Source organism: Tenrec ecaudatus, chromosome X (assembly GCF_050624435.1).
Source record: "Tenrec ecaudatus isolate mTenEca1 chromosome X, mTenEca1.hap1, whole genome shotgun sequence".
NCBI lineage: Eukaryota > Metazoa > Chordata > Mammalia > Afrosoricida > Tenrecidae > Tenrec > Tenrec ecaudatus.
In genome coordinates, this window is record NC_134548.1 from 55,409,011 (window position 1) to 55,478,939 (window position 69,929).

The 69,929-nt window shown below is 48.6% G+C and overlaps 3 protein-coding genes across 4 annotated transcripts in view; 2 read left to right on the plus strand and 1 right to left on the minus strand.

The window, feature by feature from the left end:
• Positions 1 to 10,058: 10,058 nt before the first annotated feature.
• On the plus strand, positions 10,059 to 31,535 carry CCDC22 (CCC complex scaffolding subunit CCDC22). The gene is made up of 17 exons (XM_075539076.1): positions 10,059 to 10,212; positions 11,990 to 12,167; positions 24,770 to 24,902; positions 25,631 to 25,734; positions 25,881 to 25,947; positions 26,034 to 26,212; positions 27,547 to 27,741; positions 28,269 to 28,331; positions 28,439 to 28,558; positions 29,213 to 29,332; positions 29,421 to 29,537; positions 29,642 to 29,743; positions 29,836 to 29,943; positions 30,191 to 30,286; positions 30,510 to 30,569; positions 30,649 to 30,723; positions 31,177 to 31,535. Exons 1-17 carry the CDS (start codon positions 10,163 to 10,165, stop codon positions 31,288 to 31,290), a joined length of 1,881 nt encoding a protein of 626 aa, XP_075395191.1. The 5' UTR covers positions 10,059 to 10,162; the 3' UTR covers positions 31,291 to 31,535.
• FOXP3 (forkhead box P3) lies at positions 31,349 to 39,048 on the minus strand. 2 transcript variants are annotated; one of them, XM_075539077.1, is made up of 11 exons: positions 38,803 to 39,048; positions 38,188 to 38,292; positions 37,947 to 38,085; positions 37,460 to 37,547; positions 37,287 to 37,391; positions 36,160 to 36,247; positions 35,900 to 35,980; positions 35,089 to 35,227; positions 34,410 to 34,486; positions 32,719 to 32,820; positions 31,349 to 32,540 (listed from the first exon to the last, which is right to left on the minus strand). In XM_075539077.1, exons 1-11 carry the CDS (start codon positions 39,007 to 39,009, stop codon positions 32,391 to 32,393), a joined length of 1,281 nt encoding a protein of 426 aa, XP_075395192.1. In that variant the 5' UTR covers positions 39,010 to 39,048; the 3' UTR covers positions 31,349 to 32,390. The 2 variants fall into 2 exon arrangements, with proteins under 2 accessions (XP_075395192.1, XP_075395193.1); XM_075539078.1 differs by lacking the exon at positions 38,188 to 38,292.
• An 11,744-nt stretch (positions 39,049 to 50,792) lies between these two features.
• PPP1R3F (protein phosphatase 1 regulatory subunit 3F) overlaps positions 50,793 to 69,929 on the plus strand; it is a 20,330-nt gene continuing 1,193 nt past the window's right edge. The window contains exons 1-4 of the mRNA XM_075538850.1: positions 50,793 to 51,805; positions 62,017 to 62,072; positions 62,259 to 62,338; positions 63,399 to 69,929. The exon at positions 63,399 to 69,929 is cut by the window's right edge and continues 1,193 nt beyond it. Of these exons, the coding sequence (XP_075394965.1) occupies positions 50,808 to 51,805; positions 62,017 to 62,072; positions 62,259 to 62,338; positions 63,399 to 64,703 (2,439 nt within the window). The 5' untranslated portion in view covers positions 50,793 to 50,807 and the 3' untranslated portion in view covers positions 64,704 to 69,929. The remainder of the gene's footprint in view (positions 51,806 to 62,016; positions 62,073 to 62,258; positions 62,339 to 63,398) is intronic.

A 69,929-nucleotide genomic window follows, 5' to 3' on the forward strand; every position in this document is an offset into this window, starting at 1 on the left:
ATTTGTTGAAGAAGATCAAGAATTTCAGCCTTCAGTGTGGATTACCACTCCATGTGAAGAAGACAGAAACATTCACAACTGGAACAATAGGTAACATCATGATAAATGGAGAAAAAGTTGGAGTTGTCAAGGATTTTGTCTTGCTTGGCTCCACAATCAATGCTAGCGGAAGCAGCAGTCAAGAGATCAAACGGCACATTGCATTGGGTAAATCCACTGCACAAGACCTCTTTAGAGTGCTGAAAAGCAAGAATATTACTTTGAGGACTGAGGTGCACCTGACCCAAACCATACTATTTTCAATTGCTGTGTTAGTCCGGGTAGACTAGAGAAACAAATTCATAAACACTCATATGTGTATAGGAAAGAGTTTTATATATAAGAGCAATTGAATATTGATAAAACATCCCAGCCCAGTCCAGATCAAGTCCTTAAGTCTGATATTAGCCCATATGTCTGATACCAATCTACAAATTCCTCTTCAGACTCAGGAAACACATGCAATGATGCTGAATGCAAGAAGATCACAGGCCAGTGTGTGGGAAGTCTTGTGGATCCAGTGGCATTGACAGGGATCTCCAGGTGGTTCCTCCAGCTCCCAGGGCTTTGGCTGCATTAGGGTAGCTTCATGTGGCTTCTCATCAGAAATGTCTCGCAGGGAGTGAGTGAGTGTCCCACCTCCAGCGAGCTATTTATGTCCTTAATGCCTCCAAATTAGGTCCTTAAGCTGTGACCTGACTGACAGGTAAGCTCTACCCCTTCACTTGTAGACAACAACAGATTGTGTAACTATCACAGTCGCCTCATATGTAATGTGAAGGTTGGGCATTGGATAAAGAAGACCAAAGCAGAATCAATGTGTCTGAATGTGGTACTGGTTAGGAATACTGAAAATACCATGGGCTGCCAAAAAGACAAACAAGTCTGTCTTGGAAGAAGTACGGTCAGAGTGGTCCTTAGAGGCAAGGATGGCAAGACATTCTCTTACATATTTTGGACATGCTGTCAGAAGGGACCAGTCCCTAGAGATGGTCATCACGCTTGATAAAGTAAAGGGGCCATGAAAAAGAGGAAGGCTCTTAACAAGATGGAATGACACAGTGGCTGCAACAGTGGGCTCAAGCACAGGAACAATTGTGAGGCCTGCACAGGAGTGGGCAATGTTTCATCCTGTTGTGCATGGGGTTGCTATGGGTCAGAGCTTGATGGTGCATAACAACCACAGCATGAGTAGGAATCTAGTTGATAGACTGCTTTTTAAAATGCTTATGCAGATTAAGCCACTGGTGAATCCCCTCTGACTATGGGCCAGAGATTGGAAAGGGCTTGTTCCCAGGATGCATTACAGCGTGGATTACTGCAACTGTAGATAGGTAAAAATGTGACACCTTGTCATTGAACTCTCTCTTGACCTAATACATAATTGCTCCAGTTATTAATATTTTCTGCTTTGATTTTGATCAGGCTTTTCTTTGTTTCATTGTTCTTGGAAAGTTTGATTTTCTGTATATCATCTCCAGATTAGGAAAACCTACAGAGACAACAATTGGATGAACAGATTCAAAGGAACACGGCAGGGGAGGCTGGCAGGAAATGGGGAGCTAACAATGAGTATAGGGAAGAATAACTGTTCTGGAATTGTTTGCAGTAATAGTTGCACAACTATGCAAATGATTGAATTACTGAAATGTATGAGCTGTGAACTTTCTGTCAGTGAAATTGTTAAAAATCAATCAATCAAAGCACACCAGCCGGTGCGATCACGAGGTGCCAAAGGGACCAGGTATAAGGCATCATGTAAAAAAAACCCACAAAGAATATATATATATGTGTGTGTGTGTGTGTGTGTGTGTGTGTGTGTGTATACCATAGTGAATGAAGGGGGAAGTGCAGAGTGGAGACCCGAGGCCCAAGTGTCGACCACTGGAGATCCCCTCATAGAGGGGTTTAGGAGAGGAGATGGGTCAGTCAGAGTGCAATGTAGTACCGATGAAGAACACAGCTTTCCCCCAGATCCTGGATGCTTCCTCCCCACAACTACCATGATCCGAATTCTACCTTGCAGGACTGGATAGAGCAGAGGTTGTACACTGGTGCATATGGGAGCTGGAGGTACAGGGAATCCAGGGTGGACGATACCTTCAGGACCAGGGGTGTGAGGGGCGATGCTGGGAGAGTGGAGGGTGAGTGGGTTGGAAAGGGGGAACTGATTACAAGGATCCACATGTGACCTCCTCCCTGGGAGATGGACGGCAGAGAAGGGGGGGAAGGGAGACTCCGGATAGGGCAAGATATGACCAAATAACAATCTGTGGATTATCAAGGGCTCATGAGGAAGGGGGTAGCGGGGAGGGAGGGGAAAAAAAGAGGACCTGATGCAGAGGGCTTAAATGGAGAGCAAATGCTTTGAGAGTGATTAGGGCAAAGAATGTATTGATGTGCTTTATACAATTGATGTATGTATATGTGTGGATTGTGATAAGAGTTGTATGAGCCCCTAATAAAATGCTTAAAAATCAATCAATCAATTTCATAACAAAAGAGAACTATCCCAGCTCAAACACTCACTGCCTTCAAGTTGATTCTGAGTTGTAGACTCAGAATCCGAGACTAAATCTTTACAGGAGCAGATTACCAGCAAGGGGCAGGAGTGGAGCACATCCTCTGGATCTGAGACCCTTGAGAAGTGACCCTCCGGATCCCGATGACAGCTAAACCATCAGAGGAGCAGCAGCAGAACATGGAGCAGAGGGATGAGCTTCCCAGCCCACGGAGGAAGACAATCTGCGTGCTCTCGTGCAGGAGTCTGGCTTGGGGAGAGGGGCGCCCTGGGCACCTCCTAGGGGAAGTCGAACTTGCTGACCCAGGGATGAGGAGCCGAGTGCAATGGGCCTCGGCTTCCTGGAGGAGAGTGCTTCTGGGCACTCTCTGATGGCTAACGATGCTGATCATCTTTTCATTTGTGTGGTAGTTCTTTGAATGTCCTCTTTGGGGAAATGTCTATTTTATGATTGAGTTGTCTTCTTTGTTGTATTTTTGCCACACACACACACACACACACACACACACACACACACATTTGTTGCCATCAAGTAGATTCCAACTCATAGGGGCCTATAGGATAATAAAGCAGAACGGCCTCAGAGGGTTTCCAAGGCTGTAAGTCTTTACAGAAGCCCACTGTCACAACTTTCTCCTGTGGAGTGATGCGTGAGTTCAAAGTGCTGCTCTGTGGGTTTGTAGCTGAGCACTTAATCCCTGCGCCACCATGGCTTTCTTTATCTGCCTATCTAATGTGTGTACAGTCTGATCAAATGTATGATTTCCAAAGACATTCTCCCAGTCCCTGGCTTGTCTTTCAGAAAGACAAAGCTATGTTCTCCTGTACAGATTTCCAGCCTGGGAGACCCTGCAAGTGGCTATGAGGTGGAACCTACTCAGAGAGTGTGGGTGGATGGTTGTCTGTCGGATGCACTTTCATTTGGTAAAGCCTTTTGATGAACAAATTTTACATTTTTATGAGTTCCCGTTTATTTGTTTTGGCTTTTATTATTTGTGCTTTAATTGTGATGTTAGATAATCCATTGCTAAAAGCTATGCCCAACAGCGTTGCCCTGCATTTAAAAATAAGATTTTATGGTTTTAATTTTCCTATTTAGTTCCTTAGTCCATTTGAATTTGGTTTTGTGTATGGTGGGAGGCATGGATCATTTACGTGTGTGTGTAAATCCAATTTTCCCACCATCATTTATGACAAGATTCTTCTTTCCCCATAGAATGGACATAGTACTCTTGTCAAAAATCATTTGACTATCGGAGTGTGCATTTTTTAAAAAACAATTTATTAGGGGCTCATACAACTCTTATCACATTCCATACATATACATACATCAATTGTATAAAGCACATCTGTACATTCTTTGCCCTAATCATTTTCTTTTTTTTCTCCTCTTTTCTTTGTTTGCATTTTATTAGGGACTCATACAACTCTTATCACAATCCATACATATACATACATCAATTGTATAAAGCACATCCATACATTCCGTGCCCCAATCATTCTCAAAGCATTTGCTCTCCACTTAAGCCCTTTGCATCAGGTGGAGTGTGCATTTTTTAGTGAACTCAATTACATCTCATTGTTCTGTGTGACTATAAGTCTAATATCATAGCTCTTCCCCCACCCCCCGCCCAGCTCCTAAACTAATGGTCTCACATTATTTGGTAACCTTTCAATGCGGAAGCATAAAAACCAAGTAAGAAACCAAATGCTTACCAAAAACAACTTCAATTGTTCAAATGGTGGCAAAGTCTTAAACTCGGCTAGACTGCTGGTGAGCCCGGGTAAATGCTGCATACCTTTAAGAGGCACTACTTCCAGACACGGCTTGATTCTTCGCCATTGTCTTCCCTTGCAGTTGCATATGAGATTATTATCAATTTTCATTCGAATCCATTGGGGAATGGGCCAATTCTGCTTTGGTTTCATGGCCAGGAGTTTCTTGGTTTTGAATGTATTATGAGACAAAATTATGAAGACAGAAGGCAATCGCACTCAGGGTGACAGAGAAATAGAGAATAGTAGCGGGCTTTCTGGATTACTGTAGGTATATAATACTGGTATGGTTTAAAATCAGGAACTGTGAGTCCTATTTATTCTTCTCTTTCAACATTGCTTTAGCTCTTTTGGGCCTCTTGCCTTCCATATCAAGTTAAGGACTGACACCCCCCACCCCATTTCTGTAAAGAAGGCTGTTGGAATTTTGGTTAGAATTGCATTGAGTCACTTTGGGTAGTGTTGACATCTTAACAATATTGTGCCTTTTAATCCATGTATATGAACCATTCTTCATGATAAAGTAAAGGTCTCTACATGATTACTTAGAAATATTAAAAAAGGCTCAACATATTGGAGGGTTGTATCAAATTTATCAACTGGAATAGTGAAATATTTAAAGATGCTCATTTTACCCCAAATTATTCTTATGTTGTTTGTGGGATAGGAAAAATAAATTGAGATCCACAGGAATTAATACCTTAATAATGAGTTAGCTAATTTATTATTGAGCAGAGTCGTCCTATAGCATGAAGGTAGCCAGTAACTGGTTACAAAGCTATAGTGGATTTTTTTACTCTGTTTTTATACAAGTCAGGCAATATAATCATTCCACATTGTTGTTTTCCTAAATTTTTATTAGCCTTTGCTAATAAAATTTATCTGAAAGTCTAACACACAAGGCCGAGTTAATATTGTTCACTGGTAGGTTTTGTATGAAAGACAGAGGTGAATAAAAACATCTGAAAGAGTAGTCTGTACAAACAGAGTTTGAGAAACTTCTGTTCTCTCTCGTGTTGTTTTCATCATGTTAATAGGAAAATAAGTTTGTATAGCACTGTCGTTTTCAGTGTTCATTTTGCCATTAGTAACTGGCAAATGACTAGCTTTTCACTCTTCTTCTAAGATCCCCAGGAAATCACTTGTCAAACTCTTGCGCGCAGTCATTTATTGCTCAGTCCGCCCTTGTGCCAATGACAGGTTTGCCCTCTACGGATGGATCTGTGTATGGACTGGGGAATGCTTTTGAGTCTCCCTACTTCATTTGACGGTTCCTGCATGGAAACGGGTTCCGAGCCCTCCTGTCCCACAGGTTTAAGGGTGTTCCCAGAAGGGCTGCTCTGTTTATCTCTGGCTGCTCTGATGCATCATATTTGCTATTCTGGGGCCATCGCCCCCTCTTAATTGCTCCCCATCAACACCCCCATCACGACCTGCTTCATTCTTTGTACTAAATAAAGTCAGTTCCCCCAGGCAGAGGGCCTCGACTCTTTACTCTGTCTGTTCCTGCCCTGAGTAGCACCCCTGAGCCACAGTCCCCAAGTCCAAGGACTGCAGCTGTGTCCTGGGTCTCTTGGAGTGTCACACCTGCTCTGTGAGTGGGCACTGGGTGTGATGGGAGGCCTGCATTTCTTGGCCTCCTACACTTGGCACCGAGCCCCAGTACTGTGAGTGGGCTGTGGCGTGGCATTTTCTATATATAGGATCATGTCTGTTGTAAACAGAGACCATCTTACTTTTTCTTTTACAATTTGGATTCCTTTGATTTTTTTCTTGTCTTATTACTCTGACTAGGACTTCTAATACACTATTGAATAGAAGTGGTGAGAGTGGGCACTCATATCTCATTCCTGATTTCAAGGGGAAAGTTCTCAGTCGTTCTCCATTAAGTATAACACTGGTTGTTGGCTTTTAAATTTTTTTCATAGTTGCATCCTTATTTGAAAGTCTCATCAGCCAACTTAGCATTTTCCACCAACCTGGAGGTGGTGGGGGTGGAGAGCTTCCCAGGCTTCACGATCTTTTGCTTAGGTGCCGCCTCCGTGGGAGCCTCAGTAGCGGCCATTGCTGTCTTTTTAGATGCTTGCTTTGCTTTTGTTGCTTCCTTAGCTGCCCTGATAGCCTTTTCTCGTTGGGCCTTTCTAACTTCCGGCTTCTGATCCCTCTTGGCCATTATTTCAGCAAGAGATGCGCCAGGGATGGCCCTCTGGAATTTGACTGCACAGTGGGTTCTTTTCTTCCGAATTTCTTCTGATTGCTGCTTTTTGTGCTTCCTTCTGTAGAGGACAGTCCAGTTTATCTGCTGAGGGTTCCTCTTGGAAAGGAATGCCGATTCGCATTTTGCATTAAAAAACTGGAAAACCTTTCCATCGGTCCTGGCGTCCGGTTCTGGGGTAAATCTAGTCCTCACTGAAACTTCCCAGCTCGACCTTCTGGCTGCAGCAGCAGAGGAACAGGGAAGGTGGTAAAGCGCAGTTGTTGGTTTTTTGTACATGTCCCAAACCATAATTTCTAGGGTATGTTTTTTTTTTTTTGCCCTAATCACTCTCAAAGCATTTGCTCTCCACTTAAGCCCTCTGCATCAGGTCCTCTTTTTTCCCCCTCCCTTCCCGCTTCCCCCTCCCTCATGAACCCTTGATAATCCACAGATTGTTATTTGGTCATATCTTGCCCTATCCGGAGTCTCCCTTCCCCCCTTCTCTGCCGTCCATCTCCCAGGGAGGAGGTCACATGTGGATCCTTGTAGTCAGTTCCCCCTTTCCAACCCACTCACCCTCCACTCTCCCAGCCTCGCCCTTCACACCCCTGTTCCTGAAGGTATCATCCACTCTGGATTCCCTGTGCCTCCAGCTCCCATATGCACCAGTGTACAATCTCTGCCCTATAGAGCCCTGCAAGGTAGAATTCGGATCATGGTAGTTGGGGGGGAGGAAGCATCCAGGATCTGCCTGGCCGGGCGCTGTCTCTACGGAGCTCTCCCTCTGTAACATTCCTGGGGTACATTCTTTATGGGAGTAAATCCTCAGGTCTTTCTCCCTGGAGCTGCTGGATAGCTTCAAATGTTCAAATGGTCAACTTTTTAGTTAGCAGTCCAATGATTAATTGTTGGGCCACCAGGCTTCTTACACATATGTATAAACCCCAAAGCTGAAATCAAGCTTATTGCCATGGAGTCGACTCTGACTAATAGTGACCCTATAGGAGAGATTACACCCGCCTCTGTGGGTGTCCCAGGCTGTAAAGATGCACAACCAAGGAAACACTATTTAGGGTCGTTACTATATAGGAACTGATGGAAGGACAGGGGGAGTTTTGGGATATCACATACAAAAAGAGCCGCAGTGGCATAGTGGATGGCACATTGGGCTACTGATTGCAATGTTGATGGTTCAAGTCCATCGGCTGCTCCCAGAAAGATGAGGCTGTCTGCCCCAGCAAAGAGAGTCTCAAAAATCTCATGGAGCAGTTCTATTCTATCCTATAGGGGCACTATTAGTCTGAATCAACTGTCGTGCTGTGAGCTTTTTGGATATTACATATGTGTATAAAAACTCTCAAACTCGGGTTACCTGTAATCTCGTTCCCCAAAGTAGTTACAACCCTTGGTTAGCAATAAAGTGAGGGCTCTTTGCTCCCGGGCTCTCCCCACGAGGACCACCAAGCGGGGCTGAGCCATGGTATTTCAGTGGCCTTGCTGCAGAAGCTGGACAGTGACTACGGAAGAGCAAAGACAGGACCAAAGCATTTGAACCAATGGTATTGATGAAGAACATGGAACACACCATGAATTTCCAGAAGAAAGAACAAATCTGTCACAGAAGTACCATATAGCTAGAAGCTCCTCAGAATGGAGGATGAGCATGATTCTAGGAAGGACCAACCAGTTCCTGGAGAAGGACATTGTGCTTGGACAGTAGAGGATCAATGAAAGGGGAAAGCCCTCCATGAGATGACTTGACACGGTGGCTGCCACGTGGGCTCAGGCTTAGAAATGATTACGTGGCTGGAGCAGGACATAGGATCACAATAGCATCTGACTTTGACAGCACCTAACCACAACAGTTTGTTAACCTTCAGGTCATTTTCTGAAGAAACATGTCCAAACCGAAGCTCACTGCCGTAGAGTCAGTGCTGACTCAGCAATTCCCTGGGTTTCCCAGGCTTTCTCCCTTGGAGCTGCTGGTGGCTTTGAACTGCCAACTATGTGGATTGCAGCCCAACTCCTAACCATTAAACCATTACACCACCAGGGCTCCTGGTAAAGCTAAAAAAAAAAAAAACTCTCAAACTCACTGCCAACAAGTTGATCTGTCTCATAAAGATCCTATAGGACAGGTTGGAACTGCCCCATAAGTTTCTGAGACTGTAACTGTTTACTTAGTACAAAGCACTGTCTTTCTCCCATGGAGCTGCTGGTAGTTTCGAACTGCAGACCTTGCGGATCACAGCCTAAAGCATCACTACTACTCCATGTTACATATGTGTATAATATTTTCTTATTCTAGGATGTGTTAAACACACAGTACAACATAATTTGTATAGATTAACTCTGTTTGAAACCTAGGAAGGAAAGTTATTAATACTCTTATTTTAGGCTCTTCCTCTAGCCTGAGGTGACCTGCCAAAATGGTTCGCTACTCACTTGACCCAGAAAATCCTACAAAATCCTGCAAATCAAGAGGGTCGAACCTCCGGGTCCACTTCAAAAACACCCGTGAAACTGCCCAGGCTATCAAAGGCATGCATATCCAGAAAGCTACCAAATACTTGAAAGATGTCACTTTGCAGAAGCAGTGTGTGCCCTTTCGATGTTACAATGGTGGCATTGGTAGGTGTGCCCAGACCAAACAGTGGGTTTGGACCCAGGCCTGGTGGCCCAAAAGGAGTACTGAATTTTTGCTTCACATGCTTAAAAATGCAGAACGTAATGCTGAACGTTAAGGGTTTAGATGCGGATTCTCTGGTCATTGAGCACATCCAGGTGAACAAAACCCCCTAGATGCCGGACTTACAGAGCCCATGGTCGCATCAACCCACACATGCGCTCCCGCTGCCACGCTGACATGATCCTGACTGAGAAGGACAAACTGTTCCTAATCCAGAAGAGGTGGTTGCACAGAAGAAAAAGATCTCCCAGAAGAAACTGAAGAAGCAAAAACTCATGGCTGGGGAATAAATGAAGCTTAAAATAATAAAAGTTAAAAAAATAGTCTTATTTTATAGATGATGAAACTAAGACACAGGGAAGTTCTGCTACTTTCTCGTGGTTCCACATTTAGTAAGTTGCAGAGCTAAGACTCCAGCTAGAAGAACAAACAAGGCTGTTTTAGAAGAGTTACAGCCAGAATTCTCCTTGGAAACAAGGATGGCGAGTGGAAAAGCACATCATTCGTGCTTGGTAAAGTGGAGGGGTGGTGAAAAAGAGGAAGACTCTTGACAAGATGGATTGATACCGTGGCTGCAACAAGGTTCAAACGTAAGAACATTGTTAGGATGGCGCAGGACCAGGCAATGTTCCATCCTGAGTGGGAACCGACTGACCATTGGACAGCACCAAACAAGCAAGACTCAAGCCTAGTCCCTTTGCAGAACTTCCTCCCGCAGGAGGGAAAACTACAATTCCCAGCGGCCACTGCGCGCTCAAGACTGTGGACGCATATATTAGGTATCTGACACTCATTGCGCGCAGTACTTACTGAACTACATTTCCCAGCTCTCCTCACGGCGCCCGTGACACTTCGTAAACTGCTGGCGTTGTGCGGGGTCTCAGCAGCGGCGCCCCTAATCCTCGGGCGGACCGGGCCCACGACTAGGACTGACTTCGTCATGGAGGAGGCGGACCGAATTCTCATCCATTCTCTGCGCCAGGCTGGCACGTAAGGACACATCCCCGACTCACCCGGGAAAACCCACGTCCTGGACTCAAATCCCGTGATCCTGTAGCGTGGGGACATTAAAACCCGGGAGGGCTCCAACTTCCAGGAACGGAACCACTGTCCCTTCCTGCCGTCCTGGGAGGGGAGGCGACGTGGGGAGACAGACTCTCAGGCCTTTGTTCCCCGATTCAAAGTAAACCCAAAGCGAAAGACTCCAACACCCTGGACGCCTCAAGACCCTGGACATCTAAATCCATTGGCCTCACTAGGGTTGGTGTCATCACCCAGTGCAGTAACTGGAGGTGCTCCCCGCGGCGCCTCCCCCCTCCCCCCATCCAAATACCAGACCATACAGAATCCTTAGTGATACTTACTGTCAATTCGTATCATATAATATGTGACATAGCATGGATAATCTAAGAACCAAAGTGGTTTGTCAATTTTTTTTACCCTGAATTGCAACATTGTTAGTAATGGCCCCTCTTTGACACTTTCTCCTTCAGTTGCTACTTTATTTTCCCAAAAGTTACCGCTATAGGTTCACAAATACTTATCACAATGTTGCAGCTAAAACACCAGAAAATTTGACAAAACCAGCTACCAGAAAGACCCCAGCAACCAGGAAAACAGCAGCTTGTCACTGCAGCTGCTCGATAGAACTGTGTGATTGGAAACTCATTGTAACTGGGTAAAAATGATAGGGTTGCTGGCACACTTTAGAAGATTAAAAAGTAAATTTGCATGGATTTTAGCTTTATATGTATATAGGGGGGCTTCAAAAGTTGATGGAAAATTCCATGATCTTTTAATTCCATTTTTGAAGCCCATTTGTATTGATAAATATAGATTGTTTTTTTTTGTTGTTGTTGTTAGAACTAACTACAGGGGTATTTTTATGAAAAATATTTTGTGTGTGACCCAAGTGAGTTTATAGAGGATTGAAGTGGCACAAATGCATGGGACCATGGCCCGGCCGCAGTCTGGCCATGCTACATTGTGTGTCGGAGTCGCTGGGAGAGTGGAAAATAATTTCTTAAGAAACAGTGAACAGACTTTTTATACACAGCCAAATTGGTGTCACTCCTCTGACAGTGTCACTTGGTGTGGTCTGTACCCACCCCACCTCCCCATGAACTCAAGTCTCACCATTCTAACAACTGGGGACTTCCTGAAACCCTTACATCTGGGCATCAAAGCCACTTACACCCTGAGAACCAGTCAACGTAGAATCCCAGAATCCTAAAACCTTGCAACCCTAACTTTTGGTAATCCTAAAATTCCAGGATACTAATATCTAGGGAGCCTGATTTCTAGATTCCTTGAAATTTGTAGGTCTTTTTTCTCTCTCTCCACCTTGTAGGTCTTGATATCCAGAGACTTTGACATCCAGAAACCCTGAAATTTGCATCGCCTGAAAACTCTAGCCTCCCAAAACTCAAGTGACTTAATACCTAGACACCCTGATATGCAGGGAAAATGATATGTGGGGCCCCGACCATTCCACCTGGATCCCTTGACCTTTCCCGATCCCATAAGGGAAATTTGAGATTTTAAGAACTCAGGTCCCTATCCATTCATGATTTTTGTATATCCAAGTCTTAGAACTTGAGGGATTTTCTGGTTTATAGCTTTTCAAAGGGAAGTCAGTTACCAGGAGAACCTGCCAGAACCGTGAGCACCCTCACTTTGATATCCGGTCCTCCAGAAGGCAGGATAGCCCAGCTTGACTCAGTTTTCTGACTGCTCCTCCAATCAAGTGTGCCCCCTTTTTCTTCAGGGCAGTTCCTCCAGATGTGCAGACCCTTCGAGCCTTCACCACGGAGCTAGTTGTAGAAGCTGTGGTTCGTTGTCTGCGTGTGATCAACCCTGCTGTGGGCTCTGGTCTCAGCCCCCTGCTGCCTCTCGCTATGTCTGCCCGGTTCCGCCTGGCCATGAGCCTGGCCCAGGCCTGCATGGTGAGTGTCCTCTTCCTTCCAGTGCACACATCTTCTTCCTTCCTCTTTCACAAAGTCACCAAATTCTTTTGAAACGCTTGCCTTTCTTTGCTGCTGCCCTCCTTGTGGCTTAGTGCTTACTCGTGGTTTAGGCAGCTGGCTCTATGGTCAAGCCGCCTGAATAGTGCCTCCAGCTCCACCACTTGGTAACTGTGGAACCTTAAACCTTTCTGAGCCTCAGTTTTCTTAGCTGTGATATGAACATAATAAAAACAGGGCTGCTGTGAGGATTAATTAAATGAGGCGATCCTTGTAAATGCTTGAAAACAGTGTTTGGCCTCTGATAAATGGTATGGAAGTGTTCGCTGGTATTATGAACATTATCACTACCTACTACTATTCCTGTTTTTTCCCTCTGCATTTATTGTAGCCTTTATTTCCTTCTCCCCATTTCTCTTTGACCCCACTCAATGGATTTGATCTCCATGTGGAGAATCCTCCCTGCAAGGTGTCCTTTCCGTTCCATCACCTCTTCACTTACTAGGACATGTCCTCTCTCCCAGTTCTGCCGCACCCCAGACCTGTGCTCATCAAATGAATTGAGCACCTTAGATATCTCAAGTCTTGAACATCACTTTCCTATTATTCCTCTAGCTTTCAATGTATCTGCCGAACAAAGATTATTTCAATGCGATTTGTTGACATAAATGCATTTCCTTATGGTTAGTCATTTATCATTGCCATATTATTCTGTTGTATGACATTCTTGTATTCCCCTCAACCTTTTAGAAAAATTCCTTTTTTTTTTTTTACGCCAGGCACTGTTTACCTGGATCCTCTGGTTTATGACACTGTGCCAACTGCATTCTCTCTTTGCTCTCGCGCTCTCTCCAGCTGCACGTACACATATGCACTGTGTGCGCTGGCCCATTGGAAAGAACATTGCGGATATGGCACTTCTAATACATCAGCACTAATCTCTTAAAACCAAGACATTCTCTTCTACGACCCCCAAGACCACTATCTTGTTTACCAAGATGACCATGGATATAGTCATTTTTTCTAATTCATAGTCAAGGAGCCCTGGTGGCATAGTGGGTCATGCATTTTGCATGCTAACTACAAGGTCTGCAGTTCAAACTCACCAGCTGCTCCGTGGAAGAAAGTAGACACTTTCTATCATATAGATTCACAGACTTGGAACTCCACGTGTGTGTGTGTGTGTGTGTGTGTGTGTATGGGGGGTTCTCCTCTGCCTTATAGGGTTACTGTGTATTGGAATTCACTCAATGGCAGTGAGCTTCTAAAATTTGTTTAATTTTTTGTTTTGAATCCACAGCCTATATTAAAATTTCTCCAGTTGTCCTCAAAATAGGCATTATAATATTAACACCCAAAACCAGTAGAACCTGCTCTCTGTGACTTTCTGAGACGGTAACTATTTGTGTGAGTAGAAAGCCCTCTTTTCTCCCATGGAGTGACTAGTGGTTTCGAACGGCGGACCCTGTGGATTGCAGCCCCATGCACAACTACTACACCACTGAGTTCAGGATCTAGTGAAAGATTATACATTGCATTTTATTATCCCACTGCTACCTTCTGCCTCAAGTCCATTTCAACTCAGAGCAACCTGACAGAAGATTCCCGAGACTATCACTCGCTATAGGAGCAGGCAGCCTTATTAGGAGCAGCTGGTGGGATGGAACCACCAACCTTGTGGTTGGTAGCCCAGTGCCTAGCCTGCAGTGTCACCAGGGCTCTTACCCTACCTCTGCTCTCCTTTAATCTAGAACGTAGGCTTACAAATTCACTTGGTCTACTGCCCTCTTTTCAGAATAAAATAACTTACCTCTGGCAATGCAAACTTTTGTACTGTAGTCCATAATCAAGGATAAAGTGTAGGTATTGGTTTTACAACCTCCCTGGATCACACCAGTGTCCCCTAGGGGGCGTAGGGCCCACTTTTGGAAACACTCATCTAGAACATCCTTCTGTATTTTTTTTTTTGTCTTGCATCACGTTTTTGAACGTTCAGGCTAATTGCCTTGTAGAATGTCCCATTATCTGGATTGTCCGAATTGATTCATCTGATCTGTTGTTGACAAGGAGTCCTCGCTATGTAGCGGTTAAGCCTTTGGTTGCTAACCTCAAGCTCTGTGGTTACTACAGGGAAGCGATTTTGGCATTCTACTCCTGGTAAAGACTTGCAGCCTTGGAAACCCCTAGGGGGCATTTCAACTCAGTCCTTTAGCCTTCCTGTGAATTGTAATCAAAACCATCGAGCTTGGTTTTGGGGTCTGTTTGTGAGGGATACTTGTTATGTTTTGGTTTGTTTGTTTGTTTCCTTGTTACTTGGGTTCCCTCTCCTAAAGCACGCTGTGACAAACTCTCTGCATGTCCAATTCAGTGACACTGACTGCATCTTGGACGTGTCCCACCATTCTCGCTCTCTTTTTCCTGAGCTGTTCCTTCCCCACGAGCATAAGCTCACGGCTCCTAAAGGCGCTCGCCTGACCTTTTCGAGCTGCTGCTGTCAATTTGATCCCAGAGGAGCACAACCATCAAGGGAGATGCTCTTTACTGGATAAACAAAAACCACTGTGCATGAGTTTTCTAGAATGTGTACCCATTTGATAATGCATGTGCATCTTCAACTTTATTAGATATAGTAAAATTATCTTCCAAAGTAGATGCACCCATTTGCATTCTTCTGGCACTGGATGCCACCATACACTTTAATTTTTGCTCATCTACATGTCTCATTAAGGGACGTCATTGCTTACGTGGAGTCCTACCAATCGCAAGGTCAGTGGATGGAACCCATCAGCTGTTCCTAGGGAGAAAGCTGAGGCTTTCTGCTCCTGTAAAGAACTGCAGCCTTGAAAACCCACAGGGGGAGTTCTATTCTGGCCTTTAGGGTCAGTATAAGTCAAATTGAATTAGACAGCAGTGAATGTGGGGCTTAGGTGAGATATATTCTAAGTATCTGATCATTTTGTTATTATAACTGATAGTTAATTTTTTTCATGTATGGTTGCATTGGCATGCAGTTGGCTTATACATGTTAGTTGTAGATTCTTTTGAAGTTTGTGAGTGAGCAGTTTTATAAAATCTCCATTTAAGTTCAATATAGCGCTGTCCTGGAAGCATTAGACTGCTAACCACAAGGTTGGTGGTTCAAGCGCACTGGTGGCTCCATGGGAGAAAGATTGGGCTGTCTAATCCTGTAAAGATGTACAGGTGTAGAAACCCTAAATGGGGTTGCTTTGAGTGGGAATAGACTCAATGGCGGTGGGCTTGGAGTTTCTTCCTGTCCTGTTCTTTTTTGAAAAATCATTTTATTGGGGGCTCATACAACGCTTATCACAATCCATCCATCCATTGTGTCAGTCACATTTGTACAGTTGTTGCCCTCATCATTCTCAAGACATTTGCTTTCTACTTGAGCTCCTGGTATCAGCTCCTCATTTACCCCTCCCTCCCCATCCCCTTCCCTCACGAACCATTGATAATTTATAAATTATTATTTTTTTTCGTGTCTTACACTGTCCAACATCTCCCGTCACCCACTTTTCTGTTGTCCATCCCCCAGAGAAGGGGTTATACGTAGATCCTTGTGATCAGTTCCCCCTTTCTACCCCACCTTCCCTCCACCCTCATGGTATCGCCACTCTCACGACTGGTCCTGAAGGGATCATCTGTCTTGGATTCCCTGTCTTTCCAGCTCTTATCTGTACTAGTGTACATCCTCTGGTCTAGCCGGATTTATAAGGTAGAATTGAGATAATGATAGTTGGGGGCGGGAAGGGTGGAGGAAGCATTAAAAAACTAGAGGAAAGTTGTATGTTTCATCAGTGCTATACTGCACCCTGATTGGCTCGTCTCCGCCCCGTGACCCTGCTGTAAGGGGATGTCCAGTTGCCTACAGATGGGCTTTGGGTCCTCTCTCCGCATCCCCCCTCATTCACAATGATATGATTTTTTGTTCTTTGATGCCTGATACCTGATCCCTTCAACACCTTGTCATCACACTGGCTGGTGTGCTTCTTCCATGTGGGCTTTGTTGCTTCTCAGCTGGATGGCTGCTTGTTTACCTTCAAGCCTTTAAGACCTCAGACACTCATTTGCTTATCCACCCGCTTTGTCTTCAGTGATCTTATCGGGAAGGTGAGCATCATGGTATGCCAGTTTAATAGAACAAAGTGTTCTTGCATTGAGGGAGTACTTGAGTAGAGGCCCAATGTCCATCTGCTACATTAATACTAAACCTATAAATATATGCACATAGATCTATTTTCCCATCATCATATATAACTATATTTACATTTGTACATGCCTCCATAAATGTCATTTGCCTCCTACTCCTTTGCTCTATTTCCTTTTATTTTCCTCTTGTCCCTCTGTCATGCTCAGCCTTCATTTGGAGTTTCAGTAATTTCTGTCTGTTACATTTCCCTTGATCAAGCTCTACCAGGCCTCTTACACGCTCCTCGCCACAGATTTTGGATCACTTGTTAATCCCTTGTCGCTGGGTTTGTTAACATCACTTCTTTTCCCCACTCCTCCCCCCTCCCATGTTCCCCCAGAACTGTCGGTCCTGTTGTTTTTATCTCCAGACCTGTCCAGTTCTTAATACTGTTTGTTTCTCTTAGGCTGGCAAAGACTTCTGGATCAGTTTGGTAGGTTGCTGGCCTTAAAGGGATGCATTCACTCTCACCATTCTTTTTTTTTTTGGGGGGGGCTGCTTCTGCAGTCTCTGCCTCCTGTCAGTAGGCCTCAGAGTGCTGCCCAGCCCTAGCTCTCAGGTTCACGTGGCTCCCAGAAGCTCTCAGACTTTTCTCTCTGGAGCTCTTGGTGACTTCCTGGGTAGTCAGCCTTGGCCCTGGGCTCTATTCCTGAGGATGGCACTTTCTAAAGGGGAAGTTGTAGCTTTTGTTTGGCCAGGAGACTGCACAATGGGAGGCAATGAGGAGGACCTGGGGAGGGTGAGGTCGGGTCTCCCTTTATTCTCTGTTCCTTTCTTCCCTTACTCCTATGCCCCACTGGATTAGGCGTTTGCCGACTTTTGCACACACTACTTTGAATATGAGGCCGAGAACTTGAATTTGTCTGTGGTCACAGGGTGGTTTGCCAGCAGCAGGCAGAAGAGAGCCTTTCTGATCAAGTTATATGCTGTCCCTGTGGGCCACCTCCACTTAGCACTGCCTCGTCCTGGTGTCTGCCTCTTCACAGACCCTACTCCTGGCAACGGTTTCTAGACTCAGCCTCCTTCATATTTTGGTGTTTGTCACGTCATACAACCCGCTTCTGGAATGAGTTACTGTATCCATCACAACTCTGTGATTGCAAGTGTCAGAAACCCAAAATAAAGTAGCTTGAAAGCCAGTGACCTTCACACCATTTTGACTGTGACCCTCTGAAATATCTGTTTTTAAAAATTCGTTTTATTAGGGGCTCATACAACTCTTATCGCAATCCACACATACATTAATTGTGTAAAGCACATCTGTACATTCATTGCTCTCATCATTCTCAAAACAATTGCTCTCCACTTAAGCTCCTGGCTTCAGCTCCTCATTCCCCCCCTTTCTCCCTACTCCCCGCTCCCTCATGAGCCCTTGATCATTTATAAATCATTATTTTGTCATATCTTGCCCTGTCTGATGTCTCCCCTTGCCCACTTTTCTGTTGTCCTTCCCCCAGGGAGGAGGTCACATGTAGATCCTTGTCATGGGTTCCCTGAAATATCTTAAAGATCTGAAATTGTGGCCCACTGCACACATACCGTCTGTGCATACTCTGTCAGGCATGGTGGCGACACAGTATTAACTCATTTCATTCATTGAGGTTGAATGAAAGTTTTCTGAAGCAGATACTGTTGCTACCACAGTTTTCAGATGAGGAACTTGAAGCTGAGAGAAAAGTGGTTTGCCTGAGACTACACGGTGGGTAAGAGGCAAAGCTTAGCTTTCTCTCCCCGGCGCATTGTCCAGTCCCCTTCCAGGACTCAGATGGCCCCTGCCAGGGACGCAGGCTGAGATGAGGAAGCTTTGGAATTGATTGCCTACTCTACAAAGACCCCAGGGAGTCAGGGAGGAACTGGAGCCAATCCACCTAAGAGTAGAACCATATGGTGAGGCAAATGGCACCCATTCACCAGAATGGGTCTGTGAACGAATGAATGAATGAGTATAGTTTATAGACATTGCCTAGTTGGCAGGTGGATCCCTGAACTTCTTATCATCACAATAAGAGAGAGCTTCTGCTTATCTGCCCTTACTGTGAGCCCAACATAAAGCGGACAAACTCATTGCTATCAAGTCAATTCTGACTCCTAGCGACCCTATAGAATAGAGTAGGACTGCCCCTAGGGTTTCCAAGACTGTAAACTCTTTGCTGGGGTAGAAAGCCTCATCTTTCACCTGCAGAGCAACTGGTGGTTTTGAACTGCTGACCTTGCAATTAACAGCCCAATGCGTAACCCATTATGCCACCATGGCTCCTTTACTGTGAGCCAGCACCTTTTATTTCTTAAAGCAGGCCACAGAGGGAAGGTATTTTCCCCCCAGTTCATATATGCATGGGTTTATTCGTTTTCTTTTAAAGATTATTGTATTGGGGGGTCCATACAACTCTTATAACAATCCATACATCTGTCCATTGTGTCAAGCACATTTGTACATTTGTTGCCATCATCATTTTCAAAACATTTCCTTTCTATTTGAGTTCTTGGTATCAACTTCTTATTTTTCCACTCTCTCCCCCATCCTCCTTTCCTCCCTCAGGAACCCTTGATAATTTATAAATTATTATTCTTTTGTCATGTCTTACACTGACAGATGTCTCCCTTCACCCACTTTTCTGTTGTCTGAGGGAAGGTATTACTGATCCCGCTTTACAGAGGTTCTGAGTGACTAAATGTAGGAGGCTCACGGTCTCATAGCCAGTAAGCAGCACAGGTTAGACTTTAACCCAGATCTTTTTTACTCCCAAACTCACAGACTCTTTAAAAATACTATTTTGAATGGTATTGATTTGTATTTTGTTTTGAGCTGATCATATCAGTTCAAAGACAGAAACCACACAGACATTTTGCCAGGAGACTTTAACATAAAGAATTGTTATGGTTAACAATTGAAAGAGTAATATCAACTTCTGAGGTGTAACAGAAGTAGCACAGTATCTTGAGAAATGTCATTCCCACTCCAAACCATCCACCCCATTCTTCCCCTGACCTGTCTGCTTTTTTACAAAGTTCTTTCTTAAAAAAATTTTATTGACAAAAAATTCACATATCATGCTATTCAATGCTTTATTCATATTAATGTAAAGTCCTTTTATTTCTTGTACATCTTTGCAGTGTTTTGTTATACACACACAAGCAAATATAAATATATATTCTTATTTGCCTCCTTTCCTATATATATAAAAGAGAACATATACCTACTTCATCATCTTGTTTTCTTTTTATCCTAACAGTGTACCCTGGAAATAATTTCATATCAGACAATGAAAATAATATATCTTTAAATAATTTTATTAGGGGCACATACAACTCTTATCACAATCCATACATACATCAATTGTGTAAAGCACATTTGTACATTCATTGTCCTCATCATTCTCAAAACATTTGCTCTCCACGTAAGCCCCTGGCATCAGTTCCTCATTTTTCTCCTCCCTCTCCCCTCCCCCTCCCTCTCCCCTCCCCCTCCCTCATGAACCCTTGATCATTTATAAATTATTATTTTGTCATATCTTACACTGTCCAATGTCTCCCTTCATCCACTTTTCTGTTGTCCGTCTCCCAGGCAGGAGGTTATATGTAGATCCTTGTCGGTTCCCCCTCTCAACCCCACCCTCCCCCCACCATCCCTCTATCCTTCTGGCATCACCCCCCCCCTTACCACTGGTCCTGAAGGGATCATCTGCCCTGAATTCCATGTGTTCCCAGTTCCTATCTGTACCAGTGTACATCCTCTGGTCTAGCCAGATTTGCACAGTAGAATTGGGATCATGATAGTGGGTGGGGAGGAAGCATTTAGGAACTAGAGGAAAATTGTATGTTTCATCGTTGCTACACTGCACCCTGACTGGCTCGTCTCCTCCCTGCGACCCTTCCATAAGGGGATGTCCAATTGCCTAGAGGTTGGCTTTGGGTCTCCACCCCACACTCCCCCTCATTCACGATGATATGAATTTTTGTTCTTTGATGCCTGATACCTGATCCCTTTAACACCTTGTGATCACACAGGCTGGTGTGCTTCTTCCATGTGGACTTTGTTGCTTCTGAGCTAGATGGCTCCTTGTTTATCTTCAAGCCTTTAAGACCCCAGACGCTATATCTTTTGATAGCCAGGCACCATGAGCCATCAGCTTTCTTCACCACATTTGCTTATGCACCCATTTTGTCTTCAGCGATTGTGTCGGGAAGGTGAGCATCATGGAATGCCAGTTTATTTATTTACTTTTTTTGGAATTCCAGTTTAATAGAACAAAGTATTCTTGCATCGAGGGAGTACTTGAGTGGAGGCCCAATGTCAATCTGCTACCTTAATACTAAACCTATACATATATGCACATGGATTTATTCCCACATCCTCATATTTAAAGATATTTACATATGTACATGCCTGTATTTAGACCTCTATAAATGCCCTCTACCTCCTAGCTCTTTCCTCTATTTCCTTTGACTTTCCTCTTGTCCCACTAACATGTTCAGCCTTCATTAGGTTTTCAATAATTCCTCTCGGTTACATTGCCCTTGATCAAGCCCTACCAGGCCTCCTACACCTTCCTCATCACCAATTTGAATCACTTGTTGTTCCCTTGTCCCTGGGTTTGTTAACACCACTTTCTTTCCCCCCACCTCTCCCTCTCCCATGTCCCCCCAGAACTGTTGGTACCATTGTTTTCTCCAGATTGTTCTTCCAGCCTATCTTATTTAGACAGACCTGTGGAGATAATAACATGCACAAGAACAAGACAGAGCAAAACCAAGCAACAAAATAAAACAAAGCAACAAGCCAATAACACAAAACAAAACATAACAAAACAAAAAGGAACGCTTGTAGTTAGTTCTAGGACTGTTTGCTGGCCTTTAGGGGTGTTTTCCGGTCATGTCTGATGGGGCGCCAATCCTGGCCCCAAAGTCTATTTTTGGTATTCCCCTGGGGACTTCGTTGCTCCGTTCCCTTGCTATTCTGCTCCATGCCCTTAGTGTTTTGCCTCGGTGTGGTGGGATCAGATCGCGCAGTATTCCCTCACTGTGTGTCCAGTGTTGTCCCCTGTAGGGCAAAAATAATATATATTTTTAAACAGATACATAGTAATTACCATCAGGTTACTATGCTTTTAGGCATCTAGATAGTGTCCAATATTTTTCAAATAGTGCTGTGGTGAATAATCTCGTTCATATATAGTTTTGTATTCTTGGAGGTGTATCTTTGTGGTATGCATCTAGAAGTGAGATTGCTAGGTGGAAGAGGATTCAAAAAGTTGTCGAATATTCTCTTAATTCCATTTTTCATGAAATTTTGGAAACCCTTTCGTTTAGATTTTTTATATTTTGCCAAGGTGTCCACACCAGGATAAATTTTGCATTCTCAACAGCATGGATTGCCATGACTCAGTGGACATGATGGCAGCTGACAACTACAACCCCCCCAACACAAGCCTACACGTGCTAAATGAATAGTGTCTTTTAGAAGAATCCAACCCAAAGCTTGTTCCTATGAGGCAGAGGTTAAAAGATGTCCAGCTGTTCCAAACTGCTTTACTGTTCCATCATCTCTCACTAATCAACAACTCCCCCTTCTTCAGTATGCTCCCACCAGTCTTGGTGCTCAGTAGTTTGCTACAATGTTTCACACAGTTCACAAATGATACAGAGTTAAGTGGTTTATTAAGGAAGTAACGGGGTGCAACTCAGGATTGGGATCACCTCAGAAGTAAGAGGACTAATTCAGGATGCAGGTCCTCAATCAGGATACTTTCTCCTTGCCCTCAGGTGCTGGACTGTGCTGGGGACCTCAGCAAGTGTTACAAGTCAGCTCTATTGGTAGACAAGCCCTACTGCTGCACCGCTCCTGCTGTTACTGCTGCAGAATCATCTCTCGCCATCTTTGATGTGATGGCTCTTTTAGTGTCTCCCTTTAAGCCTGGTCGGATGGCACAACTGACCAATCCCCTCATTAAGGTTTTATACTCCTTCTTTGCATAGTCTCACCCCCAAGAATTCCATGCACCATATTTACATTATTATCAAGCTACCCAATCTCCTTGGTGGGTCATAAACACCTTATTTGCATAGTCCCACCCATGTCATGGCAATTTCTATGACCTCATATGTATGAACACGTTGACCTCATATGTTGAACAATGAATAAGGAAGCCTGCAGAAGAATGGTGCATTTGAATTGTGGTGTTGGAGAATAATATTGAAATTACGCCCCCCCCCTAAAAAAAAAAAGAAAGTACCATGAACTGCCAGAAGAACAAACAAAATCTGTTCAAACCTACCAACTGCTCCTTGGGAGAGAGCTGCGACTATCTGCTCTTGTGAAGAGTTACAGCCTCAGAAACCCTATGTGGAGCCTGTATGGGCCGGAACCCACTCAAAGGTAGTGGGTTTAGATGCTAGTCATCTTCCAGAAAAGCCTACAGTCTGAATTGGTCTGATGGTTTTCCTTTTTTTTAAATCATTTTACTGGGGGCTCGTACAACTCTTACCACAATCCATACATTCGTCCATGGTGTCAAGCATATTTGTACATTTATTGCCATTATTCTCAAAACATTTCTTTCTACTTAAGCCCTTGGTATCAGCTCCTCAATTTTCACCTCCCTCCCCGCCCCCCCCCACGAACCCTTGATAACTTATAAATCATTATTATTTTGTCATATCTTACACTGTCTGACATCTCCCTTCACCCACTCTTCTGTTGTCCATCCCCCAGAGAGGAGGTTATCTGTAGATCCTTGTCATCAGTTTCCCCTTTCTCCCCCACCTTCCCCTTCCCCTCCTGGTATCGCTAGTCTCGTTCGTGGTCTTGAGGAATTTATCTGTTCTGGATTCCCTGTGTTTCCAGCTCCTATCTGTACTCGTGTACATGCTCTGATCTAGCTGAATTTGTAAGGTAGAATAGGATCATGATAGTAGGGGGTGTGGGGAGAAAGCATCAAAGAACTAGAGGAAAGTTGAATGTTACATCGGTGCTGTACTGCACCCTGACTGGCTCATCTCCTCCTTGTGAGCCTTCTGTAGGGACGTCCAGTTGTGTCTGATGGTTTTCTCATGGTTAGATTCAGATTTTCGGCAGGCCTCCCACATGAGTGCTTTGATCTCTTTCCTAACATTTGTCAGGAGCATATAATTAGAAATATATGGCAACATGATTGGCGTTACTCAGTTTGACCACTTGTCTACAGTATATCAATAATATTTTGGTAATAGCTTTATTGAGACATCATTTTTGACACATCATTTGAGTGGTTTTTAGTATGTGGACAAGCATCACCATAGTTTGACAGCGTTTCCATCACCTTAAAGTCTCCGTCCTTTGAACTTGTATTTCTGTTGTAAACAAAGTCAGGCATGGTATTTCCTACACTTACAACAGAAATACAAGTTCAAAGGACAGAGACTTTAAGATGGTGAAAATGTTGTCAAACTATGATGATGCTTACCTGTTTCTGGTTTTCCTATTTATTTTGAGGTACCCTGTAGAATTAACATGTTTATTAGCTATTTTCCTGTTAGGAACTCTACATATTTACCCCCGTTTGTGATTACTCTTTTGACTTTGTGTATTTATTATATATACATATGTGCGTGTGTATTTTCTTTAAAATTTATATTTCTTTTCGTGTTTTGAATAGAGCCCTGGTGGCATAGTGGTTACACATTGGGCTGCAATCTGCAAGGTCCACGTTCAAAACTACCAGCTACAGCAGAGATCACCAAGGTCGTGTTTGCCAACTACTCGTCCTCTGTATGGGAGCCTTGGTGGTGCAGTGGTTAATGTGCCGGGCTGTTAACCACAAAGTTAGCCATGTGATTCCACTGGCTGTCTGGGGGACAAAGATGAGGCTCTCTGCTCCCATAAACAGCTACAGTCTTGGAAATCTCCAGGGGAAGTTCTACCCTGTCCTATAGGGTCGCTATGAGTTGGCATTGACCTGATGGCAATGGGTTTGTTTTTGTTTTCTATGTATAGAGAAAGACCCATCTTCTCCCCCCCCCTTAAAAAAAACAACTTTTGTTGTGAAATAGGGGATGGTTTTCAGAGCAGATCATAGTTTCACATTCAATAATTTGATTCAAGTCATCAATCATGACCCATCTTCTCTTTTTTTATAGCTTCTGGATTCCGAGTCATAATTACAAAGGGTAGAGTCTTAATATTCTTCATTGTCTTCTTCCCAAGTGTTAACTTTAGTAATCTTCTTGCTCCCTTCAGTGGCCTGGAGGCCTTGGGGAGCCAGAGGAAGGTTTGGAAGGTGATGGTGGTTAGTGAGAGTGTTCATGCATTTGCAACCTGGGCCCAAGGCTCCTGAAACAGGAAGATCCTGCTTGATTGGCTAATATGCTTGTCTTCTTCCTGCTTCTGTCTGACCTCTAGGACCTGGGCTATCCCTTGGAACTTGGTTATCAGAACTTCCTGTACCCCAGTGAGCCTGACCTCAGAGATCTGCTGCTCTTCTTGGCTGAGCGTCTGCCTACTGATGCCTCTGAGGATGTAGATCAGCCAACAGGTACAGGGGTCCCGGGGCGAAGCCATAAGGGATGAGGGGTTTTTCCTTTTGTCTTCTAGGGGCTATAAAAGGTGGGAGTAGAAAAATGGTTTATGGGTATTGGTGAGGGTATGTGTCTTAGGGAGAGCTAAGTGGGAGGACTAGGAGTCAGAAAAGGGCTGGGACTGGGGTTGGGGCTGACCAAAGTAGTGAGTTGGTGCTGGGAGGGGTTTCTATGACCTCTCCCCTTTACCACCCCTCCCCCTGCACACACCTTGCTTACTCCATTCTAACCACACTTCAGCCCCAGGGCCTTGATATTTGCTGAATTATTCTCCTAAAGAGCTTCATAATTCAACCCTTCCTTTCTTTGAGGTTTCTGTTCGCACGTCACCTTGGGGAGACCTTCTTATGACTGCCTTGTTTAAAGCTAGTTTCTCCTCTCAACAAGCCTTATCCTTGTTTTCTTACCACCGCGTGACACTTCTATATTTTACCTATCATCTTTGTTGCAGTCTCTCTCCTCTGTTAGGATCTTGGCTTTACTATGAGAGCAGGGGTACTTACCTGTTTGTTCACTGATGTAGACCAGTGACTGGTCCATAGTTGGTGCTCCCTAAATATTTGGGAATGATAACTAGATTGATTGATATGTATCACTGTGGAGGAGGTCTCTGGATGGGTCCCCAGAGTATGCATGCATTTGGGGAATTGCAGTGTTGTCGCCTGATTAAAACTCCTTCCTCCAGGTGACTCAGCTCTTCTCCGAGCCATTGGGAGCCAAATACGGGAACAGCTGGCTTTGCCCTGGGTCCCACCCCTCCTGCGTACTCCCAAGCTGCAGCACATCCAGGTTGGTCCCTCCAACTCCTGTTGATCACCCCATGTCTCTGCCCTGCCTTCCTGACCTTCGGTTGGGTACACAGGTGTTTGGTCCCCTCCTAGTGGCATTCCCTGTCATACTTTATCCTGGAGGCTCTGACTCTGCCCCTCTTCCAGGGCTCAGCACCCCAGAAGTCTTTCCATGCTAGCAGGCTGATCATGCCCGATTTGAGTTCCAGAGGAGGTGAGTGGGGGTGCTGTGGGGAGATGGAGGGGTGGGCTTGGCTTCACCAGTGAGGGAGTACTGTCTGACTCTGTGTTTGATCCTAGAGTCACGGGAGTTCCAAGGGAGCCCACTGCTGCCACCAGCCCCCATCCAGGTGCCCCAGCCTGCTGGGAGGGCAGCTTCACTCCTGGAATGCCATGCCATCCAGCTCTGCCAGCAGACGGCCCGGGAGCGCGCAGGGGATGAGGAATGGTTACGGCGAGCATCCCGAGTCCCGCTGCAGGTACAGCTGAGTGTGGCTCCCTGCTGCCATTCCTCTGCTCCCCGTGGCTCCCAGTTTGCCTCTCTTGAGTCCTACGCCTCGCTCCTTTCCCCACTTTGCCCCTTTCTTGCCTTGTCTCCCCTCCGTGTGTCGTCTTCTAAGCTCCCTACCTCAAAGAACTGAGGCATTGAAGTCAGAAAGACTATGGGCCTTTGAGAAGCCCTCCTCTGAGGCTCAGCTTCAGGGTGGTCCTCTCCTCTTGGGGTGGTGGTTACAAGGAGACCCTCACATCCAGCTCCCAGCAACCAGAGTCCTCAGGACTCGTTACATCCTCCGCTTGTCCTGCCCACTTGTCCCTAGGTGCTCATTTTTTCCGTCTCTGCTGGTGCCACTGGGTCTCAATGTTCGGGTCTCTCTAGACTTTCACAGTCTCTTCCTGTTCACGGTCTTCTTTGTCCTGTGGTTTCGCTGCCCCTCCTTCCCTCTACTCCGGCTCTCTGTCTCCCTTTCTCCCTGTCCACATCTGTCTCTGTCCTCCTTTCCCCTCTGCTTCTGCATCAGCCTTGTTCTTTACCTGAATGGTCCTTCTCACCCCAAGCCAGGCTGCCATTTGCGCTGTCTCTTAAAAAAAAATTATACTTCTTTTCAAACACAAAATTAGAGTGAATTTATTCTAATGAGTTCTATGTCCTTATCCTCCACCAACTATAAACATTTTGACCATCTTTTAAAATCTGTTCTCCCCCAAGTTGTTTTCTGTTTTGTGGGGAGAGAAGGAAAGGTGTAGTATTTTAAAGCACATCCCAGACATCACGTTGTTTCAACTCTAAATACTTAGGAATCCATCTCATAATTCTTAAGAACCATTCTTAAAAAAAAAAAAAACTACCGGGGGCGTTTCTCCCCTCTAAAAAGATTACCGATGGTCTCTCAGTAGAACCTACTACTGGGTTCATAATCAGACTTCCCCAGTTGTCTCCAAACCATCTCTGTTCTTGTCTGTGTGTCTCTCCCTCTCTCCTCCTCCTTTATCTAAATTCTTTGCTGCCTCATTCTGTGCTCTGTCCGTACAAACGCTAGCAGGGTCAGGCTGGCTTGGGAGCTGCTTGATTGCTTCTCTCTTCCCTGGTCCTTTTCCATTGGGGGGATAGTGTGGGTAGAGAGAAGTGGCTAGGGGAGGAGGAGACCCCTGTCCTCAGCAACAGAGCTTAGATTCAAGGGGCAGGAGAGGGGGCCAGGGGTCTGCCTTGGTGGGAAAGTCTTGGAACCCTTGTCAGGTGGGCTTCCTGGAAGAGGCAGGGCCTTGGGTGCCCAGCAGGCCTCCACCCTCACCCTGCCCCTCCATCTGTTTCTAGGATGACCCATGGGCGAAGCGGCAGCGGCTGCAGAAGCATCTGGCTGAGTACCTGCGCCAAAACTGGAGTCCACTCGGGGCCCCTCCACGGACCCGAGACCTGGGAGAGCTGCTGCAAGCCTGGGGTGCTGGGGCCAGGACTAGTGCACCCAAGGGCTCCCAGTTCACGCAGTCAGAGAAATTCACCTTCCATCTGGTTGGTGGGGTCTGTGTGAAGGGAGGGTGCACTGCCTGGGGCTGGGGCTGGAGCAGGCATGGAGGGTTGCTTCATGTGCACTCCCCCAGCTGTCCACACAGGCTTCCAAAAGCCCCTGGGCAAGCCCTTTCTCCACTGCACAAGGGCACCCAGAGAGCACTCCTGCTTCCCAGGAGACGTCAGCAGACAAAGGGTGGCAGTGTGTGGACCATGGAAGAGTTGTAGGGGTTGTATAAGTGCATAAACCACCTCTTCTCAAGCAGTTTCCTGTGTTTTCTCTGCATGTATTCTCTCCAGTGGGACCTTTGCCCTTCTCAGGCCAATAGAGTTTCAGATATAGGGCAGGAGCTATGTCAGAGCCAGGGAGGTCTTTCTGGGTAAACACGAGTCTGAGGCCACAGCATCTTGAGTCTCATACAGTAGCTGCGTGAATGGGCATGGAGAGTGCTTGGTGGGATGGCTGCGGCTGGGCTCCCAGGGGCAGGGCCTACCCTGACAGCTTTGATACTCCCTCCTCACTCCCCTAGGAGCCCAAGGCCCAGGCAGCCCAGATGTCCAACGTGCTTGCCAGCTCCCTACAGCCTGAACAGGTGAGCAGAGAGGGGAGGAAGGTGTAGGACCTTGCCAGTTTACCAATTTAGCCAAATTTCCCCCTCCCCACCACACCCCCTCGATCTCAACTACCCGTGCCTCCCAGGATACATGGGCAGCTCAAGAACAGGAGCTAGAGGCCCTTCGGGCGCAGCTGGAGGGCATGAACCACCACATCGAGGACGTTGAGTTCAACATGAAGATGCTGGGAATCAGCCTTGTGCAGGTGGGGCCTACGTGAGGAGGGCTGTGCGGGGCTGGGGTGGAGCCAGAAGAGTGGGCCAAAGGGGTGAGAGGGACTTAGGGCAGTCCACAGAGGGCAGCAGGTAGCAGCAGTGATTGTGCAAGGTCTACGAGGGACTTGTGAGGGCCCTTGGGGTTCAGCAGAACCTTGGTATGAGAGGGTTATCCAGGGTCCAGGAGACTTGCCGTTGCAGAGCTTGGTGGTTCTACAGGGATTGAGGGTCTCTGTGAGGCTCAGGGGGAGTTTGAGACCTCGGTAGGTATCTGTGGGAGCAAGATGGGTCTCTAACATCAGGGGATTTGGGACACTTTCCTGAGAATCTTAGGGGTCTGTGGAGAGCCTGCGGGTGCCAGTCACCATCTGATTTTCTGCCATCGAGCCAATGCAGACTCACAGCGACCCCCTCTGGGTTTCCTTGACTGAGCTGCTGGTGGTTTTGAACCACCAGCCATGCTGATCATAGCACAATGCTTAACCATTACACCACCAGGGCTCCATAGGTATCTGTCAGTGTCAGGAGAGGTGTGAAGGGAACCCAGCAGGTAGAGGCCAGGGCGTTCGGGGCTTGGCCGGGTGGTGTGATGGAGTGTGTGACTGGGCTCCCCCACTGATTTGGGATTGGGGTTCATGGTGCAGGTGGAGACTGAGTGTCAGCAGAGCGAGCTCAGCATGGCCGAGCAAGAGCAGGCCCTGCGCCTGAAGAGCCGGGCGGTGGAGCTGCTGCCCGATGCGGCTGCCAACCTCGTCAAGCTGCAGGTGGGGCTGGGACTGGGAGGATTGGGGCGGAAGGGTCCTGGATTATATGATGGGTAACACCCTCCCCCCCCCCCCCCGCTTCCCTCAGCATGTGGTAGAAAGTAGTGCCCAGCGGGTCATCCACTTGGCGGGCCAGTGGGAAAAACACCGAGTCCCGCTCCTTGCCGAGTACCGTCACCTGCGGAAGCTTCAGGACCGCCGAGAGGTAGGTGGTGGGATCCTGGTGCTTGGGTGGAGCATGTTTACTTTCTCCCGAGGGAGCCATCCCTGGGCTCTGCTCACCACCCCTGCCTCTGGGGTGCTGGGCAGATGGAATCATCCCGAAGGCTGGCAGAAATCCAGGAGTTGCACCAGAGTGTCCGCGCTGCTGCCGAAGAGGCCCGCAAGAAGGAGGAGGTCTATAAGCAGCTGGTGAGAGCCTTGATGGACCCTGGGGGGCTGGCGCTGAGCAGGGTGTGAGTTCGGAGGGGGGGAATACCTGCCCTGTCCCTGTCCCTGCCTAGGTGTCAGAGCTGGAGACTCTGCCCAGAGACGTGTCGCGGCTGGCCTACACCCAGCGCATCCTGGAGCTTGTGGGCCACATCCGGAAGCAGAAGGAAGAAATCACCAAGGTGCACTGCCCTGGCCTGGCTGCGGAAGGGTCAGCGGTAGATATGCCCGTGGGGCGGATGTGTGCGGTGAGGCTGTGCTAGGCTGGGACACCACGTGCTGCTGCACCACAGCCACACACAGTCCACCTCGGTCTCCCCGGAGACAGTGACCCAGGACCTGTCTGGTTGTGAGTGTGTGCACGCATCTGCCCCTGCTGCCATGCCAGCCTGCCTGATGTGGGCTCACGGTCACCCTGGTTTCCGCCAGATCCTGTCGGACACAAAGGAGCTTCAGAAAGAAATCAACTCCCTCACTGGGAAACTGGACAGGACCTTTGCGGTGACTGATGAACTCGTCTTCAAGGTGTGGGGCAGCCCTAGCCGGGTACACGGGTCAGAGAGGGGCTGGGCTCTGCCTGCCCCTGCTCCCCGGTGGAATGTGGCCTGGCCCCTCTGTGGACCGTGTGGGTATACCCACAGCCAGCCCTGGCTTTGTCCATGGAAGAGGAGGTCAGGGGTCTGAGAGGTAGTGGGGTCCGTGGGTGGGCGGGGGGAGCTCCCTGATGCGGTGCCCTCTGTCTGGTCAGGATGCCAAGAAGGATGATGCTGTCCGGAAGGCCTACAAGTATCTGGCTGCCCTGCATGAGGTGAGGGGCGAGGCCTGCGGGGGGGCGGGCGGGTGGGGGCCTGTGGGGAGGCTAAACCTTCTGCTCCTGCTGTCCCCAGAACTGCAGCCAGCTCATTCAGACCATCGAGGACACAGGCACTATCATGCGGGAGATTCGGGACCTTGAAGAGCAGGTGAGGCCCCAGGGGTAGAGAGAAACCCAAGGCAGGCAGGGGACAGCTGTTTGGGTTGTTTATGCTGAGAGAGGCTGGAACCAGACACAACCTAGAGTGGGAGTCTCTGCCGAGAGAGAGAGAGAGAGAGAGAGAGAGAGAGAGAGAGAGAGAGAGAGAGAGAGAGAGAGAGAGAGAGAGATTCCTCTAAGAGATAGGCTAGTGGCCTCTCCTAAGCCCCAGCTTCTGCCACAGGGGGCTTCAGCTTGAATAGGTGGTCACAAACTGCCATGCAGCAGAAGCTGCTTTACATAGAGGGAATGCCAAGTCCAGTTGCCCGGCAGTGGGATGGAACAGGCTGGTGTTTGAGGGGATGTAGGGAAGATGAGGGGTCCAGAGTGAAAAAGGGAAGGGGGAGGCTCTAGTGAGGAAGGAACCCTGGGAGTTGAAGAGCCGCATCTTCAATTGTCACAGATCGAGACAGAGTTGGGCAAGAAGACTCTCAGTAACCTGGAGAAGATCCGAGAAGACTACCGCGCCCTCCGTCAGGAGAATGCCAGCCTCCTGGGGCGGGTCCGGGAAGCGTGAGGGGCCCCAGTTAAGGTCTCCCTCCCAGATTTAGACGGGACTTTGGGGTGCTGGAGGAGGTGGCCAGTGCTTGCCCTTTTTGTTCTCTTACTTTCCATTCAGTTCTTCCACCCAGACCCCCGCCTACCCTCTGCCCACTTGACCCCACGTGATTGTCCAGTGTATGGGAGCCAGGCTGCAGTTTATTGGGAAGAGGAGTGGGGCCATGAATCCCAAATAAACAAGGGGCCCTGTCTGCAGTCTAAGCTGAGGCATGGATTGGGGACACATGGCACAGGGCCTGGGCAGTGGGGTGGGAAGGCTGTCTGGCTGGTGGGACCCAGGAGAACCACTGGGGTGCCGTGTGTGTGTGTGTGTGTGTGTGTGTGTGTGTGTGTGTGTGTGTGTGTAGGAGAACAGGAGATGCATGGGGGCATTTTCGTGGCCTTGGTTTGTGACTGACTTGTAGGAGACCACACGTGCCAGGCGCTGTATTGGTGAGATTTTCCCCACAAGTGTGCCAAGGCTGCTTCCACATGCGCCTGGGTGAGCTAGGCAAGAGCCAGCAGGTCGGCTGTGTGTGTCTGCTTTGGGTGGGTGGGTGGGTGGGGGGCGAGTGTGACTGGACTGTGAGCATGTATGCTTGTTGGTTGGTGTGACTGCATCTCTGAGGCTGACGGAGACAGAGAGAGCCTCTGTGTTTGGGTGCTGGTGCTGAGTCCAAGCAACAGGGTTGCTACCTGAGGCCGTGTGGCTTCTCCAGCCCCGAGACGCTTTCTGAGAGTGACTGAAGCTGTGTAGCTTCTCCAGACCTGAGATGCTCTCTGAGAGTGACTGAGGTGGACTATGTGTGGGGTTGTGTGTGAAGACTCAATGTGCCCAGAGAACCTTCCACAGGGAGTGGGCTGAGGACCGAGGGCCGGGGCTGGTGCCACTCAGAGCAGCCTTGGTGCAGAGGATGTGATCCAAGAGGAGTGGTCCACTGGGAAGCAGGGTCCCTGGCAGGCAAGACAGTGGGCACCTCATTTCTTGGTCTCTGTGGACAGGGACAGGGCTTGTCACCCCTGTCCCCCCACCCCTGACCTTGGCCCCTGTCCATCCCTTTTTCCTTGGTTTTGAGGTCAAGGGCCAGGTGTGGGGTTGGAGCACCTGCTGGGCCTCTGGCTCCTCTTCTTGCGGAACTCAAACTCATCCACGGTCCACACTGCCCCCTTCTCACTCTCCACCCGCACGAAGCACTTGTGCAAGCTCAGGTTGTGGCGGATGGCATTCTGTGGAAGGGGACCAGAGGAGAGAGGGACAGATGGGCAGCCATCCTCTGTACTCAGCAGCTCCCTCCCCACAGCTGACCTCCTGCCCCTTCCGAATATGCCTCTTAGCCCTACCCTGCCTGCCCTGCAGCAGGCATTGGAGACCCTCCCAACCACTGCCACTTCCAGAGGAACTCACCTTCCAGGTGGCAGGGTGGTTTCTAAAGAAGGCGAACATGCGTGTGAACCAGTGGTAGATCTCGTTGAGACTCCGCTGCTTTTCGGGCGCCTCTAGGATGGCCTGCGGGTTGGATGGAGAGCTGGTTCACCAATCAGGGTTTAAAGAGGCAGGGACCTACTCTGGACTACCTGCCATGGGGTGAAACTGGAGGGGGTGGGGACAGGGGAATGGGAGGTAGCAATATGGTATGAAGTGAAGGATCAGGGAGAGGGTTACTTATGGGGCAAGGTGTAGAGTTGGGGATGGATTAGTGGAGAGTAGATTAGGTAAAGGATCAGAGCTGAGAGCAGTTGTGGGGTTAGGTTAAGAATTAGAGCTGGGATCAGGTTAAAGGCCTGTGATGGGGTTGGAGTCAGGGCTTTTTAATGGGGGTGAGGTTTTGGGGTTTGGGAAGGTTAAAGGTCAGGCATGGGGTCAAATTAAGGATTTGGGAGGGGTAAAGGGTTCGGTGGAGTTAAAGGTCAGGGAAGAGTTACGAGTCCAGTTGCGTGGGCAGGGGGTGAGGGGCTGGTGAGGTGAGGGATGAGATAGGTAATTAGGGCAGGAGTCAGAGATGGGCCTATTTGGAGAGTTGTTATGCAAGCGGCAGAAATGAAGTTAGGTTCTGGGTCCAGGATGAGGATGTAGGGTTAGGTTAAGGGTTAAGGCTGGGCTTTGATGGGTGGTGAGACGAAAGAAGGGTCAGGGAACTTGATCTATTTGGATTTAGGGATGGGATTGAATAGAGGGTCAGTGGTTACAACTGCAGTGAAATTATGGATCAGGATGGTTTAGATTGAGGGCTCAATTCAGAGGGAAAGATGCACTGTATGGCTTAGGCCAGGGCTAAATGTTCAAGTTCAAGCTTAGATATGGGGCTAGAATGAAGGTCTGAGTGGACTCTGGTGAAGGTTCTAAGAAGGCAGGGGGGTTGTCTAATGGGGCAGTAGTGGGATGGCATGAGGTTAAAGGTCAGATAAGTGTTAAAAGGAAGAGGTTAGGGATGGGGTCCAGTTGCTGGATATATTGATATTGGGGTACTTCAGGGCTAGGGAACTATATGGGATTGAATTGGGATAAAGGGGCTGGAGCTGAGGGCTGGGGAAGATGTTAGGGCTGCAGTTCTTAACCTGTGGGTCTCGACCCCTTTGGGGGTTGAACGACCCTTTCACAGGGGTCACCTGATTGAAAACAGTAGCAAAATTACAGTTATGAGGTAGCAACAAAAATCATTTGATGGTTGGGGGGTCACCACAACATGAGGAACTGTATGAAAGGGTGTGGCATTAGGAAGTTGGAGACCCACTGTGCTTGGGCAATACCTGGGGCGGGTTCAGTGAAAGGACTAGAGATGGGTTAGTTGTTGGGCTATTTGATAGGTCCACGAGGGGATTAAATGTTGGGACTTAACGAAGGGCTGGGCTTAGGCCCAAATTTGGCCTGCACTGGTCTGAATGGTGGTTAGGGTGGGTCTGGAGGGCAGACCTGGGGTGATGTCAAGCACGGGAGTCACATTTGAAGGACTTCTTGGGACTCCTTGAGGTTGGGGCTTGGCTAGCCAGGAGCCCAGCGGGTGGTTGGAGTGAGGCCAGGCATTTAGGAAGCAGGTACCCCCACCCCTGCCTTCACTTCTTCCTCCTCAGTGGTTGGGCCTGAGCCGCCCTGCTTACCCAGCGGATGAGCGTTGCGTAGGTGAAAGGAGGCCGCATGTTGTGGAACTTGAAGTAGTCCATGTTGTGGAAGAACTCTGTCAGCGTGAGCAGAAGGCCCGGGCCTCAACCAGGAAGTCCTAGCATTCCCCACCCCCACCGCCAAACATCTAGGGTCCTGACATCTTACCATGCGCCCAGTTACTGTTTACTGAGCACCTGACCTAACTTCTCTCATTTACTTTGCACCATTCCCGCCAAATGGATCCTCCCCAAGGTTGGAAAGTAGCTGGGTGTTTGCACACAAAGACTTGGGTGGGGTGGGGTGGGTGGAAAAGTACATCGCCTAGGCCTGGCTGGTGGAAGGGGATTAATGATCTTGAGCAGGTCCACCCACTTTTCCTGGGGAGGCGGGTCTTTGGGAATGAGGCAGATTTCCGGAAGGCAGGGCCTGGGCTAGATTTTGGAGGCCTTAATAGGGGTGCTTTAAGGTGACGGAGACACTGCAACTGTCACAGACATGCCTTCCCCCACTCTGACACACACACACACACACACACACACACACACACACACACAGAGCTGGGCCCCGGTCTGGGGCCATAACAGCACAGAGCTCTTTTCTGTCCCTACCCTAGCTCCATCCATCAGCATTTTGGGGGTGCTGGGTGGTACCGCAGTCAGACTCAGGTCATCTTACCTGGGAATGCACTGCTTCCATGGCTGCCCCAGAGGTGTCTCCGTACAGCAAACAGGCCATTGGGGGCCTGCCCAGGGCCAGGCCAGGTGGGGAGGGCACTGCCCGGGGCGCCTGCTACTGGGACAATGTCGAAGGATGCCTGTAGGAGGTGAGAGAAGGGGTGACCTGGAGGTGTCAGCTTTCCACTTTCCTTTTTAATCAATGTCTTTAAAACTCAAAGATGTCCTCAGGCTGGCATGGAGCTCCACGAAGGAAGCAGCCTGAGCCCGATTCGTGTGACAGTGGCCATGAGAGCCTAGAACAGCAGTGCTGAGACCACAAGCCGAGTCTGAAGGCCAGCCCTGCCCCATGTAGCTGGAGACCTTGGGGAGTCATCTCAACTCTCCAGGCCTCAGTTTTCCTCACCTGTGAATTGGGGATGGCAGTGTCACCTTGAGGGCTGAATGAAGGCAACACCTGTAAAGTGCTGAGAAACAGCACCTGGCACTCAGGCCAGCTTCCGGAGCACACAGCGCCATGAGATTCAAACCACCCCCTCGCCCCTGACACACACACACACACACACACACACACACACACACACTTTCTTTAATGCTCTGCTATTGCCTTATTGAACTTGGAATGGGGAGCCCCACATTTCAGGGAACTTGGGGTCAGAAGGTGTGTTAAGTAGAAGGTGGCAGCTTTGCAGGCATGGCATATTTGGATCTGGGGTCAAAGGCCATAGATCCTGAGGGCCGGTGTTTAAGTTCCCTGACCCCACATTCCCCCTAGCAGAAGTCTGTGCAGCCTGGGGCCTGGGGCTGCTTACCGCAGATGGAGCCTTGGTCAATGACATCTTCCCGGCCAGGTGGGCCTGCATGGCTCCTAGCTTCTCCTTCTCCAGTACCAGCTGTAAGGACACATAAGTGCCACATAAGAACACATAAGTGACACCTCAGCCTAGTTTTCCTTTGCCACATCTTGCCCAGGCTCTGGTTGTCGTGGGAGTGCCTTGCCCCCTCCCTTTTTGCCAGCCCTCCACCTGAGTGAGGGTGCTCAGATTGCCTATTTCCCCCACCCCTGCATCACCTGCTGCTCCAGAGACTGCACCACCTCCCTCTGGAGGAGACACTGTGCCTTGCCCTTTTCATCCAGGAGATGATCTGCCTGGCAGTGCCTGGAGAGGGAGAGAGTCCACATAGATTCCCATGTGGGCCTCTGGGCACAACATACAAAGTGTGTGTGTGTGGTGGGAGGGGTGGTGGTGGGGGTGGTCCAGGGCCTCGGGGAGGTTGCTCCTCAGAGGCCCTCAGTCTCCCCCTCACATCTGTCATTCCTTCCACACATGCCACTCAACTCCTCTGTGCCATGACCTCAGCTTGCCACTGGAGCTGGTAGCAGGTCACGCTGCTTTGCTGAGTAGGTGGGTGAGAGTGGAGAGAGCATTCCAGGTGGAAGGGGTCATCTGTGAGCAGAGCTGACTGTGGTGGAAAGGAGTAGCATGCGTGTGTGCGTGTGCGTGTGTGATGGTGCTGGGGAGGAGCACCATCATCATCATGAGCTGGGACTTCAGGACTTCAACAAACTCAGGCTAGTGCGTTGACATGAGACGTGGCAGGGTCAAACCACTTGGAGTACGGATTCTCAAGTCAGACTGCCTGGGTTCAAATTCCAGCTCTGTCACTTAGGAACTGGCTGATCTTGATCAAGATACTTAACCTCTTTTTGTGACCTTACTTGCCTCACCTGGGACATAGAGGTAAACAACACAATCTCACCCACTGCCATCAAGCCACCTCTGTTAGGCCCCATTACACAACATGAGCAAGCAAACTGAGGGCCAGAGTAGCTAAGTAATTGCTCAAGGTTAGCCAGCCAGTGAGCGAGAGAGCTGGCACTAGAGGCCAGAGTGTCAGCTTTTGGAGCAGCCCTAGTGACCGAGTGGCTAAGTGCTCAGCTCCTAACTGAAAAGTTGGTGGTTTGAACCCACCAGCCACTCAGTGGGAGAAAGATGGGGCAGTCTGCTTCTACAAAGATTACAGAAACCCTGTGGGGCCATTCTCTGTTCTACAGGGTCATGATGAGGCGGAATTGGCTCTATAGCAATAGACTTGGATTCAGTCTCAGCTTTTACCACCTTCAGGAGGAGGCCTGCGTTAAAGCCCCCACCCGCAAGTCAGGAGCCCCTGGAGGTGGTTCAGGACCCGGCCACTCACTTCAGGAAGTCCTCTGGCTCCTCAAAGACTTTCTCACATCCAGGCCACTTGCAGATGCCATTTGCCAGCAGTGGGTAGGAACCCTGGGGTGTGGCCAAACGTGTGCTGGGGGGAACAGAGGTTGTCAGGGGAGGGAGTGATGGCCAGAGTTCTCCCCAGCTTTACCCACTGACCTGTCCTTCCTGGGTGCCCCAGGGCCGGGGAAGGTGCACAGTAGCGCCGGCTCCCTGGACAGCCACTCCAGACTGGCCACGCTGATTCCTGTGAATGGGAACAGAGCACCTCTGGGCTGTGGACCCGGCTCCAGTAGCGCCACAGAGCTACTGACACCGAGCCTCCATGGCTCTGACTTCCTGGGGCTCTGTTGCACTCCAAGTTCAAGGCTTCGCCAGAGCAGCTCAAGACTGCCACTTGCAAGTGTTGACATTTTGACTAACTTTGCAAAGATCTGCGGTTCTGCAATTTTGACATTCTGAATCGTTAAGATTCTGAGCTGACATTTTTCGGAGGTTGGAGTTTCCGAGACTCTGAGACTTGACCCCTCTAATCTGCCCCCCCCACCCCCCGAGGGCCACAACGCCGAACAACTTTCAGGTCTGTTCGAGAATTTGGGGAGGCAGGGCTTCTGTGAAGGTGCGGGGGTGTGAACTGTGGGGTTACCAGGTGGCAGGCCAGGTCGGGTCTTGAAGGAAAAGATGCCAGTGGCAGCAGAGGGTGGCGGGAGACTGATCGTGGCTGGACTTTCCAGTGGGTGCACCTGCAGCACAGGGGTCCGGGCGTGGGTATCCACCGCTGAGAGCTGGAGGGCACACATGAGCTATGGCTCAGCCTGGGTTGAGACCCTCCCCCTCCCCAGCTCGCCCACCTGCTTCCTTCCCTCATGCCCACTCAGAATCTGTACCTGGTGCATGAATTGTGGCCTGTCCTGGAGGAGTGCCTGCAAGTGGGTTGAGGAGCCCAGCTGTGCCCTGGAGGGTGCCACCATGACTAAGGGCACTGTGGGCAGCTGGGGGAAGAAGCAGGAGGGTGAGATGTCACCCCTTACCCTCATATCTAATCCATATGCCTCTCACCACAATCGCACATCATAGGCACTCTGATCACATTTTATGTATCTGGAAACTGAGGCTCAGAGCAACCAAATGACTTCTTTTGCAAGGTCACACAGCTGATATGAGGCAGAACTAGTCTCAACTCTGTTACCTCACCTCCTTGGGCCCCCATCCCTATCACATGAGGATGGGGAACATGGCTGGGTTTGTGGGACTAGGGTAGCATTCCTTCATCCCCTGAGATAGGGATTGGGAGGCCAGGGAGAGCCTTGAATCTCTAAGGCCTGGCAAGTGGGGACTTTCTTGGCTCTGCGACATCTGCATAAGTCACAGACTTGCCTGGAACCCAGAAACCACTTCCTGTGCCCCAGCCAGGCCCCCCCGCCCAGTGCCACAGTAAAGGTCGGCACCTGTAGGCCCAGGTACCCCACCCTGCTGGCCCCATCCTGGGCCCTGGGCCTCACCTGCAGCTGCGAAGGTGGCACGGGGTTCAAGGATGAAGAGGAGGCATGGGCTGCACCTCTGAAGTCCCGTCCTTGGAAGGTCTCTCCCGGTCCCGTCCCCAGCAAGTCTGAGGCCTTGGGTGCAGCCCTCCAGCTAGGTGACAGTCCCAGGGATGGGCTGAGGGCCAAGGAAGGGCCTGAGGGCTTGGCTGGCCTGGGATTGGGCATTGGTTTCTTGTTCGAAGGCAGGCTGTGGACACATAGGAGGAGGGGGTTATCAGTGTGAGGGGCAGCAGAGTGTGTGCCAAATACTCATCCACCTCAATCACATGGACATCACATGGTCAGAGCAGGCATCGGCTGGGTCAGGCCTCTTGGAGGCCTCCACAGCTGAACCCCAGTTCTGGTCTTGTGTGTACCCGCACTTATGTACTGGTGTCAGGTACACGTGTCTGCACACACATTCCATGTGCCAGTGTTACAGACAGGGCTTGGACATGTTCCCCATAGTTGGAACTTAAGTGCCTTCCTCTTCTCATGTGAGGTCTGTCCTGAAGCCTCAGTGTCTGGTCCTCCCTGCATCCGGCACAGGGCAGCACATTCCAGTCATACGGCCTTTGCTGCCTCACCTGGGTGGGTGGTCCTTCACTGATCAGACTTTCTCATGGGGCATCTTACCTCAGTGACTCGGGCACATCTAGCCTTCGAATCAGAAGACTTGTATGGCTGCTGTGGGGCAATAGACTCTAGGCAGGTGAGGGCAGAAGCAGGGAGACGAGTGGGGAGGTTGCTACAAGAATCCAGGCAAGACTAGGGCGGCGCAGTGGAGATGTGAATAGTCGGTGGATTCTGGGTAAAATTTGCAATAGTCAATAGCTTGGGTGTGGGGCAGCCAAGGTGATTTCTGGGTTTCCGCCTAAGCAGCTGTCAAGACAGAGCTTATCTTAATTGAAGCAGGGGAAGGAGCAGGTTGGGAAGGATGGTCCAACTGAGAACCAGCGCGATGAGGCCTGTGGCAGACATGCAAGTGGAAACATTGAGTGGGCAGCTGAAGAGAAGAGGCTGGAGCACAGGTCAAGGCTGAAGGCTGATCGTCTCTGGGCTCCTGCCCTGCACGGAGCCAGCATGGGGACCATGGTGCCAGAGAAGCGGAGAGACAGGCTATCTTGAGCCAGAGTCTCTGGGCTCTCCTCGACTCAACCTCGCTCCCAGAATTTACTCTGCTCCTCCAGCCTTTGCTTCTGCTAGTTCCTCTTCCAGGAATGCCCACCTTTCCATCTCTTCTCCTTTTCAAGTTGTGCCAAGTCTGAGCTTACCTCATCCTCATCTAGAATGCCTTCCATAATGGCTGCAGACCCCACTACAGAGCTTCAAAACCTTGCCCTCCCCGATGGGCAGGGCCTTAGTTCCTTGGACTCCTGTAGTCCCAGTGTGAGAGACAGGCAGAGCTAGGACAGTCCACCCCACCCCATTTTACTGAAGGGGGTGCCGGGGTGCAGAGTCCCACCGTCCATGGTGACTTGCATCCGAGCGGCTGTTTCACATACAGTTACTGACAGCAGCCCCGAGGAGCACCCGTGGCTTCCTTTCTTTGCCGTCCCCTCATGGGGCTATTCGAGCTGTGGGACTAAGGAAAGTGGCTGTGAGTCCTCACACAAAGTGGAGTGTAGGAAACTGGGTGCAAAGTCTTCAGTATCTCATGGGGTTCTTACTGCAGGAGAATCAAGGCTCTGCGCCGCTGGACGCCCAGAACAAAGGCCTGGGAGAATGCCAGTGAGTGACCATCGAAAGGAATGAACGAGCGAGCGAGCGAGCAATTGGGCACGTCCACCACTCTGGTCAGGCTCACCCAGCTGACCTGTGGTCCTTTTCAAAACTTCCTGGAGGCTCAGTAGAGCTAAGGCAGCGGTTCTCAACCTGTGGTCACGACTCCTTTGGGGGGTCAAACGACCCTTTCACAGGGGTCGCCCGATTCCTAACAGTAGCAAAATTACAGTTATGAAATAGCAATGAAAGTAATTTTACGGGGGCTTCTTAAAAATGTTTTTAAAAAAGAAAATAATTTTATTGTTGGGGGGGTGGGGTCACCACCACAAGAACTGTCTGAAAGGGTCGCGGCGTGAGGAAGGTTGGGGACCACTCTTCTAAGGTGTCCTGAAACATATCTGGAACGGCTTGATTTGGGGAGGCATAGACACGTTCTCAGAAAAAAAGACCGGGATGTAGTCTGTCTGGTTGGGGTACTTGGAGGGCTGGGCTGGGCAGCCAGCTTCCTGCACTGTCTGTTGGGGCGTCCCTTTCTGACTAGGTTTCTCAGAAGCTACATGGGGGTTGTTTCTGGGACACCGATTATGTTCTCCTATCGGGGTCTGCATCTGGGCCTCCAACTTCCCCCGATTTTTCTGCCGCTGACGTCATGGCAGCCGGATGCGCTGGGTTTCATCCGCACGGAGGAGGAAAAGAAGGGGCAGACACCCCACCCCGAAAGTTTCGTTCCGAGAATTAGCTGGCCTGTACGATAGCCAGCTTGGCCTAGGTGGGTGACATGGGTGCTGGCGGATGTGGCGGGTGACATAGATCTGCTCGTTATGACAAGTCCTGGGCCCCGTATCCCTGTTGCCCTTCTTGGGGCCATTGAGCGGTCAAAGGTGCTGTCCATGCAGGCCCTCCAAGATACAAGGACCCTTAGGGTCCTAAAATGGTACAACCCCAGAACCTCAGGATCGTCCATTTCTTAGATTCCAATGACCCAAGAACCCTACAACGACAGACTCCATGGGGTGCTGGCACCTACCTTTTCAGTGTGTGCAGGCCACTGTCCATGGTGTCCTATGCGAATGGATCGGAAGCCTACTGCTCCCTAGGGCTACCTGCCCACCAGGCCTGTCATTGTAACACGTCTCCCCTTAGTCGCCTCAGAAGCTCCTTGAAGGCCTAAGTGTCAGGATCCCCCCTCTGCTTCTCCCAGCTCAGGGCCTGGCTCTGCCCCACAGGAGCTTGAATGGGGACAGGAACAGTACCCACCTTCCAAAGTTCATGTCTGTGAAATGCTTAGCAGAGTATCAGCAAGTGGATACCGCTAGGCCCCCAACCCATCCTGGGGCCATGTTCCCAGGCTCATTGCCACCTTCACCTGGGGCACTTTCAGTCAGGGTCTCATGGTGGTGCAGAACCACCCCCAGCTGTTTTTATCCAGACCTCACCACCGTGTTCTCTGGTGGGGCTCCAGGATAGAAGGATCAGGGCTTGGTGCCAGTATTGGGGGCACAGCTGAGCTCTGTCCACAGTCAGACCATCTGATTTCTGTCCCCCAGCATTGCTACTTTCTGGACAACTAGCACTCCTGACTCATGGGTCCCTGGGATCCCACCAAACCCAGGTCTTGTGAGGCTACACCCTATGCTATGACATGGATCTACTTGCTCAAGTCAGGGTTCAATTTGGAAGAAGACGGAAAGGAAAATGGGGGCCTCCCTGCACTGTGTCCCATCCTTATGGATACTGGGTAGGGAGAGGTAAACTGTGAACTACAGTGGGGGGGAGAGGCACAGTTCTGAGGACTGGGTTTGGGTATCAACTGTGCTACTGAATATCGACGAAGGTCTGGTTTGCTTTTCTGCGTATCTCCGGGCCAGTCTACACTAGGGAGGGGAATGGTTTGCTGTATGTGAAGGTCAGGATTTCTGCTGAGTCTGAAGGAGTTGCTAGGTATCTGCAGGGCTTTGAGTTGACAGTTGCCCTTCTATCCAGCGGACTGGCTAAGAGACATGGATATACAGAGACAGGCAGCTAGGCATAGGGGGTGAGCACAGACCAAGAGAAAAGGAGAGACAGGGAAAGATGAATGAGGACATAGGGTGGGAGAGAGGAAGCGAGTGAGGACAGAAAAAGAGGGGTGCGAGACTGAAGCAGAAAGAAGGAAGCAAAGAATGAGAGACGCAGAGGGAGTGAAAGAAACCTCAAAGGCATAGAAAGGACAGAGAAGTACACATAAAGAGGGCGATGGAAAAAGAGAGAAACAGAGACAGAACAAGACAGAAACAACAGAGAGACCACGACACAGAGATGGAGCTACAGTCAGTGAGGAGAGAGGACAGGAGAGAGAAGAGAAGGGAGAAGAAGGGAAGGGAGAGAATGAGAATGCATACACATGATTTGCCACCAAAAAAAGAACCGTTTCTGGTCTCTGGATGGAGGAATAGATACTGCCGGAAATAAGGAAGAGCAAGATGTTGGGGACACCCACAACTCGGTATTGAATTGTATGGTGAAACAGCAGTCAGCCAAACAGTGTATCCCCAGTACAAGTATAGGCACTGCAGACAGACTAGGCTAGTGGGCTTGGTCCCAGCCCCATGCACATATAGGGGTTTAGTTTGTGATGAGTGTGCCATGCAGACTGGAGTGTGCATGCTTGATTGGTTTGAGGCATGCTTCTAGGATAATGAGGGAGAAAATAAAGATCTTGAGTAATCAGTCCGCTTTTCCACTAACCTTTCTTTGCCAAGAAAGGCTATGAAATGTCTCCATCATCAGACACTCTAAAATAAATTCCATGAGCACCGTTCACTAAGCTAACTCTAAAAGCAAAGGTACATACATGGATTTTAAGTCAAAAGTACAAGACTCTTCGATTTTCAGCAAACTTAAGGGTCAATAGGGTCTGCATTTCACATCCGCTCACAGGTCAAAGTGTCTTACATTTCTAGCATCATTTCCCTTTGAGGCAGAAGAACACAGAGAAAGTTGTTTCCCTTAAAATGGATTTGTTCACCAGAACTTCACTGATGTAACAAGAGCACGGTGACAAGCCCCATTATTCTTTTAACCACTGTGCCACCAGGTCTTGACATCTTATTCTTGATTAATCAACAGTGGTAGCCAAAAGGGACATAAAAAGATCTAATATTGACCTCAGGTTTATCTGTGCCAGGTTCTGTGCTAAGCACATAAAGTAGTGATGGTTCTCATCTTGACATCAATCCTTTGAGGTAGATACTATCATCGTCATCATGGTACATATGAGGAACTGGAGGCACAGAAAGGTTATGTGCCTTGCTAAAAATCACACAGATTAAAACAAAACAAAAAACCCAAAACAAAATCACACAGATAGCTCAGGGTAAGGCTGGGTTTGTCCCAGACAGTCTGTCTCCAGTACCCACACTCTGAACCTCTACAGTAAATGGAAAAAATGAAGCCATAAAAGAGACTAGAACCAAACGCGGGTGAACATTTATCTCGATTTCAAGTGGGAAAGGACTTTCTAAGGATAAAACCAGAGACAGAAACCACAGAAGAAGCGACTAACTTATTTGATGACATGAAAACATCATACGCATCACAAAAACACCGTAAACAAATAGAAAATATCTGCAATATACACATGGCTGTGGAAGGTTAATAAATATCCTTTCAAACAAAAAGCTGTGGCAAATCACTAAGAAGAAAATATGAACGCCCTACTAGGAATAAGAACCTGAACAGAAGACTCAAAAAACCTGCAAATGGCCAACCAACAGTAAAGGTCATCAAAGAACGCACATTTCAAAGATGCAGTGATGTGTTTCTTCCTTACCGACTGTGCTGTTAAAGGAGCCCTGGCGGTATAGTGGGTGCTGAGCTGGGCTGTTGACTATAAAGTCAGCGATTCAAAAGCACCAGCCACTCTGCAGGGGAATGGCAAGGCATTCTGGTCCCATAAAGATAGCCAGTCTAGGGAACGCACAAGGGGCCGTTCTACTCTGTCCTGTAGGGTCACTCTGAGTTGGAATCGACTCAATGGCAGTTAGTTTGGTTGTTCAGTTTAGCTTGTGTTGACAAATACTTTAAAAATAGGAACAGCCTACTTAGGGGTAGAGGAAACAGAACCTGACAACCTTTCTGAAGAACAATGTGGCATAAAAGGGTCAGAAACCTAACACACACACACACACACACACACACACACACACACACACACGCTCTTTGGTCCAACACCTCTGTTCATCAGGAATCTCAGAATTGAACTCAAATCCCAAACCATTGGCACTTGGTTGAACCGATCATGGTTCCCGCCAAGGTGTGGATGTTCTTAGCAATCATGAAATTTTTAGTGATCTGCAAGAGTGTTATTGACTATTAACTGAAAAATGCCTGTGGGGGCGATAATTGCGATATAAAGCTTTATTCTAATTTGGTTAAAAAAATTCCAACCCCATCACTAACACTTAGCGAGTACTTATGGTGTGCCAAGCACGGTGAGAATTCTGCAGAGATGAACAGCCTGCTCTTTTTGTTGATAGGGATTCTGGACAGAGAGACACGCGCACACAGTTCTGAGGTAGGACTTCACGCCTAAATCATGGTTGACAAGGGCATGAAGTGCCTTCCAGGAGGGTCTTCTTTCATGAAATGCATGCAGAAGTTCACATAGTGTTCAGCTAACCGAGTTGATAATAATTTTTCTGAAATGTAAAATGCTCTCTTCCAAGAGACTCAACACACAGTAAGTGCTAATGAGGTATGCATTTGGGTGCTAGATGCCGGGTGGGGAGGCAGGTGTGGGAAGGAGAGAGACGGAGGAGAGACGGGAGACCGGGTGTGTGGGGACCGCTGGGCAATAACGGAAAGGAGCTCAATGGAAGGGCAACGATGGAGCTAGGGAAGATGGAGAGAATAGAAGGATAGAGAGTCAGCGTGAAAGAGAAACAGAGAGGGAGCCAGAGAAAAGGGAAAGAGCACAATAGCATGAGCAGAGAGGGACAGGAGAGACACGAGAGAGGGATGATCGAGACGTAATTGGACTTTCCAGTGACACCTGAACAGAGATGCGCATTTTTCAAAGCTCTGAAATTCATAAAGATTGGCACTTGACGTTAAAAAAAATCCTATCTATCAATCCATTAATTTGTTTCTTTTTGCCTCGTCCCAAGCATTAAGACATTCAACGATCAGTCTTCTGGCATTTATTACTCCTATTATTTACAAGAAAAATACCTTACCTGATCAGGATCACAGTATCTGTGCATGTCCTGGCTGTACCTGGGGGCCCCTGATCCCCCACCTCTCACCGTCCCATGCCTACCTCACTTCCATCACCTCCAGCAGGGCCCAAGTCTGGTGGGGGCCAGCAGAGGACACTCACCTTGGTGAAGTGGACTGACAGTAAAGGATCAGCCTGGCTTGTGGGAAACTGTCACATATCAAAAACAACTTTGCTTTTTATACTGAGAAGAAAAACCACGGTGTGGAAGCCACAGACCTCTCTCTTCTAATAATCCAATTTTTTTTCTATGAGTGTGTGTGCTGATAATCACGGGGTGTGTGGGGGGGGTGGGTTCTCATAGTTTTCTCTCTCTCACTCTGCTTCTCTGCTTCTTGATTATGAGACTTAAATGGAAATTTTGAAATTTGGGTTTTTTCTTTGCCCTTTACGAGTCATCTAAAAATATGATTTCTTCCCCTTACCACAGAGGTGAGAGGTATCAATAAGATAACAAAGCTCATGAGAAACTCTAGTTTTTTAAAACAAAAATGTATACAGGGTTGAAAAACAACACAACAACACCAACTAACAGCATGGGAAAAGAGCCCAAGGAAATCACAGGAGTGCCCTGGGACCCAGCAGAGACAGAGGGGCTATGCAAGGGTCTGGAGAGAACGAAAGACAAGAACTCAGTCCCATGTGACAACAGGAGATAGCAAGGAAAGAAACAGAAAAGGTCTGGGTTTCCAGTGGCCTCACCCCGCTCTGAGGCTCTGTTTCCCCATGGGTGGCATTGATCTGGTCAGCCTCATTGTCACTGCCCGGGAAGCTCCTGCCAACTAGCTTTTTACAGAAGATGAGGAACATACGATTTATTTCATGCAGAATCCCTGAGAGTCACGGAGTGAGGAATGAGGGAAAAGCTTCGCCTCATCATGCCTTTGGCCCGGGAGCGATGGTCTGGCAGCCATTCTTCTGGGCAGGTTCCAACCAGTTTCTCAGAATTCATCCATCCATCCTCACGAGTCCAGGGACATCAAGGCTTGCTGCTTCTGAAGTCCTCAGCCTTTGTAGTTTTTTGTCTTAGAAAACAAAAATAAAACAAAGTCCCCAAGCCCAGTTTCCAAGGATTTGGGATTCTAAATACCCAGCATTGTCGTCGAAGCTGAGATTTATCTTGAGCTTTCCATTCACCAACCACAGACCATATTGAACACTTCTAACAAATGATGGCATTTAGTCCTCCTTATGGCCCTGGGAGGTCCATCTCATCATTAATGTCATTATTCAGAGGGGAAAAATAGAGGTGCAGAGGAGTCAAGTGACTTGCCCAAGATCACAGCGCTGGTCAGTGGGGAGTCTTGCCTTCTTTGGGACCCGAGCTTTGAAGGACTCAGGTTTTCCCGAGCTCAGAAATCTTAGGTTTTAATTGTAGAATGCCATGACTATGAGGTTCTTCGATTTAGAAATTTCATTATGGTTCCAAGCTTGTGAGGCTGTCAGGTTGTCAAAGAATTGGTGATTGTGTTTCTCACCTTGACAGGTGCCCCTTCCAACCAGTGGTCAACACGTGAGCTCCCAGCCCCATGCGCTTCTCCAAACAACTCATGGTAGACTTCCTGCCATTGGCTCTTCACGCTCCTGCATGGTCCAGGCCTCTGGTCATCCAACACTCAACCTTCCTTCAAGACTGGCTTCAGGCCTGGGGGGAGAGAAAATGAAAATAGTTTTATATTCACATGGTATACCTGTCTTCTAACATCTGAAAATATTTTTTTATTGACCCCCGGAGCCTGTCCTCTTTCCCTGCTCCCACTTTCTCTACCCTGAGAAAAAGGAGATCCTCTTTTCTAAACTCAGACTCACTCATCTGGAAAAGCCCAGAGTGGGTCTAATGGTCTGACTTTGAGAAAACCAGGGGAAAAAGGTAAATTAAAAAAGCCAAAAAAAAAACCAAACAGGCTTAACAATGACCCAACAGGAACAATTACAAAACAAAGTAACACAAGAAAGAAAGCAAACCCAACCCAACCCAACCCAACCCAACCTAACCCTCCCTACCATTAGTTCAAAATAAAACATTCATTGGTAGATGCTTCTGAGTTGGTGGGGGCACTTCTGAAACCCAAAGCTGGTCTCTGTGTGCCTGGCGGCTGGGGTACGCCCCAAGGTTTTACGAAGATCTCCAGCTTGGGGATCTGAAGGGATCCTGTCTTCAGTAGGTACTTAACAGATGTGGCACGTGGGAGGGAGCGAAGGAGGAAGGAGCCCTATTAGGAAGGAGCCCTGGGGAGTGAACTGTAGGGATGTCCCCAAGATTGACCATCTCCTGCTCCTCATGGATTTGTGTCTGTACATTTCTTACACTTCCTGTGTAACTACAAACCATAGCAGCTCCAGAAGAGCAGTCCCTATTCCCTATGCCAGGACCTGTCTCCTCCTGGGAATTGGTTTTGCTTTGTTTTCTTCTTTCAAGGTCAGAGGTGTGGGATGCATCCTTCTCACCACCTCTCCAGGTGGTCGCTCCCTGACTATTCCTCCCTTCTTGAGAGGTAGTCATTACAGAGGTCGGAGAAAAAAAGAGTGGGCCAAAGAGTCCCAGGAGGCTACGAGAACAGGGTCAAGGTGTAGGAGAGGCACTGGTAAAAGCCAGGAACCTTATAGAATGAAGGCCGGGGGCCAGGGAAGCAGACAGGGGCCGAGGTCACGGCTTCTTCTCTATGCTGGCCTGTAGCCTCCCTTGGGGGTGGCTTTGGGGAAGGGGATTGAGAGGGCTGGTAGTGGGATGGCTGTGGGTATGATTCAACAGAGCGGTCAGAGGAAATCGAGAAAGACTTGAAGGAGTTAAGGGAGGGGGCCATGTAACTCCAGAGGAAAAAGCCAGTGCAAAGGATTCGGGTCAAGGCTGGTGTGATCAGAGGGGAGGGAGCAAGGGTCAGAGGGATAAGCGATAAGGTTAGAGACGAGACGAGGGGGTTAGGTCATGTAGGATTTTGTCGACCATGATAAGGACTTCAGTTTTTATTGCGTGAGGCAGAAGCAGTGGGAAGGTCCTGAGAGATCACATCTGACGGAGGATTTAACAAGCTTGCCCTGGCTGTTGGGTATAGAACGGAATCTGGAGGGCGAGGGTGGAAGCCTCCACAGTGAGGACGAGGCTGCTGCACAGTCCAGGTGAGTGGTGCTGGTGCGGAAGTCTGGATTGTGGAAATCTTTGAATGGGAGAGCTGAGAGAACTTGCTGCTGCTGAGTCTTGGTGCCAAGCCAAGACCCTGCCAATGCCCCCCAAAGGTAGGCAGGAGTGAGTTCTTGGACCGCCTAAGCTCTCTTTCAGATAAGTCCTCACTCTTTTGGTGGCTTTTCTGACACTTGCAGCTGAATATATGCCTTCCTGATCTATAACCCTATCCAGCAACCTGAGGAGGGAGGTCTGCTGGGTGATGCCTCCCACCTAGGGACAATGTGAGGGTTAGATACGATACTAATAGCATGCACGTAACCTGCCACACAAAGGTAGGTGTTCATGACATTCTCACAGGAGGGAAGGGACTGTATATGAATGCACACATTTGGCCTAACAGTGGACCAAAGCTACGACTCAGTTCTTAACAGGAGGTGAGACTTCAAAGGGGGACTAGGAGTTCCGGAGATGAAGGAAGCAGGAAGAACATCCTTCTCAGGAGAGGAATCAGGGGCCAGAAGGAAGAGAGGCGAGGTCACCCTGGGGTGCAGTGTGCTGGGCTGGGCCCGGGCTTTATGACTGAGCCTGTTCCTACCAACATGCCCAATTAACTTCGGCCAATATCCAGCTAGGAGCAGCGTTTGCTGAACTGGATCTTCCCCAACGCCCAATCTGGCCATTCGTTAGGCAATGTCACAAAGTCTTGACCAATGCTGGGAACATTCTTGGATAGTGGCATCATTCAAGCAAAGGCTGGGAGGAGGAAAGGGCTTCGGCAACAGTAGCTGCAACAGGCAGGGCCTCTTTGCTTATTCAGGTCTCACATCCAGGCCATCCGGAGCTACGGACATTTTTGGCTCAGGGGCATTGTTGAGTCACAGATGGTTGGGAAGAAGGTGAGACCATCCACGAGGGGTATACTCTTCTAGTTGGCTGCCAGTATTCTAGGTTCTGTTGCTCCGAGCACCCAATAATAATTCCAGCTCTGCCTAAGCACCATCCTGCTCTCTGGCCGGCTCATCGGTTATTCATCCCTCCCACACAGCTCCTCCCGCTCCGCTGCCTTTGTTTCCCGTCCCACCTCCACGTCTTCTCTTCCTCCGCTGCACTTTCTGGCCTCCGCATTGGTTCAGTCTGCCCTAGCACTGCCCCCTGTGGTCTCACAGCCCTCACACAGGCTTCCACAGTGGCTCTCCCGCTTCTCCCTTCCTCACTCCCCATTCATCTTCCACCCCCATTGGCCGCTCACATTTCGCCTCCTGGCTCCTTCTAGCCTCGCTATTGGCTCGTTCCATTCAGTCACTGCCTCTTGAGTGCACGCTCACAAGACTCCCCATTAGCCCGTGGCAGCTATTCTCGTTATCCCGCCTCTACGCCAAGCGGGAGCAGCCTCCTCATTGGCTGTCTCTCGATCTTTCCTCCCGCCACCGACGCAACCCCCAATCGCTAACTTTGGAAGGCTCGCCACTCGCTCCTGGCTGCCCCGTTGCCCGTAGCCGGTCCACCCTCCCTGGCTGCCCACAGACTTTCCATTGGCTGTCCGAATTCTGGCCTCTCCATCCCATTTCCCGACCACTCCCATTCCGGCCTCTCCATTGATCCCCAATCAACCCGCCCCTCTCAGGCATCCCCATTGGCTCTCGGCGCTTCCCGCCCCCATCTCCCCGCTTGCATCACCGTGCCCGCGCCCTCATTGGCTGCCCGCTCTACCTGTCTTCCTCTCACCGCCTACACCCCCGAGAGTCGCTCCCCTCCCGCGCTGGTCTTCTCATTGGCTGTCCACCCCTTCAAGGCCCTGCCCCCGCCGGTGCCGCCGCCGGTGCCGTCGGTGCCGCCGCCGCCGCCGCCGCCGCCGCCGCCGCCGCCGCCGCCGCCGATATGGCGCGCACAGCCCCTGTGGAGCCCCTGCTGCGGCATCCCGCGCCCCCCTCGCCGGCCACGGGCGAGCCCCGCACCTCGGCCGAGGCGGCGGTGGCCCCGCGGAGGGTGCTGTTCGCCGACGAGGCCCTGGGGCTGCCGCTGGCGCAACTGCGCCGCTACCGGCCGTGGGGCGGGCCGGGGGCGGGCAAGATGGCGGCGGCCGGGCAAGATGGCGGCGGCGACGGGGTTGACGAGGACGACGATGGCGAGGATGGGGATGAAGGGGAGGAGGAAGAGGAGGCTTGCCCTGAACCCTTACCGCCCTGCCCTGTCCCCGCTGGTGGGGGTTTTTACCTGGTGCCCACCTTTTCGCTGCCGCCCGCGCCTGGCCGTCTGGAGCGCTTGGGGCGCGTCATGGTGGAGCTGGAGGCGCTGCTGCCACCTCCCGGAGCAGTCCCCGGGGGTGCCGGGGTGTGGGTGCCTGGGGGGCGCCCACCAATACTGCGCGGGCTGGTGCGTGTGCTGAACCGCTCCTTCGAGAAGGCGGTGCACGTGCGGGCCTCACACGACGGCTGGGTTTCCTTTTGCGACCACCCAGCGCGCTACGTACCGCGCAGCCCGCCGGGGGCAGGAGCGGGAGGAGCAGGAGCAGGAGATCCTATCCTGGATCCGGGCCTCGGCCTGGGCTCTGGCCAGGTGTCTACCTCCTCGCCCGACGATGGCGGCAGCACCGACCGCTTTGCCTTCCAGCTGCCCTTTGCTGAGGGTGCGGGCGATGGGGCACGCTTGGACTTCGTGGTGCGCTATGAGACCCCTGAGGGCACTTTCTGGGCCAACAACCATGGCCGCAACTACACAGTTCTGCTCCGGATCGCACCCGCTCCCACACCCACTGGTGCTGAAGGGCTGCCCCGGCGGCAGCAGCAGCAGCAGCTGGAGCCACAGGCCGAGTGCCAGGGTCGCGTGGAGGCCGAGGCCAGGCAGCTGAAGAGCTGCATGAAGCCGGTGAGGCGCAGGTAATGTCTGCCAGCGCCACCTCCGCCAACGCAGGCTCTGTCTGGGATGGAGGACAAGCATCCTGGCCCAGAACCCTTCAGACCTGTTCTCCAGGACTGGAAGGCGAGCACATTTAGTTAGCCAAAGAGTAATGGAGGCCGGACACGTGCTAGGCGCGGGTCTTAATTGTTGGGTTTCCTTCATCTCAATAAGTATTGGCTGAGTCCCATTATAAAGCCCTGACCAAGACAGACGTCTTCCCTGCCCTCAAGGATCATACGAGCTCCCGTAGGGGACAGTTTGCAAAACAGAACAAACAAACAACCCCCCCCCCCCCCACGCAAACAGATATGGTAAATGGGGATGAGGCTAGCTACTGAGAGGGAAGTCAAATCGAATACGGGTATAGATTGGGAGAGGTACCTGCTGTAGACAGGTTGTTCATGAAGGGTCTTTGAGGAGGTGAGTGATGTGGGGGTAGGGTGGGGAGCAAATTTGGAAAAGAGAGGACTTTTCCAAGGAGATAACATTTAAACTGAGTCTTGAATGATAAAGAGGAGTAGTTTATACACACATAGGGGGCAAAAGTGTGCTAGGCCTAAGGAACAGTAAGTGCAAAGGTCCTGAGGTGGAAGTGAGCATGGCGTGAAGGAAGGACTGAGTCACTCGAGTAGAGAGAACTTCATTGATGGGATAGTGTGAACCAACGACCTGACCTGTGTGTGTGTATGGGGGTGTGATCCCCATGTGACAGCAAGATGCCAAGCTTTCAGAGGTGGAGATGGAAGAAGTGATGATGCTTGACCTTGAGGCCTGTACACCAACCGTATGTTACACTTTAATATGGTCTGTGACCTCCTGTGGAGGTAAGGACCGGAGCCCATGCTCTCTCAGGAAACCAGTGTCTCGTGCAGACTCAGTCAGATGGAGCCTGGACTTGAAGCTTGTGTCCTTTCTGTGTATATATGTGTGTTTTCCCCATATCATCTGCGATCATTCAGGGGCTGAGAGAAGGAACCAGTTACGCCCCCAGGAGATTCCGAACTGAGATTTTCCTCACTTACCTTCATCATGCTTATGAGTTACGTAAGGCAAGTAGCTCTAGCCGGATTCTTTTTGGTGTCACCTAAGTCTAGCCTGTTTGCTGGGATAAGTTTCCTGGGATAGAGTGTCCTTGTCCATGTGGGAAGTGCTTATATTCACCTGTCCCTGGGTTAACAGAGCTGAGTAAATTCTGTTTGGACCCTATATGTGCTTGATCAGAGACAGCTGGCTGCTGCAAGATGTTTGTGGGATCTTCACTTTTGGTCCTGGCAAGGCCTTTGCAGGATTGAGTCGTTATGGAAGACCTAGCTGTGGGCTGCCAGGCAGATATGCCTAGGTAGGTGAGCAGGCTGGCAAACACCCACTGGCTCACCTGTACCCCTCCCCGCCAACCTCCCCTTCTGCCTGAGAGTGCAAGCAGTATGACTGTCCTTATGGTGGTAAGGCTGCCGGCTTTGAAACCCAATCCTGCTGTTTACTGGCTTTGTGACCTTGGCCAAGTCCTTCAACTGCCCCCTGCTTCAGTGCCCTCATTTGAAAAGGAGGATTCTAAGTATACATGCTTCATGAGCTCTGAGTAAAAGCCCTCCAGACGCAACCTGGCTCACAGTGCCATGTAGGTGTTAGCTAGTACAGTAAAACTGGGATAAGGTGGGAACTTGCCAGAGAAGGAAAGCTCAAAATACTTCCCAGTAATAGCAATAGGAAAGTGGTTTGACTGCATCCGGTCAAAGGCAAAAACCTTGTGAGACAGGAAAACCAGGCAGTCCCCCTGAGTTCCGGCTCTCACAGGTTTCACTGTATCGCTATTTAAGAAGTCTCACATAAACTCTACCCATCACCAGCCATGTAGCACTGCCTCACTTTTTCTTAACTCTTTAAGGGGAATGGTAATTTGGTTGGATTAAACCCAGCAAACTTGGGGCAGGTTCACTGAAGTAGCCGTGAAAGCGAAGAGCGGTCAGCACTTATTACTCAGCTAAGAGCTTCCCGTCCACTTCCATCGAATCCAGTGCATGTGATGTGCAGGTGCTAGGATTCTCCTCCTCTACTAGAGGGCCGACTGATGGAGCTCAGAGAGGTGAACCAACTTGCTTAGGATCACTCAGCGAGCGAGTGACAAGACCACGTAAAAGATGCCGGGGAAGTGTTTGCTCCTCATCCTCTGGAAGGCCTGGCAGGGTTCGGGCAAGGTCTGCGTTTCCCGCCTGGTGGTTCAACGCTTCATGCTTTCAACCTCTCCCCGCTGTTTAGTGGTATAACATGTACTAATCTGAAGTGTGTGGCTCAGTGGATTTTCATATGTACACACCGAATATTTTTAGTGCCCCACAATTGTCTTCTATCACTTTTCCCACGTCGTCACCCAGCTAGCTGTCGTGGGAGCCCTGTCTGTAGGATGCGATAGTGTGGGTATCAGAGTTTGGTCATTTTAAAGAGTGTGAAAGGAAGAGAACAGAGAAATCAAAACCTTGCAGGGCCAGGGTGGGTGGAGAGGGTGTTTTTCTTTTAAAATGCATGGGTGGTTTTAAGGAGAAATTGAAGCAGCCCGTTCAGACAATTGTTTTGGTATCTGGCCCCAGGTTTGTGGTTCCTAACATGACTTGTGATATTATTTTAAGTGGGCAGATGGTTGTCTGATAGCTTCTCTATCTTTTGATCTCAGCTCTTGCAAAGGGGAGGTTGGTGCTCATTGCAAGATCAGCGATAAGGTTTTCTTTGTAGGTTAGCGGCTTTCTTGTTGAGTACATTTTAACTTATTGTTGTTTTAAAACCTGTGCGTTGCTGGTGACTTGAAGAACAGCCGCCTCCTGTGGCTCAGCCCTCTTGGGAAATGGTGGCGGACCTAAGGGGATGTCCTTTATCTGTGGGAGCCCCATGATAGAGGACTTTCCATTCAAGAAACATTTGGCTGCAGGCCCACTATGTGCTGGGCATAGATAGATAACTGCATCAAGTAGGGGCACCGGAGATGCTCTCTGGGCCCAACTCAGAAACTCAAATGGCAGCATTCCCTGAGGTGTGGACCAGGCTTGTGGTCATCCTTAGAGAAAGGAGCTCTGGGTTGTGTTGGGCTGCTAACTGCGAGGTCAACTGTTCAAATCCACCAGCGGCTTCCGAGGCCAAAGAGGAGGTTGTCTGCTTCCATAAAGCTTGACAGTCTTACAAACCTTGTGTTGGGTTGCTGTTAGTCACGATCAATCTGATGACAGTGGATTTGGGTTTGGGCAGACTTAGAGATAACCCACCAATAAGCAGTTATTGGCCTACTATGTTCTGGGAATAGTGCTTGGTTCATGCAAGAAAAAAGCAAAGCAGACTAGTCCTTTGGTGTCCACAGCATTGTGTGGTGGGACTGGATGGGAAGAACAGGTATAGAGGGCTTGGTTGTAAGAAAATGGGCAGAACCCCTGCTCTTTGCTACGTGACACTGCTAAGGGTTTTCATACACAGTCTCATTTAATCCTGCTGACACTCTACGAGAAACTTTATCCTTCTTTCCTGGATGGAGAAATGGCAGCTTCCAAAGGCTGGTGTGGGGAGGAGTTCTCCTGGTCGGCCTTGGAAGTACCCCATTTCTCTTAAAAACTAAGACTGCGAAAGCCTCACCAGGGCCTTCAGGTATCCCTTCTTACCCGCCTCCCATCTAGCCTCTGCCTGCTTCCAGTGTCACCATTCTCTGCCTTCTGAGCTCATCACCTGGGTTTTTATTACCAAGGAACCTTCCCCCTTCCTGCCTCAAGGTCTTTGCTTATGTGGTTGCTTTCACCAGGAATGTTTGTCTTGAACCACTTGCAGTCGACTCCCGTTGATCCTTCAGTGGGAAGAGGACTCCCCCAGGGCCACGCGTGCATCCCTCCCTCCTCTGAAGCATGGCCCGCCACTGTTTTTCACAGCACTGGCGAGAAGCTGCGCAGACCTGCCCTGTGTGAGACTGCTACACAGCCAAGCAGATTAGCAGCACTACCAAAGCCAGATCTGGATTTTCCACCCGGCCTGGCAGTCCTCTTAGATCTTTCATTCCTCCTCTTGCCTCCTCTCTGTCTCTCATACATTCCTTACCCTCAGCTGCCACCACCTGCTTCACAAACACCAATAGAAGTCAGAGGAATGGAACTCCCCACGGCTTGCAAACCGGCTCCTCTCCTCCCCTCCTCCCCTCTGCTCCCTCAGCCTACAGTTCTTACCTATGTTCTAACCGCCCCTGCATTTTTTTTGTGTGTGTGCCATTTATTCTAGAACCTGACAGAATTACCCTTCCCTTCCTGGTGTATCTTTACTTGCCTTGCTCGCTTAGATCTTCCCTATTGGCCTTTATATGTGCTACCATCTGTACTATCTTAAAAAACAAAACTACTTGACGCACGTCCTTGTCCTGCTTTGCTGCCAAGCTTTCCGTACAGAAAGCCTCCTTTATTTCCTCATCCTTTCTCTGGCCTCCTGCCTCTGTCAGATTCCACAGGTGGTTTTGATTTTCTTCTCAAAGGGGTTGGCTCCTCCATTGTGCAAAGCGCTGTCTTCCCTTGCCGTTTGTGGACCACTCTCTGCTGCTGTTACTCTTACTTCTCTGCCCCTCTTTTTCTCCTTGCTGTTTCCTTCAGCCCCAAGTATCCAAAATTAGCATGTTCACTTGCTGTTGTCCTAAAGATGCCTCAAACCTCGTTTAAGATGGAATTTCCCCCCCCCCACCAACCCCCCCCCCCCCGTGCTTCCGAATGCCCTCACATTCCCTTGGCCTCGCCCAGCTCATTTTCCTTCCATGCATCCTTTAGCCCTTCCTGACCTTGCAGTCTGGGCCAAGGCCTCTGTTCTAGAGCATTTTTTTCCTTTTCTAAAGGGCTCGGGCTATACAGTTAGACTATTACTAAGGAATAGTGGATGGATCGCCCTCTGCCCTGCTAGACTGTAAGCTCCGTGAGGGGTAGGGACAGGGTCTGCTTTGGTTCATCATTGTATTCCTGAAGGGCTTGCCTGGCACGTAGCAAGTACTTAATAAATGATTGTTGAAAGAATGAGTGTGAGTTTTTTTTCTTTTAAATATCCACCCCCACCCCAACCCCCGGCACTAAATTGTAAACTTCATAGTTGGGTGTGTTCAGGGAAAGGCACTGGGCTTGATGGCATGGTAAAGCCTCAGTGTTTTCCTTAGATGGGCTTCGAAGTGGATGGACGAGATCCAACTTGAATTCTTAAGTTGGAAACACAGAACACTCAAAAAGTTGGACCTGATGGGGTCAACGATGATCTTGGTTATCGGGCAAGTGAGAATTTACTGGTAAAGTGATCCTTATTCTTCAGAAAATTGGTAGGGCATCCTGGTTCAGGATATGGGGATGGGCCCCATGCTAAAACAGTGGTAGAGCTACTTGTTAACTGCTTTATTGCCCAGTTTTGTGAACTGCTGTACCAGGTTGGGTGATGTGTTTTACCAGGCAGGCAAGCTACTTTCTACATCAGAATCTCAATTTCCTTCAGTGGGAATATGAAGTGGTTAGTACTTCACAGGTACATTTCCAATAGTCCTCAATCTTTTCAACTTCCTGAGGTAGGTATTACTGTTCTCTCTGTCCAGATGAGGACACTGAGGCATAGAGAGGTTACATATCTTGTGCCAAGTTACACAGCTGGTGGGTAGTGGAGCTCAAGTTATTTAAAATTGCATGTCATGACCCTTTATTGAGATGTGAAATCAATGTACTGAAGCCAACAGACATTACAAAGGAATATCAATGTATCACTTATAGGACAAGTAAGTATTGTTTTCTGAACATTTATATATACACGCACGTGTATATATTTACATATGTATGAATGTGCTGGGTTATGGCGTGTACTTTTTTATCGCAGGTCATGGCCCAACTAAGGCACCACAGTAAAAATCGTTCTCAGTAGTATGGACTCTGCCCTGGCACCGGATCATCTTGGAATCTGGGAGTGGAGGCTGGCCCACTGTTGGGGAAGGCAAAGCAATGTTTCATATAACGTGGGGGCTGCTTGCATGGCTGTGTTCAAGCCCAGTTCTTTTCAGAAAGCAGATGGCTCAGGCCAACCAGGATTCTGAGTATGTGGGGCAGCTCTCAAGTTACATGTCCCTCCAGGGAGTCAGCGTTATCTTCACGTTGACTATGTAGTTGCTGGGGTCACAACTGTTGAGTTTCCCTTTGGGTTTCAGCTCGTGACCCACTTTGGGCTGGTGAGGTTCTTTGAAAACCTGAGCCTTGGAGGGTGTGAACAGAAGCCTGGCACAGCAACGGCGGTAATGGCAGGGGAATGACTGCTCTGAAAGTCTGCTTGGTTTTTCTCGATGGGGCTTGTCTGCCTTCTGCTGGCTCACACTCTGTCTCTGGCGACTCATCTTTCTGTTCTGTTTCAGCTGGTTAAGACTGGGGCCAATGGCACCGGCTTGCTATTAACCCTGGTACTGTCTGAGGTCGGCAGCCACCAAGTTTTCCTGATGGCAGGGGACTGGTATCCAGGTCTGAGATGGCCTCTTCTATGGTCACATCTTGACTGACCCGCCCAACCATCTGAAAAGGTTGGCTCGTGCCCAGCTCAGAGTATCCTGGAACTCATGCTCTCTTGGCCAACTGCTGCCCACGAACCTTGAGAAGATGCCTTGTGGCCTGTGTGGGCCAGGTGCCCAAAGATCAGGTTTCCTTCTTGAAAATCAGCATGCATACTGTAGGTACAGTTTTGTTCTTAATTTCCTCCCATTTTTCTAAGAACCCCTCTTCTCTGTAACTGACTAGTGAGTCAGTAACATTTTTACTTGATTTCTCTTATTATCCTAGTTTTGATTTGGCTGTCCCGGAATTTTTACTGTGAAAGGCAATTCAGGGATGTGTGTGTGTGTGTGTGTGCGTGTGTGTGCGTGTATAACACACAACCCCCCTGTCTTCAAAACAGAGCCCTCTTTGGATGTTAACAGTTTGGTGTGTAGTTAGTAGATATAGAGACTCAGTTCCTTGAGCCTCTGAGTCCACATTTGTTAAAAAGGAAGGGAGCTTACTCTGAAGGATAGTGGTGGAGGTTTTCAAATGACTTGCATCAGTGAAAAGGACCCACTTTGGAAGAAGTGAACAATAAATATCTGGACCTTCTGCCATCACTTCTCTGACTGGAGAAAGGGAGAGTGACCTGTTTACTTTTGCTGATTCATGGGACTTGGGATTGGCTGAATCACATGACCTGATATTTCTATGTGCCCTGCCTTTCACTCTCCATGTGTGAAAGAGATGCTCTGGGAGAGAAAGAAGTTACTACTATGTCTTTGCTTTTCTTTGTTCTCGTTCTTCTCCTCGTTGGATTGTGGAGTTCTCCTGTTGGTTGGACTATTTCCTGAGTTTCCTTTGTCCTCTTTGACTTGGATTTATGACTCTGTATTGGCATGTTGAAGTCTGGTTGTTGTACATGTGAAGACCGGCCAGATGGCAGGGGAAGGCTTGGCTGGGAGAGAGGGTTGGCTTTCTGCCTGGGGTGGGGGTGGGGGTTTGAAGGGGCTTGATTTACAAGATCCTAGGAATACGGCATTTTTAATAATGAAGAACCACACCAGCAAAATAAATCGTAGGAGAAATCATGTTGAGTCACAAAACCAAAGACCTGAATTTTAAATCCACTAAGTGACTGGTGCAGGATCCTTTGCTCTGAGACTCCCTTTCTCATCCAAGATGTGCAGGAGCTGCCTGGGCTCTCGGAGTCCTCTGCTCCAGCCCTATAATACTTTGATTTAGATACTTTGGGTGGTATGTGAAGGAGCCCTAGTGGTGCAGTGAGTTCAACATGGGGTTGCTAACTGCAAGATCTCGAAAATTGATTATGGGGATGACTGTACAGTACTTCTTGATTTGATCCAACTATTGTATGGTATTTGGATTATGTCCCAATAAAACTGTTCCTAAAGAAAAAAAAAGATGTTTTGGGGGAGGGGTGTGGTTCTACTCTGTCCTATAGGGTCACTATGAGTTGGAATGGACTCAACAGCATTTTTTGGGTGTACGTATAAGCTCTCAATAAAAAATCACTGCCATTGAGTCGAGACTGATTCATAGCGTAAAGAACAGGATAGGACTGGCCTGTGGGTTTCTGAGACTAGCTCTGTATGGGAGTAGAGAGCCTCATCTTTCTCCCACAGAGTAGCTGGGTGGATTCAAACTGCTGACCTTGTAGCTAGCAGCCCAGCTTGTAACCTACAGCACCACCAGGGCTCCTAAATAACATTTTATGAAAGGAGAATTTAGATGGGGTATAGGAGGTAGATGACCACAGATGGTCTCAGTTTGTGTCATAGTGACATGCACTGGTATAAAGAGCCGTTTTTGCAGCTCTTTCTGTGTCTAGCAGTCTCTTCACACATGTCCCAGGAAGGCAGGGAAACAGAGTAAATATGTGGGATGAAGACAGGTCTAAAGAAGGTACTGCATGAAGGAGGGAGGAGGGATCCTATTATTGATACTGTCTCTGCTTCTAGAAAGGATTGCAGATGAGTCAAACCGTAGTTCTCTCCCCCAAGAAGCAGCAGTTTGTTGCTTCCAAATATGAACTTCAGAGCCAGAAGACTTGGGTTTGATACTGGCTGTATGGTCTGGAGACATTTATTCAACCCGAGTTTCAATCTCTTGGTAGGTGGGGAAAATTAGGATTGCCTATGTCAGAGGATTAAAGTACCGATTTCATTGGGTTGTTGTGAAGATTAATACTTGTAAAACCCTTACTGCTGACCACCATCCTTCACTGCCATGGAGTTGGTGCTGACTCAGGTAGCACTGCCCTGGTGAGTTTCCCAGACTGGAGTAGAAAGCCCCGTCTTTCTTTTGAGGGAGCGGCTGGTGGTTTCAAACTGCTGACTTTATGGTTATGATATAAGGGTTAGCCACTCGGGCTCCTTATGATATAAGGGTTAGCTAGTGGTACTCTGTTTCTATGAAGGTAATTGATTACGAGTTTCACAAAGTTTCACCCATCTCCAGAAATACCAACATCATCGTCACATCTGAAGGAAAAACATCTCAAGAAATGGCATGGTTGGAGCAATTGCTTCAGCTGCTCTCAAGTGTTTGAACATGTTTTAGTTAATACTCCCTCATTTGTCTGAATCGCTATGCATCTGACCTTCAATTGTGAGAAAAAGAACAGTGATTTCTACATGGTACCTATGAAATACCCTTGGCACAGGTCACTCGGACCCTGTCACCTGAGTTGTCTGGTGAAGGAGGAAGTAAGACCAATAAGTATCTACTGATTCAGCCCCTGCTCTGGGTCAGGTCATGATGTTTGGGGCCTGATACCCTCATTTCTTTTGACTCTTTGGTGCTCATTTTCCAGGTGAGGAAGGTGAAGGGCAGGGAGATTAAGCGGCTTTCCAGGCTGATAATGAGGGCTGTGGGGGCAGGTAGTGACTCAGTGCTCTGACCTCAGGTTACTTCCTTTTCCTGCTGACCCCCTCTATTCTGTAGTTGCCTTTCTTTCTTCTGATGCTTCCTGGGTCATTAAGCCTTCTCACTTGCTCTTTCTTGTGAAAGGTAGTTTTCTCACAGCCACGAATATATCCTAAAGCTATAATCCAAAATGTTAATAAAATGGTAACTAAAGTTGTTTGTGGAAGCTTGATTTCTAAAAGAAAAAGAATTGGGCATGGTGGGGGGACCTAGCTGCTCAGTAGGAGGGAAATGGCTATAAAATGTTTTAAAAAGTAAAATAAAAATATAATTTTATTGGGGGCTCGTAGAGCTCTTTTATATTTTATCACAAGCCATACATCGATTGAATCCAGCATGTTGACACATATGTTGCCCACATTCAGTTCTAGATATTTACTTTCTTGGTATCAGCTCATTTTTTTCCTCCTCCCCACCAAAAGTAAAATTTTTATAAGACCATAATGATGTTACTTATTATACAATGCACAGAGCCACTATGAATTTATGTCTGCCAAATCTAAGTGAATAAGAAAATGCATCGGATGTCAGAAATGAAAAATTTCTAAATAATACAGCATTTTTTAATCTGCAATTTTTTTCTTGCCTCTTTATACTTTCCAAATATTTTACAGATGTTCTGCAATGCGCATGTAGGACTCTCAGGGGATAAAGAGAGAAGAGAAAACAGCAGCTGAGAAGGTGCCATTGGGTGGCAGAAGTGACTTTTTAGGGTGTCAGACTCATGCTTTCTCTCCTCTGTCCCACAGGCCCCACGAGGAACTGCCGAGGACGAAGAGCATGGGTGATCATATCGCTGTTGTGGGTAAGCATTTGGGAGGTTTGGCTTTTACTCCCCATTTCTTCCTTCCCTCCTTTTCATCCCCTATAAAAATTAAGAGGCACCTCTGCCTTCGACTCCCACAGAAGGCCTCAGAGGCAAAACTGCCAACTGGCAAAGGCCTGCTTGTATATCTGCCTTGCCCTGATGCTGCCTTTCTCTATCCACCAGATTATCCTGATGTCCAGGAGTCATTGGGTCCCCTGGTCGCACCCACCCCTCTCCGTCCATGGCCTCAGATGACACTTCAGGTAAGCAGGCCCTTGCAGTCTCTGGAAGCAGCTCAATCGGAGGCTTACAATATGGCCACCACTGAGTGGATAGGTAGTGGGTGCTTACTTATCCTGGTCCACCGTAGGCTGGAGGAAGGTCACAAGACCCAGAATCTCATAGGTGAGGAGGAGAATGCAGTTATTCAGCTGGGAGTAACGAAGTTCTAGTGTTTGCCTCATTCCGCAAGTATTGACTGTGTGTGTGCTTTGTGGTAAGGACCCTAGAAACAAGAGACTGAGTAAAAACCCAGTCTTCATGGGACTTAGGTTTTAGCGGAGTGAGCGTTGGTGAGTGCTAAGAAAAAAATCATAAATCACGGAAAGGGGATATGGAGTGTGTACGTGAGTGGGTGTGCAAGTTTAGAGTCGGAAGCCTTAGTGATATGTGAGCTTTAAGCAAAGACCTGAAAAGGGTGAGAGAAAAGAGTGAGCCACGTGCAAAAGCAGGGGAAGAACGTCTCAGGCGAGTGCAAAAGCCCTGAGACAGGAGCGTGTGAGGAAGAGAGAAGAGGCCAGCGTGTGTGGAACAGAGTGAGAGCGATGTGAGGACAGGGGACAGGTCCTGTAGGACCATGCTAAGGATGCTGACTTATTCTCTAAGCGAGGGATGTGCCACAGGAGAGCTATGGACAGAGGAGGGACATGAACTAAGTGAATGTTTACAGGGTTCCTCTGGCTGTTGTGTGGAAAAAAGACAGTAGGGCTAAGGGTGGAATCGGGAGACAAGTGAGGAGGCGGCTACCACGGTAATATTTTAATATGTATTTTAACACATTAATATATCTGTGCACCTGTGTACATCTCTTAACTTTTTATTACAAAACTTCAGACCTATATGTTATGGGTTATGTACACAGGCATACATTTGAAATAGTCTTTCAAGTTTAGAGAATTACAGAGGGCTCTTTAAGGAGTGTTTGAACACTCCTGTGGGGCTGGGTGTGGGCTCTCACCAGTTCTCATTGTTTTGCTTCCCCATCCTTTTCTCCTCCCCCACTACCCCCCACCCCAACACCCCCCCCCGCCCCAATGGCTCCAGGTTTCTGAAGTTACAGTGGCTGGCAACTCCCCAGTGGAAGGTGGCGTCCTCAGAAGCAGACCACCCGTGGCTTTCACAGAGTTTCCCCAGGCACCTGCCATCAGGATTCTTCCCTCCTCTTCTCTCTGTGGCCTAGGGGGCTCCCCCAGGGACCAGGCCTCAGGACCTGATTCAAGTGAGGGGGCAGCCGGGTCTTTCCTAGAACCCAGCCCACAGCATGTGGAGGCCTCGTGGGAAGTATCCAGTGAGAGTGGAGGGAGCCGGAAAGACCTTATGGTGGGGGCTATCATGGATGATCCTCCTGGGGGTCTGGAGGTCATGGGTGGGTTTGAGGAACTGCTTGGTGAAGACACCATTGACCAGGAGCTGGAGCAGCTCTACCTGTCCCACCTGAGCCGCCTGCGGGCTGCTGTGGCAGCAGGTGGGGTGGGGGGTGGTGCGGAGGGCCCCAGTGATGGGGGAGCATCCCCCAGCCAGTCCTTGGGTACACTTACGGACCGAGATCTGATCTTGAAGTGGCCTGGCCCTGAGCGGGCCCTGAACAGTGCCCTGGCTGAGGAGATCACACTGCACTATGCCCGGCTGGGCCGTGGTGTGGAACTCATCAAGGACACCGAAGACCCTGATGATGAGGGGGAGGGTGAAGAAGGGTTCTCCGTTACACCCTCCAGCCCAGAAGAGGATGACCCCAAGGAGTCGCTTCCGGAAATCAACTCTGGGACTCATTCTGTGATAGCCAATATGGGAGATGTGTGGCTCCCATGGGCAGAGGGTTCAGGATGTGACAACCTTGTGGTCCTTGGTACAGAGGGCCAGTTCTCTGGGGTTCCAGGCAAGGGAGTGAGCAAGGACACTGATTCTTTGCACTTGAATAGGGTGGTGGCTGGGGTGGGTAGCTTCCCGGGGGAGGCTGTAACGGGAACCCTGATGGAGTTTTCCACTGAATGGATAGATGGCTTGGCTCCTGTATCTGGTCAAGAGCCAACTTCTCCAGCTCCTGGGCAGGGGCAAGAACCCAGCCTCCTTGGTCCCATGGGAGCTGAAGTTTGTCCGTCCAGTTCGTCCAGGTCCAATATGTGCCCCCAGGATGAAGAAGGTTCGGGCCCAAGTCTCCAGCCCCTGCAAAACCCTCATGTCGTAGCAGCCCCTGCAGAATGTGTATATGGACTGCCTCCCCAGCTACGGGGGCCCTTGGCCCAGACTCTGGGGGTCCTGGCTGGGCTGGTGGTGGTCCCTGTGGCTTTGAACAATGGTTTGTCCATCCTGGTGCTTGCACTGTGCCTCTCGTTGGCCTGGTTCTCATAGAGGTTGCCTGTGGAATTGGAGGCAACAGGCTCCCCCCTCACTGGGGCCTGGGAAAAGGACAGCACCTGCACATCCCCAGAGGGTTGAGGTGGGATATCGGGCCTGTGCAGTGGTGGTGGGGGGGGGGGGGGGAAAGGGAGGCTTTGCTTCCAAGAGAAGCTTTCCCCTTCCTGAATTTCCTAGTCAGCACAGGGCTCCCTGTGGTGATAGCTGTGGAGAGGAACAGGGGGACAGGTAGATGGTATGAATGAGAAACACTTTCAGAATGAAACTGGGCATGTCCCCTTCCCCCAAGCCTGTATTTATTTTTGTATAATTCTCTGGATGAGGGAGAGTCGTCATGAGCTGGTCTTGGGGCACAATTACCCAGAGATATATTTATTAACAGCCACCCTGTGCAACCTGCTGGAGCTTTATTTTTCATTTAATTTATATAGAGTACCTATTATTATATGCCACAATAGAGCTCTATGAGAAACGATGTGTCGTCCTGTGCCGTGTTCTCCAGTTGGGCATGAGGGTGATCACTTTGGGCAGACCATGGGGAGGGGTGGGGGTAGGTTATAGCCATGCCTGCTGCTGCTGCTGCTGCTCCTGCCGCCGCTTCAATATATCCTTAAGGATCATTGTCAGCTCACCTCATAGTCCCAGTCCACATGTTCTTCTGGAGGCGGGTCCTTTGTCTTCGGTCCTCTGCTGGTGGGAACCTGTATGTGTGTCTATGAATGGTGTGTGGGTGTGGGAGGGCAGCAAGGGAGAGGAAGAGTGGTGGCCACATGATTCATGTGGCTGCAGTGGTGGATGTGGTTAGCTGTGGATGTGGGGTCATAGTAGTGAATCAGCCACAAGACTGAGGTTGCTTTAAAAAACAAACCAACAATTAAGAACAGTCATACCAGCTGGGAGATCCCTTGGCTTTCTATACAAGGAAAGCCTCAAACGGTCAGAGGAGTTACAGGACCGTCAACGCTCCACATGGAAATGACTCTCCACGGGTAAAGCAGGAAAGCCAGGACTTTCCAAAGATAGCATGGCCATACTGGACTGAGTGCAAAGAGCAAAATGCAACATTTCTTTGCTTCCCTTTAAACAAAATGTGAAAGAAATATTTATACCAACCTCAGTTCTTTTATCCAATGCTTTTCTGAAACGTTCCCAATATTTTGTCCATTTTCAGCCAAATTTGAGCTAAAGTCACTCATGATGCCCACATTATCCACAGCCAAGTCTCAGACCTCTTTGTACAGACCCCATCAGCAGCATCCGAGACAACTTTTGTCTTAAAACCCTTTCTTTCTTCACTTGGTTTCCAGGACACTGAACTCTCCTAGTTCTTTTCTGTCCTCAGTGGCTACGCTTCCAGAACAGTACCTGACATATAACAGGCATTCAGTAAATATTCAGTGAATGAAATAAGTGGACAAACATGGAGGGGGAAATAAGATGCATGGTTAGAGGATTTAGCGGGCCATTCAGAGGTTACTAGCTCAGTGAAGTTCCACGCCTGTTGACATCATCTCTTCTCAGAACCTACAGCAGCGGGTCTCAACCTGTGGGTTGCGACCCCTTTGGGTTTGAATGACCCTTTCGCAGGGGTCACCCAGTTCATAACAGTAGCAAAATGACAGTGATGAAGTAGCAACAAAAATAATTTTATGGTTGGGGGTCACCACATGAGGAGCTTTATTAAAGGGTCACAGCATTAGGAAGGTTGAGAACCAGTGACCTAGAGGAAGGAGTTCACAGTCTGGGGAGACAGGTACAGAAAAGAATTTCAGTGGATAGTGTGGTCCATTAACAATGATCTGTTCAGTGGGCTGTGGGCGTCCTAGGACAGATGCTCAGCCCGGTTCAGAAACCTCCTTGGAGGAGAAATTGGAACTGAATCTTAAAAAAAAAAAAAATCCAAGTAGCCACCAGGTAATGAAGGGGGGAAAGAGGATAGTCCAGTCAGAGAAAATAGCATTTGTAGAGCTCAGGAGGTGGGGAACGACCAGTGAAAAGTTCACCAAAACTTTATTTCGCCTGTCTTTTAAAAATGAGGATAGTCTGAGAGACTTTGTTGCATACCAAAGTCCAGATGCATCTATAGCCTTCTGCTTATGATTTAGCTATTGTCCCCAAAGATAGCTTTATGTCAAGGTGATTGAAAGATTCAAGGGACAAATTCTTACAAACATATAACCAATTGAAACAGTCTCAAAAAGCAACAAAAACCTCAAGCAGTTCTATAATCATTGAAATAACAGAACCTTGAACCAGAAATCTTGCCACAGAGAAACTTGGTCCAGATGGCTTTGCTGGTGAAAGACTCAAGGAACAATTGCAAATTTACAAATGCGGTTTCAGAATGTAGAAACATCTGAGAAGTCAAGAAGAACTATTATAAAACAATCTCAAGAACACAGAATTATTCCAACCACAGTGATAGTAACCTAAATCAAATCTAAAAAATTATGACCAAAAATATTACCCGAATGCAATATGGTTTAACATGGGAAATCAATCAATATTAGTTAATCTCATTAGCATATTTTAAAATTATTCATTTTTGTTGTTGAGAATACACACAGTAGAACATAGACCAATTCAACGATGTTTACATGTACCCTCAGTGACATGTTTTTTGCATTGTGCAACAACTCTCAGCATCCTTTTCTTAGTTGTTGCGCTTCCATTAATATAAGCCCTAAGGTTCTCTTGATTGCTGTTGTCAATTTAATCCCTATTAGATAATGCTTAAAAGAGCACCATGTTCAAGGCAGACCACTTTGGGTTAGCTAAACTGGTGGTAGGTTTTCAGAAGACTTCAAGTGATATTTTTGGTTTAGTTTAAAGATGACATTCCTGGCAAATTAGTTAAATGAACTTTCCTAACAGGTGTATCTGTAAAGATTTACAGTAAACTACATATTTAAAAGTGACATATTAAGAATGCTGGCAGTAGGAACATAGCAAGGATACCTGCTCTCACCTTTTTTCTTTTTAAACATTTTATTTGAGGCTCTTACAGCTCTTATCACCATCCATCCATCCATCCATCCATCCATCCATCCATCCATCCATCCATCCATCCATCCATCCATTGCGTCAAGCACATATGTATGTTGCCATCATTTTGAAAACATTTCTTTCTACTTGACCCACCACACTCCCTCCCTCATGAGCCTTTGATAATTTATAAAAATTATTTTCATGTCTTATACTGACCGCTGTTTCCCTTCACCTACTTTTATGTTGTCCGACCCCCTGGGAGGGGGTTATATGTAGATCATTGTGATCAGTTCCCCCTTTCTTCCTCTCCTTACTCTTCTGGTATTGCTACCCTCATTATTGACCCTCAGGGGGTTATCTGTCCTGGATTCCCTGTGTTTCCAGGTCTTATCTGTCCATGCTCTGATCTAGCCAGATTTGTAAGGTAGAATTGGGGTCATGATAGTCAAGGGTGGGGGTGGGGGAAGCACTAAAGAACTAGAGGAAAGTTGTATGTTTCATCAGTTCTATATTGCACCCTGACTGGCTCCTCTCTTCCTTGTGAGCCTTCTGTGAGGGGATGTCCAATTGTCTACATATGGGTTTTGGGTCTCCACTCCACCCTTCCCTTCATTCACATGGATATGATTTTTTTGTTCTGGGTCTATGATTCCTGATACTTGATCCCATTGACAGGCTGTGTGCTTCTTCCATGTGAGCTTTGTTGCTTCTCGGTCAGATGGCCGCTTGTTTATCTTCAAGCCTTTAAGACCCCAGATGCTATATCTTTTATTTAATCATTTTATTAGGGGCTCATACAACTCATCAAAATCCATCCATCCATCCATTGTGTCAAGCACATTTGTACATTTCTTGCCATCATCATTCTCAAAAAAATTGCTTTCTACTTGAGCCCTTGGTATCAGCTCATTTTCCCCTCCCTTCCTGCTCCCCGCTCCCTCATGAACCCTGGATAGTTTATAAATTATTATATTTTGTCATATCTTACACTGTCTGATGTCTCCCTTCACCCACTTTTCTGTTGTCCGTCCCCCAGGGAGGAGGTTATATGCAGATCCTTGTAATTGGTTCCCCTTTTCTACCCCATCTTCCCTCCACCCTCCCAGTATTGTCATTCTCTCCATTGGTCCTGAAGGTATCATCTGTCCTGGTTTCCCTGTGTTTCCAGTTCCTATCTGTACCAGTGTATATCCTCTGGTCTAGCTGGATTTGTAAAGTAGAATTGGGATTATGATAGTGGGGGGGGGGAGAGGAGAGGAAGTATTTAGGAAGTAAAGGAAAGTTGTATGTTTCATTGTTGCTACACTGCACCTTGACTGGCTCATCTCCTCCCCGTGACCCTTCTGTAAGGGGGTGTCCAGTTGTCTACAGATGGGTCTTGGGCCCCCAATTTGTCCTCCCCCCCCAATTCACAATGATTTGATTTTTTGTTCTTTGATGCCTGATACCTGATTCCTTCAACACCTCGTGATCACACAGGCTGGTGTGGACGCTATATCTTTTGATAGCCGGGCACCATCAGTGTTCTTTACCACGTTTGCTTATGCACCCATTTTGTCTTCAGTAATTGTGTCAGGGAAGGTGAACATTACAGAATGCTGGGTTATTAGAACCAAGTGTTCTTACATTGAGGGAGTACACGAGTAGAGGCCCAATGCCTGTCTGCTGTCTTAATGCTTAACATATAAATATATGTATATAGATCCATTTCCCTATCATTATTTATAGGTATGTTTACATATATACATGCCTGTATTTAGAGCACTATAAATGCCTTTTGCCTCCTAGTTCTTTCCTCTATTTCCTTTTACTTTCCTCTTGTCCCACTATCATGTTAGGCCTTCATTTGGATTTCAGTAATTCCTTTTGGCTATATTCCTCTTGATCAAGCCCAACCAGGCATCATAATCCCTCTTCATCAATTTTAGATCACTTGTTGTTCCCTTGTCCCTGGGTTTGTTGGCACCCCTCTTTTCTTCCCCTGCCTCCCCCTTTCCTGTGTCTCCCACCAGAACCATTGGTGCCATTGTTTTCCCCTCCAGATTGTTTATACTACCTGTCTTATCTAGATATACATTCAGAGACAATAATAAGCACAAAAGCCAGACAAAGCAAAACAAAACAACAAAAGAAAAAAAACCTACCACCACCAACAATCGCCTATAAATAGTTCCAGGTCTGTTTGTTGACCTTTATGAGTATTTTCTGGTTGAGTCTGTTGGGGTGCCATGC

Excerpts from the sequence above, each read along its gene's own strand:
- CCDC22 (XM_075539076.1), top strand. The coding sequence starts at position 10,163 with ATGGAGGAGGCGGACCGAATTCTCATCCATTCTCTGCGCCAGGCTGGC. Across the intron at positions 24,903-25,630 it reads GGATGTAGATCAGCCAACAG|GTGACTCAGCTCTTCTCCGA; the intron begins GTACAGGGGTCC and ends TCCTTCCTCCAG. Across the intron at positions 28,559-29,212 it reads TGGGAATCAGCCTTGTGCAG|GTGGAGACTGAGTGTCAGCA; the intron begins GTGGGGCCTACG and ends TTCATGGTGCAG.
- FOXP3 (XM_075539077.1), bottom strand. The coding sequence starts at position 39,009 with ATGCCCAATCCCAGGCCAGCCAAGCCCTCAGGCCCTTCCTTGGCCCTC. Across the intron at positions 34,487-35,088 it reads TGGAAGCAGTGCATTCCCAG|AGTTCTTCCACAACATGGAC; the intron begins GTAAGATGACCT and ends TCACGCTGACAG. Across the intron at positions 32,821-34,409 it reads ACGCAACGCTCATCCGCTGG|GCCATCCTAGAGGCGCCCGA; the intron begins GTAAGCAGGGCG and ends TCCAACCCGCAG.